At 55.0% G+C, this 60,765-nt stretch overlaps 1 protein-coding gene across 1 annotated transcript; it reads right to left on the reverse strand.

Moving 5' to 3' along the window:
- Positions 1-2,759: 2,759 nt before the first annotated feature.
- Positions 2,760-58,086, reverse strand: LOC100663566 (serine/threonine-protein phosphatase 2A regulatory subunit B'' subunit beta). The gene is made up of 13 exons (XM_064277857.1): positions 57,667-58,086; positions 36,466-36,651; positions 16,939-17,042; positions 15,248-15,350; positions 14,421-14,495; positions 13,762-13,848; positions 12,951-13,107; positions 10,885-10,933; positions 10,448-10,537; positions 9,052-9,227; positions 7,886-8,004; positions 7,311-7,417; positions 2,760-3,087 (listed from the first exon to the last, which is right to left on the reverse strand). Exons 1-13 carry the CDS (start codon positions 58,009-58,011, stop codon positions 2,949-2,951), a joined length of 1,737 nt encoding a protein of 578 aa, XP_064133927.1. The 5' UTR covers positions 58,012-58,086; the 3' UTR covers positions 2,760-2,948.
- Positions 58,087-60,765: the final 2,679 nt, after the last annotated feature.

The following is a 60,765-nucleotide window of genomic DNA, read 5'->3' on the forward strand; positions in this document are numbered from 1 at the left end:
CGCACACCTGATCCACAGGTGGGCAGATAGATGCGCAGGTGTGCCGGTGCCCAAGTGGACACACGCCCAGGTGGGCTGGACGTGTGGGAGCAGTCCTTACAGCTGTCCTCACACTGCCCTTCCTTCTGCCTGCAGGTGCGGACTGGCCTTTGCCTTTGCTGAGGCACCAGCATGTAAGCTGGACAGACGGACACGGCTTCCCCAACCTCAACTTCCTGCTGCTACTGCTGTTGGGAGTTCTTCTCCAAGGTCCTCCCATCTGAGTGCCAGGCCCTGTGAGTGTCCGTGGGGTGGGGGAGGGGACGCCGGGCCCTGTGGGTGTCCGTGGGGTGGGGAGGGGGTACCGGGCCTTGTGGGTGTCTGTGGGGGGGGGGAAGGGGAGCACCGGGTGCTGTGTCTGTGGGCTGGGGAGGAGGGAGCCGGGCCTTGTGTTTGCGGGAGTGGGGCTGAGGTGTCCCTGCTGATATCTGCTTAGGACAGACAGACATACTGGGTGCACAGACATGAACTGGGGGGCTTGCCAGGAGTCCTCAAGGTCCTTCTGTAGGCAGTAGAGGGCCTGGGGGTCATCTGCAGTAGACGTCTCAGGAGCCCCCAGTCCATGTCACCTCGGCACCCCCACCCCAGGGCTTCCCGTCACTTCTCTGAGGCAGCACACCTGTCTACCTGCCCACCTGTGCTGCCTGCTCTGGGGTTGGTGCATCGTGTCCCTCGTGTTGGGGGCAGGGGAGAAGCCCCTGGGGGCTCCTCGAGCCAGGCCTGTGAGGGGCTGAGCCCATCTCGCAGTCACCTGGCTCCTGTTCACCATCTGTGTCCTTGTTCATATCCACTTCCCTGATGCCCCACACCCACTGCCCCACCCCACCGCCAGGCTTGCCCACTTCCAGGACAAGGTCCCTGCAGGCATCCCCACATTCCGGGGGGGGTGGAGATGAACCCCGTTTGTCTACCGTAAGTCCCTGGTCTGGGTGCACAAGGCCCTCGCAGGGGTCGAGGAGCTGCCCCCCAAACCGATGTCATCACCCAGGAGAGCCAGTGACTCCAGAGTAAGGGGTTTCCATGTCACCCTTCTGAGGGGGGTCCCTACGTCCAGGTGGTGGCCCCAATAACTCGCTGTGGTGTGGGGAGAAGTCTGGGTGTCGTCTGGGGTGCTGCTGATCTGCCCCGCTGTGGGCAGTGGTGTGGGGCATGGTGTTGACCCACTCTGGTATACAGGGCTCCCTGAGGACCAGTGCTTCCCCTGGGTGCCGGATGCCATGGTGGACGCCTCCCCAGATGGATCCCAGGGCCCCACCAGCCGCAGAGGTGAGACTGGGCTCGGGCCTGAGCCACTGGTCTGGGGCAGGGTGGAGTCCGTGGTCCCTCTCACAGGGGCTGCTGTGTGAGGCCATGGCCAGGGCCCAGCTCTGGGATTACAGTGAGTGGGCTGTTGGGGGCTGAGGTCAGCCTTGGGGTGGCCAGGACCCCACACGGTACCGCTGCTCCTGCAGGGATGTGTTCACCGTGATCTCCTGTGGTCCGAGGAGTCTGAGGGCTCAGGCAGCAAGGATGTTGACGTGGACTGTGGCGTGGACGAGGAGGTGGCTCCCACCTTCGGGCCCTGCTCTCCTGCCGCCCCTGGGCCAGAGGTAGAGGATGCTGACTGAGGGTACCCTGACTTTTAGGGGGGTCTCCTTTGTGCAGATGGACACAGAGACGTGGGTTCTAGTGGCAGCTGACCCAGTCTGGCTGGGTGGACGGTTGTCTGGGGCGTGGGCTCGGCCGCAGTATAGCAGGGACACTTACAGTCCATGTCCCAGGGGACCCTGTGATGTGGCCCCTGTGGGTGCTCTGGGGAGCAGCCCCTATTCCCTGTGAAGGGCTTTTGGGCCCCCTGGGGACTGTCCTCCTGTGGGAACCAGGGTGCTCATGCTGAGCCCCCATCTCTGCAGGGGCTGCTGGATTGAGGCCACCAGGACACGACCTCACCCCGTCAATGCCACAAGTGGACCTGGTGCTATGTCCAGACTCCGGCCTTCACTCTATCACCATCCCAGTCCAGTGGCCGTGGAGCACAGCGTGGCCCCCAGGTCACCGAGCAGGTCACACATGTCCCTAAGCCAGTGGGCAGCAGTGTGGCCGCCTAGGCATGAGGCATCAGGCCAAGTAGCCTGTTGCCGTGCATCACCATGACCTGGGACGATGGCAGTGTTGGGGGCTGCTGTGATGTGTGGCCTGCTCTGTGGGTGGAGGCTCCTGCCACCCGGGGTCCCTTCCCGTGTGAGGCCACGTGGCGTGCTCCTTGCTGCTCCCGGGCAAACATCCACTGAGTCTTTGGAGGCACAGACGTGACATCGTAGAACGCTCCTGGACGTCTGAACACGTAGCAGCAGAGGTCTTTGCATGTTTCTACATGTCCACGAACGCGTCCGTGAGCCGTGTCAGAGCATCCGCACCATGTGGTGGGTGCTCACCACCTTGGATGGGACGGTCCACTGTCCTTGGGCTCGTGATTGGTGTGGCCGTAGCACTGTTCCTGCTCATGGGAGGTCGGCGACGAGCTGCTGGGGGGAGAAACTCGGCTGCCAAAAGCCCCAGACTGAGGTGGCCGCAGTAACGCACAGATGTGGGCGAGGGGCGTGGGTCCCCGCACTTTCCTGGGGAGGGTCTGCCTGTGTAAATGACAGGCCTGAGGCACCAAGTGTGTCCCTGCCACAATTCTGGGGGCCGGTGGACATGGGGGGGCTGCGTCCATGCAGACGGAGACCACGCCACCAATAACCACCCTGACAGCACAGTACTGAATAAATAAAAATTTATCATTCATACAAACGCACTTTGTTTCTATAAAGACGTTGCAGCAACTAACTGTCTGTCTGTCCTATACCAGCCTGCGCCATGTCTGGGGGCAGTGGCCAACCACTGCTGAGCTGACTGGCTGTTTGTCGTCCCCTCCCCGTCCCCTGCGGTCACAGCAGCTGCGGGCCATCGTCGCCCTCATACTCGTACAGGTCCACGGTGCCCAATGCGGATGACGCCTCCAGGAAAGGCCTCGTGTCCAGCTGTGGGCGCAGCTTGGGGTCCACGGGGCTGAGCTCGGGCTCGTACCTGCAAGAGAAAGGCCGTGAGGATGCAGCTGGGGACGCGTGGCTGGGCGGGCTGCTGTGATGTTGGGCTTGTGTGAGCACAGCCAGGTCCCCGAGCATGTCATCAGGAGGGACCAGTTGCTAGAAAAGGACATCACGCTTGAAATGGAGGGTCAGCGAAAACAAGGGAGAACCTCCATGAGGGTGGTGCGGGACGCGCAGTGTTTTGTTTGTTCTGTTGTACACGGGGTCACCGTGAGTCGGAGCTGACGTGTCGGCAACAATAACAATACAGAACATGCGCTGCCCGCCCCAGTTTTGGGGAATGATTCTACTACTTCTGGGAAGTTCACTTCAGAGCAAAGTTTAGAAATAATCACACCCAAGGGCAAGTCCAGAAGGATCCAGAGACCCCAGACTGAAACCATGGTCTGTCGCCCCACAAACCCAGACTTGTTCCTCTCCTGTGATACCACCTCACAGACAGCAGCTTTCTTTCTCAAATGAGCCCCTGGAACAACTGAGGCAGGGAACCGAGGTCTGGGAGTCCCAATTCCTGTGACTGCCAAACTCAAGAACTTTTAAGGCCCCTACACAAAACCAGGAATCCCTAAAAGCTGCAAAAGGTTAACGTGCTCGGCTGCTAACTGAAAGGTTGGAGGTTCGAGTCCACCCAGAGTCACCTGGGAAGAAAGGCCTGGCAATCAACTTCCAAAAAATCAGCCACTGAAAGCCCTATAGGGTGCAGTTCTACTCTGACACATGGGGTGGCTGTGAGACGGGTCAGCTCCACAACAGATTTTACAAAAACCGAACGCAGCACTCGCATCCAGAGCATGTGTGCCCTGCCGAGCCCAGCTGTGTGGGTCCTGCCAGGCTAGTCACCGTGCGTGTGCTGTGTGAGTGTGTGTGTGAGCGCATATACACGCGCCCATGAGAAGTACGTAAAATACACGTGCGCCCATGAGGAGTGGGTAAAATAAACCTCTGTGTGCCCGGTGGGTCAAAGGGACCAAAGGAAAACTAGAAAGTCTTTTGACAGAAATAAAAATGAACACACAACATCATCCTAGCTCTGCGTATGGGGGAAACGCTAGCACTGAAAACCCCGATTTGGGGGAGATGAAAGGCCTCCAGTCCATGACCAAAGAGTCTACCTGAAGAAACCTGAAAAAGTGACCGCAAAGTAAACAGAAAGAAAATGACAGCAGAAATGAGTGAAACAGAAAACACAAACACAACAGAGAAAATCAAGGACACTGGCCCTTTGAGATCGATAACACTGATAAACCTGTAGGCACACGGATTAAGAAAAAAAGGGGAAAAAACTGTATCGGGGAAGTGAGAGGTGGTATCATGGCAGATTCCACAGATATTGAAAGAATATCGGGGGATGTTATAAATAACCATAAACAAAACAACTCAGATAAATGGAGAAATTCCCTGAGGGACAAACCACCAAAGCTCACTCAAGAAGAAACAGATTGCCTGAGCAGTCCTATCTTTGTTTTAAAAAAAAAAACAAACAAAACCCATTGTGGCTGAGTTGATTCCAACTCGTGGTGACCCCATGTGACCGAGCAGAACTGCCCCATAGGCTTTTCTCGGCTGGAATCTACGGAAACAGATCACCAGGCCTTTTTTCTGCAGTGCCATTGGGTGGGTTTGAACTACCAACCTTTAGGGTAGAAGTCCGGCACAGATGAATTCAGAGTCAAAGATTCTCACCAAGAAAACTCCAGCACCACATGGCGTTGCTGGTAAATTGTACCAAACATATAAAATTCTGGAAAATACAAACTTATCTATAATTAGAGAAAGCAGATCAGTGCTTTCTTTGGGGGGTGCAAGGAGGGGACCCCAAAGGCACAAGACTCGCTCTCCTGATTGTGGCGATGGTTTCACGGGTGGATACAGAGGTCACAACTTATCAGAGTGTACACTCTGAGCAGGGTCATCTCAGTTATACTTCCACAAAACTGTTAAAAAAAATAAAAACCCACAAAGACAACTCCAGGTCCAGATGGCGCCACTGGCTCATTTCACAAAGATTTAGGAAGAAATCACACTGTCTGTACACACACTGCCCAGGAAAGAGGAGGGAAGACTTCCCAGCTCCGTCTGCGAGGCCAAAGACGCCCCAAGGAAGGAAAGTGCAGAACAGCACCCCTGTGAACACAGACACAGAAACTCTCGGGAAAAGCGCTAGCAGAGTGAACCCAGCCGTGTGTAAGAAGGGATACGTGTCTGACCAAGTAGGGTCTGTCCAGGGAACGCGAAACTGGTTCCACAACAAAGGTTCACTTGATGTGACTGTACCAGCGGACGAAGGAAGAAAAACTCCTGGGAAAAGCGTCAGTACAGTGAATCCAACACTACGGGTTCTTGCCATACTTGGGTGCCGTCAAGACTATTCCAACTCATAGCGACCCTACAGGACCAGGTAGGGTTTTCTAGGCTGTAAATCTTTATGGAAGCAGACTGCCACATCTTTTCTCTGATGGAGCAGCTGGTGGATTCAAACTGCCAACCTTTTGGTTAGCAGCCAAGTGCTTAACAGTTGTGCCACCATGGCTCCTTAACAGTCTATAAAAAGGGTAACATATCTGACCAAGTAGGACTTATCCTGGGAAAGCAAGGCCGGTTCAACAACCAAAAACCACTCAACATAATTCTGTGTAGCAACAGAATAAGGAAGAAAAACTGTTTGACCAAAACCATCGGACAAAATCCAACATCAACTCATGTTTTAAAAACAAAACAAAACAAATCTCAGCGCACCAGGAACAGAAAGTTCTCCAAGCTGATAAAGGGCGTCTACCAACCCCCACGGCTGGTATCGTGCTGAGTGGAAGTGACAATGCGTCTCAGCTAAGATGGGGAACAGGCAAAGGCCCCCGCTCCCGATAGTGAGCGTCACAATGGACACCCCAGGCAGTGCGGTAGGCAAGGAAAAGTAAATAATTCGATGACCAAGTCTCAGAAGTGTAGCCAGAGCGCTCCTTAGAAGCAAAGATGGTGAGACGTGGTCTCACGTAGTTTGGACATGTTATCAGGGGGACCTGTCCCCGGAGAAGGACGTCATGAGATGGACTGACACGGTGGCTGCGACCAGGGGCTCAGGCATAACAACGACTGTGAGGATGGCGCGGGATGCGGCAGTGTTTCCTTCTGTTGTGCACGGGGTCGCTCTGAGTAAAGCATCTAACAACCTAACAAGGCGCCTCTGGGCGGACTCGAACCTCTGACCTTTTGGTTAGCGGCTGAGCGCGTTCACTGTTTGCACCACCTGGGGACTCTGTTCATGGATTAGAACACTCGGTATTTAAGAGGTTATTTCTCCCCAAATCAATCTATTCATTCATCAAAATCTCACACTTTCAGCAGAGTTTTTTTTGCAGAAACAGATGAGTTGGTTTCTAAGTTTGCACATGAAGGCAAAAGCCTGCAACAGCCACGACGGTTCTGAAAGCGATGGAAAACATTGGCAGGATCTCACCCCCGAGTTTCTACTCACCAACTGAACTACAAAGTCACCACAATTCCAGGGTTTTTCACGGAAACCACCAGGCAGGTTTTTAGGAAATTTGCATGGAAAGGCAAAGGAAGGCCACACGACTTTGAAGGAGACAAAGTCGAGGCCTCCATGGTCCGATTCCCACGCTCACTGCAAAGCTACGGTCACCGACACGGTGCAGCACGGGTGAACGGGCCCACGTATAACAGAACGGAGTTCCAAAACCGACCACACGCACGCGGTCCCTGGTTTTCCAGACAGAAGCCACGGCGCGTCAGGGGAGGAGGGGCAGGCTTTTCAAAAAAGTGCCGGCACAAGTGGGCACTCGCTCGCCAAAACGCGAACTGCGACACCTACCTCACACCCTGCGTGCAAAACGCGCTCAAAATGACCGCAGACCTAAAAGAAACTTGTGGAAGAAAATCTCGGGGACTCTGGATAAGGCACCTTCCGAGAGAAGACGCAGAGGCGCGGTCCGTGAGAGAGACGCTGGTCAGCTGACTGCCTGTCCTCAGTCGGGCCCGGCTGTTCTCTGGGGGGCCGGCCACTGTGGGGTCTCTGTGCCCATGGCACCTGGGCAGGACCTCCCGGTCAGCCGAGTGCAGGGGCCCGGCCAAGACCCGTTTTGTCACGAGGCCCGCGAAACGGTTACCGTCCTCAGCGTAAATCGGGGGACGGGGTGAGCACAACCCCGACAGCGAACCTGAGGAGACGCTTTCTTGTCTTACCCGTCGTTCCACGGGTCCCCGGCAGCCTCCTCTGCCACCAGGATGTCGTACTCCTCAGCAGCGTACTTCTCCCAGGCAGAGAGCTCTGGGCCGTCGCTCTCAGTCTCCTGGATGAGACACGTGTTAGAGCGTGTAGACACCACATAGGGATGCTGTGTCCCCCAATGGACACCCTGAGCGGGGAGACCCGCACCCCCGACGCTCACCCTGAGAGGGGAGACCCGCACCCTCCCCCAACGCTCACCCTGAGAGGGGAGACCCGCACCCCGACACCCTGAGCAGGAAAACGCTGCTTCCCAACACCCTGAGCAGGGAGACCCGCACCCCCCCCCCGACACTCACGCTGAGAGGGGAGACCTGCACCCCCGACGCTCACCCTGAGAGGGGAAACCTGCACCCTGACACCCTGAGCAGGAAGACGCTGCTTCCTGACACCCTGAATGGGGAGACCCACATCCTCCCTCCAACACTCACCCTGAGAGGGGAGACGCTGCTTCCCAACACTCACCCTGAATGGGGAAATGCTGTCCCCAACACTCACCCTGAGCAGGGAGACCTGTACCCCCAGTACTCACCCTGAGCAGGGACACCTGCTCCCTCTGCTCCTGGTCGAGGTACTTCTCGATGTTGAAAAATGTGTCGAAGAACACGTTTGCCAGTTTGCACTTCTTCAGGTCGTGAAGGGTGATCTTCCCTGTAGGGGACACTTGCCTGAGAGGACAGGCTGGGCTCGTGGGTCACAGGTCTGCACCGTACCACGTGCTGTGTGTGAGCACACGCCTGAGAGGACAGGCTGGGCTCGCAGGTCACAGGTCTGCACGGTACTACGTGCTGTGTGTGAGCACACGCCTGAGAGGACAGGCTGGGCTCGTGGGTCACAGGTCTACACGGTACTACGTGCTGTGTGTGAGCACACGCCTGAGAGGACAGGCTGGGCTCACGGGTCACAGGTCTGCACGGTACTACGTACTGTGTGTGAGAACACGCCTGAGAGGACAGGCTGGGCTCACGGGTCACAGGTCTGCACGGTACTATGTACTGTGTGTGAGGACACACCTGAGAGGACAGGCTGGGCTCGTGGGTCACAGGTCTGCACGGTACTACGTGCTGTGTGTGAGCACACGCCTGAGAGGATAGGCTGGGCTCGCGGGTCACAGGTCTGCACACTACTACATGCCGTGTGTGAGCACACGCCTGAGAAGATGGGCTGGGCTCACGTGTCGCAGGTCTACATGGTACTACGTGCTGTGTCAGGACACGCATTTGACGCAGCCAGGGCTACACGTCCAGTAAGATCTGATGGTTTTGAGAAGTGATCGATGGATGTAGAAAGTGGATGTAAACTGGTGGTCGGCCAGGCCGCCAGGGCCTGAGGTCTGGTCCCCCCGTTACAAGTGAGACCTGGGGATGCCACGTGTCAGCCCCACACGGCCCAAACCCTCCCTGGGGGCTTGAGCACGGCCCAGCCCAACAGCCCCTCACACAGGTCCCCACACAGGTACCTCTGCCCACTCGGTCGGGGCCCCAGCACCCCCCAGCCCCACCCCAGGACCCTGTCCTGAAAGTCCCCCCGTCCCAGTCCTACAGCCCCAGGCCAGCCCAGCCCCCCCCCCACCCCAGGCTGGGGCTGCACCAGGTCGAGCGTGTGGCGGAGAGGCAGTTCTGGAAGGGCCCCACCATCCCCCAGCCCCACCCCACGGCCCTGTCCCGAAAGTCCCCCCGTCCCGCCCCAGGCCCCCACCTTCATGCTCGGGCTGCACCAGGTCGAGCATCTGGCAGAGACAGTCCTGGAAGGGCAGCGCCTCAATGGCCATGTTGTCCAGGCGGCGGCACTGCTCCTCGTAGAAGTACTCAAGCTCATACATGGACAGCACCCCGTCCCCGTCCAGGTCCATACAGCGGAACCAGTACTCGATGCTGACAGCCAGCAGGGCTGCACGTCAGCTACACACCACCTACATGCACACGTCAGCCACACACTACCTGCACGCACACTACTCATACACGTGCCACCCACACACACAGTACCCGCCACACGCTACCTGCATACATAGTGCCTGTACACATGCCACCTACACACACATCAGCCACATGCTACCTGCACGCACACTGCCCCACACATGCCGCCCACACACACACGTCAGCCACACCTACCTGCATGTACACTGCTCCCCACACATGCCGCCCACACACACGTCACACGCTACCTGCACGCACACTGCCCCACACATGCCACCCACACGCTACCTGCACGCACACTGCCCCACACATGCCACCCATGCACACATCAGCCACACGCTACCTGCACGCACACTGCACACATGCCGCCCACACACACACTTCAGCCACATGCTATCTGCACGCACACTGCCCCCACACATGCCACCTGCACGCACACTGCCCCAGATGCCACCCATGCACACATCAGCCACACGCTACCTGCATGCACTGTCCCCACACATGCCACCCACACACATCAGCCACATGCTACTTGCACGCACACTGCCCGCACACATGCCACCCACACACAGCCACATGCTACCTGCACACACACTGCCCCCACACATGCCACCCACACACGTCAGCCACACGCTACCTGCACGCACACTGCCCGTACATGTGCCACCCACGCATGTCAGCCACGCCACCTGCAAGCACACTGCCCCCACACATACCGCCCACACACGTCAGCCACAAGCTACCTGCACTCACACTGCCCATACACGTGCCACCCACACGTCAGCCACATGCTACCTGCACGCACACTTCCCGTACACGTGCCACCCACACGTCAGCCACATGCTACCTGCATGCACACTGCCCCGCACACATGCCACCCAAGCACCTCAGCCACATGCTACCTGCACGCACACTGCCCCCACACATGCCACCCACGCACGTCAGCCACACGCTACCTGCACGCACACTGCCCACACACACACCAGCCACATGCAGTCCATGCACACATCGCCTGCATGCACGTCACCCACATGCTGCTCACTCACAGGCATGTCTCTAGCACATTCATGCCAGCCACCCGCCACCCGCACTCACCCCCGTGGGCGCACACATCAGCGTGTCCAAGGAGGTGGCTCACACCCTCCCGCCATGGCAGCACGGCACATGCCGGCACCCACCTGGTGGGGGTCTTCTTGTCTTCCTCTGAGATGAGGAACCAGACGAAGTCGGCGTAGCTGATCTTCCCCTCTTTCTGCACCTTCTTGCCTCTGTGGTCGGGACCGGGGACAGGAGTTGGCTGTCACGTGGTATGGCTGTCAGTCCACACTCACCTGCCCTGCTGACAGCCCCCCCATCCGCATCCTGACTCCACCCTCCCTCCAGCCGGAGGCCAAATGGCCTGACCCGCAGAGGACGCGTCTCCTGACCACAGGCGGCGTCACTGTCACAGCCCCGCCCAGGGCTCCAGGTCAAGGGGCCTCCTGAGGCTGACCGGCCAGCAGAGGGGCCTGGCCGTGCGGGGTTGAGATGGCACCCACGGTCTGATCCAGACTCGAGGGGGGAACAGCCCAAGGCCGGGCTCACGTGGGGAAGACACTGCCGTGGCCGGACACACCTGGTCACTGCACCTGAGAAGATCCGCTCCACCATCTTCCTGGATATGGCTGCAAGACAAGAGCGGCTGTGAGCTCCGTCCACTGTGCTCGGCCAGGCATCAGCGGGCCCCGGAGGGCGTCTCGGGTGCAAGGAGGGCACTGAACACGACTGCGCGATTCCTGTGCCCACCTGCCCAGCACCCAAAGGAGGTTCTGTCCCTGGGACAGAGCTGGATTCTGCCCTGTTGACCCCAAACGGTAAAGTGGAGCCGGGGGCCTCAAATGGATGGCGTGTAAGAAGCAGGACACGCTCACGTCACGCCAGGTGTACACGACCACCTCCACCATGACTGACTGTGAGAATGAGAGCATCTGAGTGCAACTCGACCAGGAGGAAGACAGCCATGTCCTTCTGCTTATGAAGCTGTGGGGACAGTTCTCCTGCCCCGCCATGCCCGCTCGGGGAGCCCTCAGTCCTGATGGGTGAGTTCAGCTCTCGGGGCAGTGGCGGCAATGAATGCCGCTGTCGAGGGGACCACTCTGTGGGTGCACAAGACACAAGACACCCCCGCCCGGTCTCTACCAGCACGGCAGCCCTCCTGCCACGCCTGCAGGAAGCCTTCAGACTGCTCAGAGGAGGGGGGCACATCAGACCACACCTCTGGCACTGGGTGGCCACCCTGACCCTCATGGGCCTTCAGCATCTGTGAGAGACCACTGACCACCACTGTTGGGGTCCTTGGGGCACAAGGACAAGGGCCGGCTCAGGACCAACAGAAGGATGTGAGGGTCCCACACATGGAGACGCCGTGGAGGGCACGAGCCTCCAGAACTGCAGGAAACAGGCTCCACAGGGCAGGACAGAGAGCTCATGGTGGGGGGCTCCGCACGGTGGGGGCACAGGCTCTGTGGATTTAAGGAAACTGTACAGAGCTAAGTGGCCGCAGGCCCCACAGCTGATTTCACAAACCCTAAAAGTCTGGGTTCCCCGACTGGACAATAGGAGGGGGCTGCTTTCTTTTATGAGAGAGAGAGAGAAGGCCTTCCCCTAGAGCCAGCGCCTGGAATCCAGACTTTCAGCCTCCTCAACTGTGAGGAAATAAACTTGTTTGTTGAAGCCACACTTGTGCTATTTCTGTACAGCGGCACGAGGTGACTCAGACAAGGGGCAAACAGGGCAGCCGGAGACGAGGAAGGTCGGAGGCAGGCCCTGAAGACAGGGATTCCTTCTCCCGGGGGAAGTGACCACCTATGGGAACATGGGCTGTGGCAACGGACCTTCACCTGTGTGAGCAGTCATCTGTGTGAGCAGCCACCTGTGTGAATGCTCACATGTGAGCAGTCACCTGTGTGTGTGTTCACCTGTGTGAATGCTCACATGTGAGCAGTCACCTGTGTGTGTGTTCACCTGTGTGAACGTTCACATGTGTGAGTAGTCACTTGTGTGAGCCGTCACCTGTGGGAATGTTCACCTGTGTGAGAGATCACCTGTATGAGCAGTCATGTGTGAGCAGTCACCTATGGGAATGTTCACCTGTGTGAGCAGTCACCTGTGTGAATGTTCACCTGTGTGAGCAGCCACCTGTATAAATGTTCACCTGTGTGAGAAGGTGCCGTGGGAATGGACCTTCACCTGCGGGAACAGTCACACAGCGAGGAGAAGCTTGTCAGGGAGATTCCATGGGGGAACCCAGAGGCTCGCTCATGAGGGCCCACCCTGGCTGACGTGGTGTAAGCCTCAGGGCTGACCAGATCCCTGGAGGTCGACGCAGTGGGACAGGGTGGACAGGTAGCTGAAGGAGAGGAGGAGGATGCTGGGCAAGGGAGACCCCATGTGAGCAGGGGTTGCTGAGGGAGGACGGCCCACTGCTCCCAGCCACAGGGAAGCCACCGTAGACCCCTCGGGCATGGATCTGCGGACGCCGCAGTCATGGACCTGCGGACCCCATAGTTGTGAGCCTATGGACCCCGTAGTCGTGGGCCTGCGGTCATAGCCACACTGGGGGCGGAGGGGATGGGAGGTGATCAGCTGCAAGTGCGTGTCTGGGGAGGCGCAGGGCGTCTAGGTGCCCATGACTGTCCTCACCGTGGTCGTTGTGCCGGGCCAGGTCGTCGGGGTCGATGAGTAGGTCGTGGTCAGTGTCCAGCTCCCAGAACTTGCAATAGATGACGTAGAAGTGCTCGTAGGAGAAGAACTCCGTTAGCTGGTTGATGTCGGCTTCCTCCTCCAGGAGTGCCACGTTCTGTGGGGGACACGGGGGGCCGTGTGGGGATGGGGGGAAGTGTGGGGATGGAGGACGGGCAGGTGGGGACAGGGAAAGGGCAGGTGGGGATGCAGGGGGTGTGGGGGGACGTGGGGGGCGTGGGATAGGCAGGTGAGGATAGGAGGACAAGCAGGTGGGGACAAGGGTTGTGTGAAGATGAGGGATCATGTGGAGCAGCCATGTGGTGATGTGGGGGTCACGTGGAGCAGCCGTGTGGTGATGTGGCAGTCACGTGAAGCAGCTGTGTGGTGATGTGGGGGTCATGTGAAGCAGCCGTGTCGTGATGTGGGGGTCACGTGGAACAGCCGTATGGAGATGGGGGGGGTCACGTGGAGAAGCCGTGTGGGGATGGGGGTCACGTGGAGCAGCCGTGTGGGGATGGGAGGTCACGTGGAGCAGCCGTGTGGGGATGGGGGGTCACGTGGGGTTGGGGGCCGTCTGGCTGTTCCAGGTGGATCTCAGGGAGAGCAGCTGAGGGGCACCACACCCAGACACCACCCCCACCCCTGAAGGAGAGTTCTCCCGAAAATGGTCCCCAGCCATGTCCTCGTGAGGTTCAAACCCCCCAGAGGGTTCACGCACATACAGGCAGCGTCTCCACGTGAACGCTCCCCCGTGAAGCTGGGTGCGTACCTGCAAGAAGGTGCTCTTCCTGAGCTCCATGCATGTGATTCGTCCCGACCAGGACCGGTTCACGGTGTAGAATATCCGCTGGATAACCTGTGGTGGGTGAGGGGGCGCCGTGAGGGGGACATGGGGAGCCAGGCCCAGGTGAGCCTGTGGGCAGAACTCAGGTGCAGGAGCCCTGAGTGACCAGCAGGGGAGCCACATGCCCTCACAGGGCACAGAAACCAGGACTAGGGGACAGAGCTGAGGACAGAGCCTACACACAGGGGCTGCAGAGGAGAACAGCCCTGCGGCCATAGGGGTCACATGGGGGAGAGACAGGGCCTTCCGAGGGGTCTTCTCAGCCTGAGCCCCTGGCTCGTTCTTCCTGCCGGGGACTCGGCTCCGCCTTGCTGGCGTCTGACTCTGATGAAGTCTGACTGCTCTGCACACTGACTGCAGGAGGGCCGGCACCCAGGCTCACCATGTCCTGTGCCCACACCCAGGGCATCTATCCACTCGACCTCACAGACCACAAGGTGGAGCTGCCCCCAACTCAGACTACAGGTGAGGAACACGGGGGACCTGGGGGCAGGACTTTGGCTACTGACATCAGGATTCAGCAGGGCCGGCTCTGGAAGGGGCTTTTGGGAGCACGCTGTGCATGACCAGGAGCAGATACTCACGGTGGTGATGTAGCGGGAATGGAACTCGGACGCCTCCTTCAGAAAGGACAGGCCGGGGTGCGTGTTCACAACGTCCTGCACACAGAAGGGGAGAGTGCTGAGGCATGTCTGCCCGTGTGCACAGGGGCGTGTGCACACCCCAACACAAACCACCTGAGAGGCTGTGCCGGAGGCGTTACTTCCTATAAAAGGACCTCAACCACATTACTTAGGGACCCCGACAGATTGAAGCCCGCAGGTGAGCTAAAACGACACCTACAATTTTACAGCCTCTCGCAGTAAAGGATAACTCGGCAAATGTAAAATTTTAACAACCAACATGTAAGTCCGTGTGAAATATCCTCATTTTGCAAAGAATTACCACCACACGCCCTTCAGGTCACTTGAACTTGCACTGCTCTGCTACTATGTTTAGCCGCCATCGACGATTCAGACTCACAGCGGCCCCGTGAGTTACAGAGGAGAACTGCTCCATACGGTTTTCTAGGCTGTGATCTTTTTTTTTTCAAATGATATTTGAGTGACGCCTGATGACGAGCTCTCTCTATCACTTTGCAGAGCACATATGCGTTTAGTGGCGCCCGGAGCACGAACCTATAGGTCTGACCTGCTCTGTGCAGGGCGAGGCCCATGGTGACCCTCTGCCCCCTTGACCCCACCTCCTCGTGTTGTGGATGCTGAAGGTGTGCAGGTGATGTTTACAGAAATGTGAGAAAGGCTGGAGATTAAACCATGTCCTCATACAAGCCATGTGGGCGGCCCTCCCCAGGGAAGGCACGGAGCTCCCCAGGGAAGGCAAGGGGTCCCCAGGGGCCCTTGAGTGTTACCTGGAGGAAGGGCACGAAGTCCTCCTGCACCAGGTAGTTGCTCCCAGGGCTCATGAGGAGGTGCACAAACTTGGCGGCGTCATCGTGACAGTTCTGGAGGACCCTGGAGGGGACAGAGGATGCCCACTGCTCTGACACGCGAACACAGGAGCAGCCCTCTGCAGAGGCGTGAGGGCAGGGACTGTCGACCGTGGGGCGCAGGGAGACAGCCTGGCGGAGTGGGACAGCATGTGGGGGCCCAGGTGTACCCACAAGCTGCCCATGGCCAAATCTCTGCTGTGACAGGGCAGAAGAACGTGCCTGAAGCAAAGCGGTCTCCAAGTGAGAGCATAGGCCCTGAAGGCCGCACGTCCAAGCTCCATGCATTCACACGACCAAGCTCCACATGCTCACTCGTCCACATGACCAAGCTCCACGTGCTCACATGCCCGTACCTCCGCAAGACTAAGGTCCACGTGCTCACACGCCCACATACCCATGCACCCACACGACCAGGCTCCACGTGCTCACATGCCCGTACCTCCATGCGACTAAGGTCCACGTGCTCACATGCCCGTACCTCCACGCGACTAAGGTCCACGTGCTCACATGCCCGTACCTCCATGCGACTAAGGTCCACATGCTCACACGCCCACATACCCATGCATCCACACGACCAAGCTCCACGTGCTCACACATTCACAAGCCCAAGCTCCATGTGCTCACACACCCACACGACCAAGCTCCACGTGCTCACATGCCCGTACCTCCATGTGACTAAGGTCCACATGCTCACACGCCCACACATCCACATGACCAAGTGTTGTCTGAGCGTCCACATCCCTCATGTCCACATATCCACACATCCACTTCGCCCTGTGTCCATGCTTCCATATGCCCATGTCCGAGTGTCCACATGTCCACACCCCTAATGTCCATGTGTCCACACATCTACTTGGCCCCGTGTCCATGCTTCCACATGCCCACACCTCCAAGCATCCACATGTCCACACGTGCGAGTGTTCACGTCTGAGCGTCCACACGTCCACACATCCCTTTGGCCCTGTGTCCACACTTCCATACACCCACATGTCCACACCCGTCGTGCCCACATGTCCACACATTCACTTGGCCCTGTGTGCACACTTCCATATGCCCAAACATCCAAACGTCCACGTCCACACCCCTCATGTCCATGTGTCCACACATCCCCTTGGCCCTGTGTCCACACTTCCATATGCCCACACATCCAAATGTCCACACCCCTCATGTCCACGTGTCCACACATCCCCTTGGCCCTGTGTCCACACTTCCATATGCCCACACATCCAAATGTCCACATGTCCACGTGTCCACACATCCCCTTGGCTTGTGCCCACACATCCAAATGTCCACATGTCCACACCCCTCATGTCCACGTGTCCACACATCCCCTTGGCCCTGTGTCCATGCTTCCATATGCCCACATGTTCAAGCGTCCACATGTCCACACCCCTCATGTCCACGTGTCCACTCATTCACTTGGCCCTGTGTCCACGCTTCCATATGCCCACATGTTCAAGCGTCCACATGTCCACACCCCTCATGTCCACGTGTCCACACATTCACTTGGCCCTGTGTCCACACTTCCATATGCCCACACGTCTGAGCATCTACACACAAGCCTCTGCATGTCTCCCCACGCCCCCCACCCTCCCAGGGGCAGGACTCACTTCCTCCACATGGCGATGAACTTGTGAACGGACACGGAGCCTGTGCGCTCTCCCCCGGCACCGTAGAACAGCGGCCCCTTCCAGTACAGCGGGCAGCCACAGGCCTGCGTTGGGGCAGAAGAGAACATTTGCGAACCCTGACTCCCTCACCAGCCTCACATTACGAGGCCTGAGCTCTGATGCTGAGGCTACAAAGGGACCGCCCTGCTGCTGCTGCAGAAAATCAGAACATAACTTTCCAAACCCACCAGCTGCAGCAATGGGTGTCAACTTGTTTCCTCAAAACGCAAGGTATGTTTTCATTCTCGCAAGCCAGGTCGTTTATTTCCGTCGTCAGACACTGCTATGAACAGAGAGCCATGGCACTGTGCCCAGAACAAATCCCCTAAGCACGGTTAAAATACCTTGGAAATCTGTACAGGAAGGCAACATGCAAACCCTCGAATGTGTGGAAATTAAGCAACATACTTCCACAAGACAACTCAGAAAATGCTTTAAATGCAAACACTGTCAAACCGTATTGAGTGCAGGTAAGCGATGACCACAGGTAAGTTTGTAGCTTTAAACACACGCACTAGAAACAAAGAAAGGTTGAAGATGAACAATGTCCCAAGCTTCTGTCTCAGAAAGAAAAGGAAAATAAAGAGCCCAAATGAACGAAAAAGAAAGCAAATCAGTAAAGAGTATCAATACAACCAAAGTCATTTCTTTGATAAGATTTTTAAAATAAATTGATGCCCCTTTAGCAAGACTCTTCAAGAACAAAAGAAAGAAAACACAGATGACCGACGTCAGGAATGAGAGGACATCACTACAGCTCCCGTCGACATTAAGCGCTGGACCTACCGAGGCTGCACTCTTCAAACCTTGAACTGAAATTATCCCCTGAAGTCACCTTTAAAATAAGTAACGGTTTAGCCCAAAGAGTAGATTGTCACCCTTCAGTACTGTGTCCCCAAAAAAATATAAAAATCTATATAAGACCAAAGGGTCAACAGATTATAAAACATGGAAGAGATGGCAGCAGGGAGATTAAATACAGGAAAGTGAAACAACTAGAACAGAAACAAGGAGAATCTTGACACGACGTGAAGAACATAACCAACGTCACTGAACATTTTCTTTAGAAACTGTGGAACGGGAGCCGGCTTTGCTGTGTGTATTTGCACCGGAAAAAAAAAAAAAGGGTAGTACGTGGATATTATGAATAACTTTATGCCAATAAATTTGACAATTTAGGTGAAATGGACAAATTACTTCATTAACACACCTAACCAAAACCAACACAGGAAGAGAAAATCTCGACAGTCCTATGTTTCTTCAGGAGATTGAACACATAATTAAAAACTTTTCTGCCAACAAAATGCCGGACCCAGGAGGGTTCACCAGTGAATTCTTCCAAGTGTTTACAGAAGAGATAATGTCGATGGTATGCGAGCCCGTCCAGAGAATAAAAAAGGAAGGAGCATTTCCCAACTCTGATGAGGTCAGCGTGACCCAGATTCTGAAACCTGCCAAGGACACAAGGAAGGAAAATTACAGGCCAATGTCCCTCATGAACACAGACTCAAAACCCTAAATAAAATACGTTATTAGCAAATTGAATTCGGCAATGTATATGTGTATGTACATTTTTGTTTGTAGGTATGTACATATGTACACACACACACACACACACACACACACAGACGCTTGAATTAAGGTGTTGGAGAAGAATACTGAATATATCATAGACTACCAAAAGAATGAACAAATCTGCCTGGGGAGAAGTACAGCCAGAAGGCTCCTTAGAAGTGAGGAAGGTGAGACTTTGTTTCACGTACTTGGGACATGTTATCAGGCGGGACCAGTGCCTAGAGAAGGACACCATGCTTGGTAAAGTAGGGGGTAAGCAAAAAAGAGGAAGACCCTCAACAAGATGGAGTGACACAGTGGCTGCAACAATGGGCTCAAACATACCTACTATTGTGACGATGGTGCAGGACGGGGCAACGTTTCATTCTGTTAAATGTGGGTTTACCGTGAGTCGGAAGTGGCTTGGTGGCAGCTATGATGGTTAAGGTTGTGTGTCACATTGGCTGGGCCATGATTCTCAATGGTTCGGCAGTTATGTAATGATGTAGTTATCCTCCATTTTGTGATATAAGGTACTCACCTCCATGATGTATCTGATGTGATCAGCCAATCAGCTGTAAGGGCAATTTCCTCAGGAGTGTGGCCTGCATTCAATACATACAGACGTTCCGGAAAAGTTTGCTGGGTTTTGCTTGTTCTGGATCCTACATCCAGTTCCTCATTGTCTGACCTCTGGCTCCTGGAACTTAAGCCAGGTGCCTGCCATGTTGCCTGCTGATCTTGGGATTCACCAGCCTCTGCAGCCTGTGAGCCAGGCGAAGCCTCTGACCTGACGCCTGACCCATGGACTTGGGGCTTGCCAGCCTCTACAACCACATGAGCCATTTCCATGAGATAAATCTCTCTCTCTCTCTATTTACATCCTTCACTGGTTTTGCTTCTCTATAGAAGACTAGAAGACAGCGTAAGACAGCAACTAACAACTGTCTGTCTGTCTAGATATATAAATCACGATTAAAGAAAAAAAAAAAAAAGCCAGGAAACTAGGTACACCCGTACTGTAATAAAGGGTATCTACAGAAGACTCTCTGGGTAACGTCACACTTAATGGTGAAACACGAGAACGATTCCTCCCTGAGCTTGGAAATAAGAACAGGATGTCCTAACCAGGGCAACAAAGCAAGAGAGAGAAATAAAAGATAATGATTGAAAAAGAAGAGGCAAAACTGTCAATTTAAAATCATATGATTTGATATGCAAAAATCCAAAAGGTTTACAAAATTTAGAATTGCTAAGTGTAAAAACTTGGCAAGGTTGCTGGATCCAGGTTCAATAGCAAATACAAAAATCAGTTATATTTCAATATACTAGCAACAATCGATTGAAAAAAGAAATTTTAAAACGGACCATCTAAAATCAACCTATCAATAAATTTAATAAAAAGTGTACAAGATCTTTACAAAGAAAACATTGCTGGGAGAAATTACGAAAGACCCAAATAAATGGAGGAACACAGCATACTAACAGGTCTGAAGACTTGATGTTGTTAAAATGTCCATTGTTCCAAAAATGTTCTAAAGATTCATTGCAATCCCAATCAACACCCAGTTGGTTTTTTTTTTTTTTGTAGAAATTGACAAGCTGATTCTAAAACATGGAAATGCTTGGGGAAAAAAAAGAAGAAGAAGAAAATTGGAGGAATTGCATTTCAAGGCTTTCTTTATAAAGCTACAGTAATTAAGACAATGTAGTATCAGCACAAGGAAAAAGAAACAGAGCAATGGAGGAGAACAGAGTTTCAGGCCCTCACATAGCCAGTTAACTGATTCGGGCCAAAGGCACAATTGCAATCCAGTAGGAAAAGGAGAATCTTTTTAATAGAAGTACTGCGTCCGCGGACTTGCCACATTAAATAATAAATAAAAAAATCTTGATCCCTACCTCACATCGTACATAAAAATTAATGTGCAATAGATCACAGTCCTGAATGTGAAAGAGTAAACTTCCTGAAAAACAGAAAAGATCCGCATAACTTTGGAGTAGATAAAAATTCTTAAACAGGACTCAAGAATACTACCCTGAAAGAACAGACTGGTAAACTGAACTACTTTAACACTGAGACCTTCTGTTCAACCAAAGACATCGTTGGAGGAACAAAAAGACAAGCCATTGATTGGGAAAGGATATCTGCAATACATTATTTCTGACAAAAGACTCATATGCAGAATTTTAAATAACTCCTATAAATCGATTTTTAAAAAATGACCCAAACACCACAACTTAAAAGACAGGGCAACAGACTTGAATGGGCACTCCAAGAGAAAGAACATGCATGTGGCCAGAAAGCACATGAAAACGTGCTTGGCGCCAATTAAAAGCACGAGACACCAGCACAAACACCCTGTGAATGGCTAGAACTGAAAGGACTGGAAATACAAGCTCTGGTAACAGGGTCTGGAGGAACCGCAACTCTGGAGTGGTGTTGCTGGGATAGTAAAGTGGTCCAGCTACCCGGGAAAACAGGCAGTTCTACTAACGTAGTTAACATGTGCAAACCATCAGTTCTCTTCCTAGGAACTCACCAACAGAATCGAGTGCTTGTGCTCACAAAAGACACCAACAAGGATGTTCATAGTAGTTTTATCCATAATGCCCCCAAGACAAAAACAACCCAACTGTCCCTGAGGAGCAGGCTGGATGGATAAATCATGGTATAGTCAAAGAGTAGAATACAATGCAGCAATGAAAAGGAAGAGCCAATGGCTCCACGCACGTGTGGATGAATCTGATGGACACAATACTGAGCTGCGGAAGAAAGATAACAAAGAATGTGCGTGCTTGGTTCTGTTAACGCTAATCCCAGTAGCATTCACAACTCTGGCTACCCGGGGGGACTAATTGGGGTGCCAGAAATACTCGCTCTCTGGGTCTAGGGTGTATAAAGGTTCATCACTTAGGATTTGGGGGCAATGGTGCTGCTCTGAACCAGTGCTGGTGCTGTGTACATGACTCTATGCATTTGTCAACAACCAGAGATGTGTGTGAATTAAGGTTTGTATGCTCGTTTGTATATAAGCTACGTTGTTGTAGTCAGTAGGTGCCGTTGAGTCAGTTTCACCTCACAGGAACACCATGTGACACAGAACTGCCCCACAGAGTTTTCTAGGTGGTTAAGTGCCTGGCGGCTAACCCAAAGGTCGGTAGTTTGAACCCACCAGTGGCTTCCCAGGAGAAAGGTGTGGCAGTCTGCGTCCATAAAGATCAAGGCCTTGGAAACGCTATGGGGGAGTTCTGCTTTGTCCTATAGGGTCACTATGAGTTGGAATCGACTCCGTGGCAATGGGTTTGGTTATTCTGGTTCAATATTTATGGGAGCAGATGGCCAGGTCCCATGAAGCTGCTGGATAGGTTCAAACCGCCAACCTTTTGGTTAGCAGCCGATCACTTAACTGATACGCTACCAGAGCTCCTTCACGTAAACTACACCTCAATTAAAAAGTTAGGGGAACTGGATGCACACCTTGAATTCCAATTCTATTCAATCCTAAAAGGTGGCTGAAAGATTCAACAGGGTTTTTCTTTTTAAAGTTTTACTGTGGTATATCATCATAATATTTTCATTTAAAAATTAAACGAAGAAAATCAGCTTTGACCTAAATCATCTCTCACAATTTTTTAAAAAATCTTCTGAAGTGAATGGGAAATGAGTTAGCTCTAAAACATGAAAGATATAAAGCAGTTTTTACACAGAGTGCCATCATCTCCAACAACTCCCTCCCCTGCCCCTTTAGAGTCAACCCCCACAACTGACCGGCTCTCCATGCCTAGCTATGGTTGTGTCTTGTCCAGAATGTCGTATCAATGGAATCAGACCCTATGAAGCTCGTAGGTCTGGCTTCTCTTCACTCAGCACAATGCAAATGAGACTCGCCTACGTTATTCTGTGTGTCAATAGTTCGTTTCTTTTCACTCCTGAGTAGTATTTCATTGTGGATGCGTTGATGTCAGACAAAGCAGCTTTCAGAGCAAGAAATACTGCCGGGGACACAACGGATCATGTTATAGTGATAAAGGGGCAATTCATGGAGGGTACAGAGAAACCCTAAATGGGGCATGCTTTCTAACAGAGCCTCAACGTCCATGAAGCAGATACTGATAGAACTGCAAAGAGAAACAGAAATCCACAATTACGGCTGGTGTCTCAACACTGACAGAAGGAGCAGACAGAAAATCTGTAAAACTGCAAAGATTTGAAAACACTATCAAGCAAACTGATATTCAACACACTGCAAAGAATGTATCTCCTTTTCAAGCCCACACGGAGCACTTAAAACACAGACGTCCGCTCCTAAGACAAGTCTCAGCAACTTTTAAATAACTGAAATCAGGCAAAGTCTGTTCCCTGATCACAATGGAATTAAATTAGAAATCAGTAACAAAAAAAATGTCTGAAAAATCTGCGAGTTTTTAAAATTAAGCAACAAAATTCTAAATAACTCATTGGGCAAAGGAGAAGTAACATAGCAAATTAGAATCTGGATAGAACCAAAAGAAAATGAGGAAAGAAAGAACATACATCCATTTGTAGGATACAGGTTATGTAATGCTTAGAAGGAAATTTACAGCATTAAATGCGTACATTAGAAAAGAAGAAAGTTTTAAAGAGCAAAGCTGCCACATTAAGAAACTGGAAAAAGAGCAAATTAAATCTAAAGTAAGCAGAAGGAAGGAAATGATAAAGAAAAGATAAAAAATCAACATAACAGAAAATTGTAAGAGAAAATCACTAATACCAAATGCTGATTTTTGGGAGAGGAAAAAAGTAAAGAAAATTCAGCTTCTGGCAGACTAATGAAGAATAAAAGAGAGAAGACAGAAATGCTCATGTCAGAAATGAAATGAACTACTGGAGCTCACCGGAGAAAATGTACATAACTTGTATTTATTAAAGAAATTGTAGTTAGAAACCTCCCCACAAAGAAAACTTTAGTCCCAGTGGGTTCACTGGTGAATTCTACCAAAAACTTAAAAACAATGGCCCAAGAAAAGCGAATAGAAGGAACACTTCCCAGCCAGCTCCGAGAGGCCAGAACTACCCCGAGAGCAACCTGGAAACACTGCAGACCATTATCCTTCGTGAGCATAGACATAAACCTGTAACAAGAAGCCAGACGCAGAAGCCAACGCACCCTGACACCATTCGTGTGAAATTCTACAAGGGGCAAGACTTGGGAGACACAAAGCAGATCTGTGGGTGGCCAGGGCCAAGCAGTGGGGTTGATTACAAAGGGCACAGGGACGTTCACGGGTGATGAAATGTCCCACATCTTGATTACGGTGGTCGATATGCAGGTGAACCCTGTTGTATGTAAATCACATCCCAGTAAAACTGACCCAAAGCAGGGGAAGAAAAAAAGAATAAGTAGTTAACCCAAGAGGCTAGAAAAAGAAGGGCAGAATAAATAGAAAAAAAAAAAGAAAAACTACATGGAAGAAAATAATAAAAATGAGAGCAGAAATTTAGGAAAAGGATAAACAAAAAATTATAAAAATAATCAACAAGCTCAAAGATACTTATTAGAAAAAAGTAGTATGAGTTGATCTTGAGAATGGAAGAAAGAATAGCAGAAGTAAACAATAAAGCAAAAGGGTCCTATGTGGGGATAAACCATCGTGACTGTGTGCCGTCAAGTCAGTTCCGACTCACGGCAACCCACTGTGACAGGGCAGAGCTGCCTCATAGGGTTTTCTAGGCTGTAATCGTTACGGGAACAGATTATCAGGTCTTTCTCTCGTGGAGCTGCCAGCTTTTTGGGTAGCAGCTGAGCGCTTAACCATCATGTCACCAAGGCTCCCTGCAGATAAACCACAGACTTAAAAAAAAAAAAAAAATACAGAAGACAATGAAAAGCTTTAGAGTAGTAAACTGATAAATTATGCAAAAATTATTTCAGAAGAAATATAAATTACTGACATCGATGCAAGAAATAAAAAACCTGAGTTACACTTGGAAAATTAATGGTAAAAAAGAAAAACTCGTTCTCCTGTAGAAGAAAGCAGACCCAGTGGAGGAGGGGAGAGCTTACTGGCATTTAAGGAATAGAGAATCCCATGTCCTTCAAACTGTATCAGACAAAAAGCAAGGAGGGAAAACAATGAAAGAAATAAAAAAAAAAACTCATTTAGTTAACCGGCTCAAAGTGGACAAGAACAATTAGGTATACAGCAAGTGTATACCAACATCCTTACAACTACGATTCAAATTCCCCAGATAGTTTCTGCTTATGGCATTGCTGTCAAGTAGCTTCCGCCTCATAGCGACCCTACAGGACGGAGTAGAACTGCCCCATAGGGTTCCCAAGGCTTTAATTTTTACGGAAGCAGACTGCCACATCTTTCTCCTGCACAGCCACTGGGGAGCTCGAACCTTTAGGTTAGCAGCCGAGGAACCTTTAACTACTGTGCCATCAGGTCTCCTAAAATACTATTGGAACTAATAAATGAATTCAGCAACATTGCAGGATACGAGATCAACATACAAAAATCGTGTATTTCTATGCACTATTTTCCCGGTTGCCACGGCATCGACTCTGGCTCACGACGCACCCATGAGTGTCAGAACAGAACTGTGCACCACAGGGTTTTCAACGGCTGATTGACAACGAGCAACCCAAGAATAAAATTAAGAAAACGATTCCATTTACAACGGCATCGAAAGAAAAAAATACTCTGGAGTAAATTAAAACAAAAGAAATACACAACTTACAATTTGAAAACTAAGAAAAAACTCTCCCCCTAATGAGACAGCCTGCTCTCTCCCTCCACTCTCTCTTTTCATGTCCTTCTCGCCAGCTTCTAACCCCCTCCACCCTCTCATCTCCCCTCCAGGCAGGAGATGCCAAAATAGTCTCAAGTGTCCACCTGATCCAAGAAGCTCATTCCTCACCAGCATCCCTCTTCAACCCATTGTCCAGTCCAAGCCATGTCTGAAGAGTTGGCTTCAGGAATGGTTCCTGTCCTGGGCCAACAGAAGGTCTGGGGGCCATGACCACCGGGGTCCTTCTAGTCTCACTCAGACCATTAAGTCTGGTCTTATGAGAATTTGGGGTCTGCATCCCACTGCTCTCCTGCTCCCTCAGGGGTTCTCTGTTGTGTTCCCTGTCAGGGCAGTCATTGGTTCTACCTGGGCACCATCTAGTTCTTCTGGTCTCAGGCTGGTGTAGTCTCTGGTTTATGTGGCCCTTTCTGTCTCTTGGGCTCGTAATTACCTTGTGTTTTTGGTGTTCTTCAGTCTCCTTTGATCCAGGTGGGATGAGACCAGTTGATGCATCTTAGATGGCCGCTTGCTAGCGTTTAAGACCCCAGACGCCACTCTTCAAAGTGGGATGCAGAATGTTTTCTTAATAGATTTTATCATGCCAATTGAACTAAGAAAATTTTTTGAAAAAAATTAAAGATCTATGAGTCGGGATAGACTTCAATGGGTTTGGTTTTTTTGGCTTAAGTACGAGCAGTCCCCAAGTTACGGGTTACGAGTGTCTGACTTAGGGACAACGGGTCCTTGCCCTTTAATGCATGTAAATTCACCCTCACTCTGAAATGACTGAACCAAGTCCTACTCTTGCAAAAAATACTTCATCACAATGATCTTCACCTGCTGCTTTTAAATCACTGCATTAAAGTAACACTAAATTGGAATCACAGGCACCTGTTCTGATTACCCGTAAATTCGACTTAAAGACACAGTTAGGAATGGACACCGCCCGCAACCCGGGGACTGCTTGTAAATGCAAAGGTTTCCCACGTTCACGGATCAGAAGGCTGGGAATTGTTCAGATGACAGTAGTCCCGAAACTGATCTACAGATTCAATGCGATGCCTATCAGAATCCCAGCTGGCTTCTTTGTAGAAACCGATAAACTGATCTGAAAATCCATGTGGAATTGCAGGGGACCCCAAACAGCCAAAGCCATCTGCGTAAAGAAGAACAAAGTTGGAGGGCTCCCGCTTCTTGATTCTGAAACTCACTACAAAGTGAACTTAATGAAGACAGTGAGGTACTGGCATACGGCTAGACATGTACATCAGTGGAAGAGAATTCGGAATCCAAACTAAACCTTAGGTTTACGGCCAACTGATCTTCAACGATTGGTCTTCCAAGAATTCAACGTGGGGAGAAGAGTCTCTTCAACCAAGGGTGCTGGCACAACCGGATCTCTACCTGCAAAAGAGTGAACTTGGACCCCCTACCCTCACCTCATACGCAAAAATTAACTCAAAAGGGACCAAAGACCTAATGTAAGAGCTAAAACCACAAAACTTTTAGATGAAAACATGGTAAAATATTCATGACTTTGGATTAGGCAATGGCTTTTTAGGTATTATACCAAAAGCACAAGATTCCAAAGAGAAAACAAATTGGGTGTCATTAAAAGTGAAAGCTTTTGTGCATCAAACGACGCTATCACGAAGTAACAACACGGCCCAGGGAATAGGAAAGAGTATTTTCAAATCACATATCAGATATAAACTCATATCTAGCACATGTAAAGAACCCTCACAACTCAATAATAAAAAGACACATAACTCAATTAAAATGGGGGCAGAGGATCTGAACAGGCATTTCTCCAAGACATACAAATGGCCGACAATCACATGAAAAGACACAGCATCGTTAGTCAGGGAGATGCAAATCTAAACACCCCGATACCCTACTTCGTACCCACTGGGATGGCTACAGTAAAAAAAGACAGAAAATAACAAGTGTTCACTAGGATGTGGACAAATCGGAACCCTCACGCACTGCTGGCGGGAATGTAAAATGATGCAGCCGCTGCAGAAAACAGCCGAGTAGCTCCTCAAGCTACCTTATAACACAGCAACTGTGCTCCTAGGTATATACTCGAGAAAAACGAAAACTTATGTCCACACGGAGACTTGTCCACGAACATTCACAGCACCACTCTTCACAACAGTCAAAGGTGGAATCATTTCAAGTGTCCACCAGCAGACGATGAACAAACAAGATGTGTATTACTCAGTCATAAAAGGGAACGAAGTTCTGATACAACCATCAACGTCAGAACAGGCGAACCATCCACACCAGCCCAGGTGAACCATCCACACCAGCCCAGGTGAACCATCCACACCAGCACAGGTGAACCATCCACACCAGCACAGGTGAACCATCCACACCAGCACAGGTGAACCATCCACACCACCACGATGAACCATCCACAGCACCACGATGAACCATCCACAGCACCAGGATGAACCATCCACACCACCAGGATGAACCATCCACACCACCACGATGAACCATCCACACCACCACGATGAACCATCCACACCACCACGATGAACCATCCACACCACCACGGTGAACCATCCACACGACAACGATGAACCATCCACACCACCACGATGAACCATCCACACCACCACGATGAACCATCCACACCACCACGGTGAACCATCCACACCACCACGGTGAACCATCCACACGACAACGATGAACCACCCACACCAGCACAGGTGAACCATCCACACCACCATGATGAACCATCCACACCAGCACAGGTGAACCATCCACACCACCACCATGAACCATCCACACCACCACGATGAACCATCCACACCACCACGGTGAACCATCCACACGACAACGATGAACCACCCACACCAGCACAGGTGAACCATCCACACCACCATGATGAACCATCCACACCAGCACAGGTGAACCATCCACACCACCACGATGAACCATCCACACCACCACGATGAACCATCCACACCACCACGATGAACCATCCACACCACCACGATGACCCATCCACACCACCACGGTGAACCATCCACACGACAACGATGAACCACCCACACCAGCACAGGTGAACCATCCACACCACCATGATGAACCATCCACACCAGCACAGGTGAACCATCCACACCACCACGATGAACCATTCACACCACCAGGATAAACCATCCACACCACCACGATGAACCATCCACACCACCACGATGAACCATCCACACCACCATGATGAACCATCCACACCACCACGATGAACCATTCAGACCACCATGATGAACCATCCACACCAGCATAGATGAACCATCCACACCACCACGATGAACCATCCACACGACAACGATGAACCACCCACACCAGCACAGGTGAACCATCCACACCACCATGATGAACCATCCACACCAGCACAGGTGAACCATCCACACCACCACGATGAACCATCCACACCACCACGGTGAACCATCCACACCACCACGGTGAACCATCCACACCAGCACAGATGAACCATCCACACCACCATGATGAACCATCCACACCACCGCGATGAACCATCCACACCACCACGATGAACCATCCACACCAGCACAGATGAACCATCCACACCACCACGATGAACCATCCACACCACCACGATGAACCATCCACACCACCATGATGAACCATCCACACCAGCACAGATGAACCATCCACACCACCACAATGAACCATCCACACCACCGCGATGAACCATCCACACCACCACGGTGAACCATCCACACCACCACGATGAACCATTCACACCACCATGATGAACCATCCACACCAGCACAGATGAACCATCCACACCACCGCGATGAACCATCCACACCACTGCGATGAACCATCACGATGAACCATCCACACCACCGCGATGAACCATCCAGACCACCACGGTGAACCATCCACACCACCACGATGAACCATCCACACCACCACGGTGAACCATCCACACGACAACGATGAACCACCCACACCAGCACAGGTGAACCATCGACACCACCACGATGAACCATCCACACCACCACGATGAACCCTCCACACCAGCACAGGTGAACCATCCACACCACCATGATGAACCATTCACACCACCACGATGAACCATCCACACCACCATGATGAACCATTCACACCACCGCGATGAACCATCTACACCAGCACAGGTGAACCATCCACACCACCATGATGAACCATCCACACCAGCACAGGTGAACCATCCACACCACCATGATGAACCATTCACACCACCACGATGAACCATCCACACCAGCACAGGTGAACCATCCACACCACCATGATGAACCATCCACACCAGCACAGGTGAACCATCCACACCACCATGATGAACCATTCACACCACCACGATGAACCATCCACACCAGCACAGGTGAACCATCCACACCACCATGATGAACCATCCATACCACCACGATGAACCATCCACACCAGCACAGGTGAACCATCCACACCACCATGATGAACCATCCACACCAGCACAGGTGAACCATCCACACCACCATGATGAACCATCCACACCAGCACAGGTGAACCATCCACACCACCATGATGAACCATCCACACCAGCACAGGTAAACCATCCACACCACCATGATGAACCATCCACACCACCATGATGAACCATTCACACCACCACGATGAACCATTCACACCAGCAGAGGTGAACCATCCACACCACCACGATGAACCATCCACACCAGCACAGGTGAACCATCCACACCAGCACAGGTGAACCATCCACACCACCATGATGAACCATCCACACCAGCACAGGTGAACCATCCACACCACCACGATGAACCATTCACACCAGCACAGATGAACCATCCACACCACCACGATGAACCATCCACACCACCACGGTGAACCATCCACACCACCACGGTGAACCATCCACACCAGCACAGATGAACCATCCACACCACCGCGATGAACCATCCACACCACCGCGATGAACCATCCACACCACCACGATGAACCATCCACACCAGCACAGATGAACCATCCACACCACCACGATGAACCATCCACACCACCATGATGAACCATCCACACCACCATGATGAACCATCCACACCAGCACAGATGAACCATCCACACCACCACAATGAACCATCCACACCACCGCGATGAACCATCCACACCACCACGATGAACCATCACGATGAACCATCCACACCACCACGGTGAACCATCCACACCACCACGATGAACCATTCACACCACCATGATGAACCATCCACACCAGCACAGATGAACCATCCACACCACCACGATGAACCATCCACACCACTGCGATGAACCATCCACACCACCGCGATGAACCATCACGATGAACCATCCACACCACCGCGATGAACCATCCAGACCACCACGGTGAACCATCCACACCACCACGATGAACCATCCACACCACCACGGTGAACCATCCACACGACAACGATGAACCACCCACACCAGCACAGGTGAACCATCGACACCACCACGATGAACCATCCACACCACCACGATGAACCCTCCACACCAGCACAGGTGAACCATCCACACCACCATGATGAACCATTCACACCACCACGATGAACCATCCACACCACCATGATGAACCATTCACACCACCGCGATGAACCATCTACACCAGCACAGGTGAACCATCCACACCACCATGATGAACCATCCACACCAGCACAGGTGAACCATCCACACCACCATGATGAACCATTCACACCACCACGATGAACCATCCACACCAGCACAGGTGAACCATCCACACCACCATGATGAACCATCCACACCAGCACAGGTGAACCATCCACACCACCATGATGAACCATTCACACCACCACGATGAACCATCCACACCAGCACAGGTGAACCATCCACACCACCATGATGAACCATCCATACCACCACGATGAACCATCCACACCAGCACAGGTGAACCATCCACACCACCATGATGAACCATCCACACCAGCACAGGTGAACCATCCACACCACCATGATGAACCATCCACACCAGCACAGGTGAACCATCCACACCACCATGATGAACCATCCACACCAGCACAGGTAAACCATCCACACCACCTTGATGAACCATCCACACCACCATGATGAACCATTCACACCACCACGATGAACCATTCACACCAGCAGAGGTGAACCATCCACACCACCACGATGAACCATCCACACCAGCACAGGTGAACCATCCACACCAGCACAGGTGAACCATCCACACCACCATGATGAACCATCCACACCAGCACAGGTGAACCATCCACACCACCATGATGAACCATCCACACCAGCACAGGTGAACCATCCACACCACCATGATGAACCATTCACACCACCACGATGAACCATCCACACCAGCACAGGTGAACCATCCACACCACCACGATGAACCATTCACACCAGCACAGGTGAACCATCCACACCACCATGATGAACCATCCACACCAGCACAGGTGAACCATCCACACCACCATGATGAACCATCCACACCAGCACAGGTGAACCATCCACACCACCATGATGAACCATCCACACCACCATGATGAACCATTCACACCACCACGATGAACCATTCACACCAGCAGAGGTGAACCATCCACACCACCATGATGCACCATCCACACCAGCACGATGAACCATCCACATCACCACGATGAACCATCCACACCAGCACAGGTGAACCATCCACGTCAGCACAGGTTAACCATCCACATCAAATGACAGAATTGGATGATGAGATGTGATGTATGTAATATAAATGTAATCATCTTCCATGATGTGATCATCCTATCAGCTGGAAGGAGTTTCCTTGGGTGTTTGGCCCGCCTTCAGATTAAGGGTGTCCTGGCAGGGCTCAGCCACTCTCACTCCCTTCCTTTACCTCTCTCTGTCTCTCTCCACCCTACGGTCTACTCGTCTGAGCATCTGACCTTCAGATTTTAGGTTCATCAGGCCCTGGAACCCCGTGAGCCAGCAGGGGTCCCTAGCCGGCCACCTGACCCATGGATTTGAAATCTGCCAGCCCCACAGCTGTGTGAGCCGTTTCCTTGATGTAAATGTCTCTCTACGTGTTTATATATACACGTCTCACTGGTTTTGCATCTCTAGAGCTCAGCTAACATGAGAAGAGGACCCCTCCAGTAGCGGAAGGGTCAAAGTACAGTGTTATGGATTGAACTGTGTCCCCCAAAATGTGCGTTGTAAATCCTAACCTGTATACAGGCGGTCCCCAGGTTATTACCATTATGTACAACCCATAGTTACAAACCAACCTCCATAAAGCCTATTACGTTAAAAATTCGAGAAGCATACAATGGTTCGTGATAACAAACTACTTTGTAACGTGCATCAAAACATTATTACTGTATTATTATGTTAAAAATGTCTTACTGCATCTGAAAGTTTCTTTAATCTTTTTTATGCATAGAAAGGTACACTATATATTACATACTAAAACAAACATTTGACTAACTGATGTTAGATTCGAACCCTACCTAACCATTCCAACTTACAAATTTGAATTAAAGACATATTTGGAAATGGAACTTATTTGTAATCCGGGGACTGCCTGTACCTATGGTTAGAAGCCCCGGTGGTACGGTGGCCAAAGTGCTCCGCTGCCAACTGAACCCACCAGCCACTCCGTGGGAGGAAGATGCGGCAGTTGGCTTCCTTGAAGATTATAACCTTGAAGGTGGTATGGATTGAATCGTGTCCCCCATAAATATGTGCTGTAAATTCTAACCCCTATGCCTGTGGTTATAATCCCATTTGGGAATGGGTTGTTTCTGTCTTGTTAACAAGGCAGGATTAGTGTAGGGAGTGCCTTGAGTCCATCTCTTTTGAGATATAAAAGAGATTAAACAAGCAAGCAGGAAGCACAGGTGGGGGAAGAGAGATGCCAAGCCACGTGAAGATCACCCAGGAACAGAAGATCAAAAAGACGAGAACCTTTCCCCAGAACCGACAGAGAGAGAAAGCCTTCCCCTAGAGCCGGCACTCTGAATTCGGGCTTGTACCCTCTTTAACTGTGAGAAAATAAATGTTTGTTAAAACCATCCACTTGGGGTATTTGTCATAGCAGCACTAGATAAGGAAGAGAGAAACCCTACGGCGCAGTTCTACTTTGTCCTGTAGGGTTGCTACGGAGGGCATAAGACATCATACTTCAGTTACAATCCCCATTTCTCTGTTACGCTAATGAGGCAGTATTAGCATAGGTGTGTCTCAAGTCAATCGCTTTTGAGATATAGAAGCAGAGAAGGGGAAGGTAGATGCCAGGTGGAGATCACTAAGGCACCAAGGAACAGAAGCTAAAAACAGACAAGGACCTTCCCCCAGTGTCAGCAGAGAGAAAACCTTCCCTAAAGCCAGCGCCCTGAATTCGGACTTCTAGCCCCTTGAACTGAGAAAACAAGTTTTGGTTTGTTAAAGCCACCACTCACGGCGCTCCTGTTACAGAGGCGCTAGCTAGCTCAGACAGGAACAAGCCTTCTCCTCTCATGGGAGCGCACTCTCAAGACACTGGCCGTCACCAGCAACTGGGACGGGCAAACTCAAACCTCGACAGGTGCCGGCGCCCAGTTCCCAGCCAACAGGCACTCAAGCACCGGATGGGGGGGCTAGGACACAGGCACTCTCACACACTGTGGGGCACGCACACTAGTGGACACTGTGGAGGACCCCTGGCCAGCTACTCGAGGTGAGGGCGAGGTGCTCTCTGACCCAGTGACTTTTCTTGCTGGGTTACACACCAGGGAAGCCTGGCACTGAGCATAGATGACAGGTCCCTCACCAGGACACCCAGGGGTAAGTAAATCGTGGTCCATCCCCACAACAGACGCCATACAGAAACCAGAGTGCGTGTGCAGAACCTGTGCACCGACATGGATAAATCCTGAGATGGAGCACTGAACGGGAAAACGAAAACTGCGAAATGGCACGTGAACAGGACGACAGCTAGCTGGTGTTTAGGGCATACATGACGTGTTACTATCTACCGAAGGCGGGCCTGAGCTCGTTGCTCTCGAGTGCGACGGTGTGTCCACAGGACAGAGATCGGGGGATTACAGAACAGGGCATGCATACGCCCATCAAGGGCCATTCTTGTTGGCCTCAGAGAGGGGACCCTGCACATGAGGGGACAGGGCCAGGAAGGTGCTACCTGCTGTCACGCCTGGGTGACCAGCCACAGACCGTGGTGCTCAGGCTTGATGGTAAGACTGAATACAAAGTCTCTGCGTGTGTCTTGGGTTCTCAGAAACTCCGTGTCTCTCAGGTTCTTAGGAACTCCCTGTGTGTTTCGGGGTCTCAGGAACTCCCTGCGCGTGTCTCGGGTTCTCAAGGACTCCCTGTGTGTGTCTCGGGGTCTCAGGCACAACCTGCGTGTCTCGGGGTCTCATGAACTCCCTGTATGTCTCAGATTCTCAGCAACTCCCTGTGTGTCTCGGGGTCTCAGGAACTCCCTGCGTGTGTCTCGGGTTCTCAGGAACTCCCTGAGTGTGTCTCGGGTTCTCAGGCACAACCTGCGTGTCTCGGGGTCTCATGAACTCCCTGTATGTCTCAGATTCTCAGCAACTCCCTGTGTGTCTCGGGGTCTCAGGAACTCCCTGCGTGTGTCTCGGGGTCTCAGGAACTCCCTGCATGTGTCTCGGGGTCTCAGGAACTCCCAGTGCATCTCAGATTCTCAGGAACTCCCTGCGTGTGTCTCGGGGTCTCAGGAACTCCCTGTGTGTTTTGGCTTCTCAGGAACTCCCCGTGTCTCAGGGTCTCAGGAATTCCCTGTGTGTTATGGGGTCTCAGGAACTCCCTGCGTGTCTCAGGGTCTCGGGAACTCCCTGCGTGTGTCTCAGGGTCTCAGGAACTCCATGCGCGTGTCTCAAGGTCTCAGGAACTCCCTGTGTGTCTCGGGGTCTCAGGAACTCCCTGTGTATCTCGGGTTCTCAAGGACTCCCTGTGTGTGTCTCGGGGTCTCATGAACTCCCTGTGTGTTTCAGATTCTCAGGAACTCCCTGTGTGTCCTGGGGTCTCAGGAACTCCCTGTGTGTCTCGGGTTCTCAAGGACCCCCTGTGTGTGTCTCGGGGTCTCAGGAACTCCCTGCGTGTGTCTCGGGTTCTCATGAACTCCCTGTGTGTCTCAGATTCTCAGGAACTCCCTGTGTGTTTTGGGGTCTCAGGAACTCCATGCATGTGCCTCAAGGCCTCAAACTCCCTGTGTGTCTCAGATTCTCAGGAACTCCCAGCGTGTGTCTTGGGGTCTCAGGAACTCCCTGCATGTGTCTTGGGTTCTCAAGGACTCCCTGTGTGTGTCTCGGGGTCTCAGGAACTCCCTGCGTGTGTCTCGGGTTTTCATGAACTCCCTGTGTGTCTCAGATTCTCAGGAACTCCCTGTGTGTTTCGGGGTCTCAGGAACTCCATGCGTGTGCCTCAAGGCCTCAAACTCCCTGTGTGTCTCAGATTCTCAGGAACTCCCAGCGTGTGTCTTGGGGTCTCAGGAACTCCCTGTGTGTTTTGGCTTCTCAGGAACTCCCTGTGTCTCAGCGTCTCAGGAACTCCCTGTGTGTCATGGGGTCTCAGGAACTCCCTGTGTGTCTCAGGGTCTCGGGAACTCCCTGCGTGCGTCTCAGGGTCACATGAACTCCCTGTGTGTCATGGGGTCTCGGGAACTCCCTGCGTGTGTCTCGGGGTCTCAGGGACTCTCTATGTGTGTCTCGGGGTCTCAGGAACTCCCTGTGTGTCATGGGGTCTCTGGAACTCCCTGCGTGTCTCAGGGTCTCGGGAACTCCCTGCGTGTGTCCTGGGGTCTCGGGAACTCCCTGCGTGTGTCCTGGGGTCTCGGGAACTCCCTGTGTGTCTCGGCGTCTCAGGAACTCCCTGTGTTTCTCGGGGTCTCATGAACCGTGTCAGGAAAATTGAGTCCACGCCTCTCGCGTGCTTGTCATGTGCCCGAGCAGCCTAGCAGACGTGCCCATGCGCACCATGGCCTACCTTGGTCCCCCAGCCCACGTCCTCCAGGGTGACCCGCTTGTACTCCAGGAGTGCGCTTCAGGTGTGTAGCACACGTACCCACACGCACCGTGGCCTACCTTAGCCACCCGGCCCATGTCCTCCAGGGTGGCCCGCTCATGTGGAAACTGGGTGAAAGCTGTCTCTATCCGGGCGATGACAGCGTCAACATGGACGGTTCCCTGTGGACGTCCTTTCGGGAAGTAAAAGGCTGGAATGCTTCGGCTGGAGGCTGGGGGCAGAGGCTCCTCCTTCTTGGTCTGGACCTGAGAAACAGAACAGCAGCCCTCGTCACGGTCTGGGGACGTGCTTCAGTACCTTCTCAACACAAACACGCAACAAACACAAACAGACCTCGTCAAGGAGTAAACGCGCCAAGTTCTCTGACCTAAATTTGGACAGAACACTCAGACAATCCCTCTATATCACACACAGTACAGACACCTAAACACGGCAATGAAGGCGCCGGAACGTGTTCAGTAGCGTGGTGCTCCGTGTGGCCACTATGTCAGGTGGCTGATTTTGGACATGTCATTAGGGAGGACCAATCGCTGGAAAAAGACGTTGTGGTTAGTAAAGTGGAGGGTCAGTGAAAACGAGAGAGACCCTCCACACGAGGGATTGACACGGCGGCCACCACCATGGACTGTAACATACCAATGATCATGAAAGTGGCTTAGGACCAGGCAACACTCCTGTTGTACATGAGGCCCCCGTGAGTCAGAGCCAACTCAACGGCAGCTAATGACAACGCGATCACTAAAAGAAGAATCCCGCATGCACCGTGAACTGCCAGAAGAACCAACGGAGCAGACTTAGAAGAAATAGAACCAGAAGACCCCTAGAAGCAAGAATGGGGAGACTTCGGCTCACTGACTTTGGACACCGCATCAGGAAAGACCAGTGGCTAGAAAAGGACGTCATAGTTAGTAAACTGGAGGGTCAGTGAAAACAAGAGACCCTCCACGGCGAACCCACACAGTGTCCACAACAGGGGACTCGAACGTACCAGGGATCGTGAACATGGTACAGGACCAGACAGCGTTTCCTCCTGTCAGACACAAGGTCGCCGTGAGTCTGCGCTGACTCGATGGCACCTAACGACAGTAGAAACGCTGTACTCTAAACTAGGAGACGAAAAATTAAGAGGAATGAGAAAAAAAAAAATGTGGCAACACAGGATAGGAAAAAAAAATAAGATGGTAAAAATAAGTCAAGATGGATTAACAGTCATAGTAAATATTACCAGACTACATGTGCCAGTTAAAAGACAAAAATCAGACTGGAAAAAAGATAACTGTATTTATTTAGAAGATATATACACAGAACACAAGGACACAGAGAGGCCGGGGATTTTAAAAAGGAAAGAAGAGGATACGTCAAGCAGACGGTAACCAAGAGGACGCTGGTGTGGCTCTCTCATCAACAGACAAGGCAGACGCAGGGGGATGTACTTTACTGGCGATAACGGGGTCACTTCATGAGGACGAAAGGGACAACCACAAGGAAGACATAGCCAGTCAACCCACTGCCATGGAGTAACCCTGACTCAGTGACCCCGTGTGTGTCCGAGTAGAACTGTGCTCCGCAGGGCTTTCAGTGGCTGGTTTTTCAGGAGATCTGCCAGGCCTTTCTTCCGAGGCACCTGTGGGTGGCCTCGACCCTCCAGCCTTTCAGTACCAGCCGAGCACGTTCACCGTGTGCACCACCCGGAGACTCCAAGGAAGACAGAAGGGTCCTGACTTCATCTGAAGCTTGTGCACAGAGCAAACGCTGTGTCTCTCTCTCTCACACACACACACCCAGCAGGGAAGGGGGCAGCCCGCTCCCCAGCAACCAGCCCCCCGGTGGCCCAAACAACCAAAAACAAAGCCAGCCCTGCGGACACAGGAGCTTTACACGTGTGATCCCGGGACAGAAATAGACACGCCTGCAGCACAGCTGCACACCACACATTCTTTTCAACACGCGCAGCGGAGCGCGGACACATCCCAGCAGAAACCAGCCCCACAGATCCTGCGGGCAGCTCCCCTGACCCCGTGGTGATCAGGTTAGAGATCAGTGATAAACAAATAACAGCATTCTCCAGGAGGCCCCCGCCAGTCAGTGTGAGCACACAGGGCTGTGCTGGGTCCCAGGTCCCACGGGGAGGGGGTGTCCCATCTGCGGAGGGGGCTGCCTGGGCCACAGGGACGGGACTGCGGGTGTGCAGACACGACGATGGGGCTGCGGGGACACCAGCAAGCATTGCACGGTGTGGAGGCTGGGCTGCAGGGTGCACCAGGCACCCGGACGGGAGGGTGAGAGGGTTCCCTGGGGTGCTGACTGCACCCCTCAGCTCCTTTAGGAGAGGCAGCAAAGCGCAGGTGCTCACGGGGAGCGGGAGGAGCAGGCGGGGCTCAGGCCACCGGCACCAGTCCTGGGCCTCTCCAGAGGCCAGCAGGGGAAGACCCCTGCCCCCACGGACCCCTGCCGCCAGCAGGACAAAGGTCTGAGAGACAACTCCTGCCCCCGCAGACCCCTGCCCCCTGCAGACCCCTGCCCCACAGACCCCTGCTGCCAGCAGGATAAAGGTCTGAGAGATGACCCCTGCCCCGCAGGCCCCTGCCGCCCGCAGGACAAAGGTCTGAGAGATGACCCCTGCCCCGCAGGCCCCTGCCGCCCGCAGGACAAAGGTGTGAGAGAGACCCCTGCCCCCGCAAACCCCTGCCCCGCAGACCCCTGCCGCCAGCAGGATAAAGGTCTGAGAGATGACCCCTGCCCCGCAGGCCCCTGCCGCCCGCAGGACAAAGGTCTGAGAGATGACCCCTGTCCCGCAGGCCCCTGCCGCCCGCAGGACAAAGGTGTGAGAGAGACCCCTGCCCCCGTAGACCCCTGCCCCGCATGGCTCCACGCTCATGGGAATGTGGGAGTCCTGGGCATCCCAGGCAGGGTGGGACGGGCAGACACACGGATGGGGCTGGGGCCACACGGAGAGGAGATGGAGACACAAGGACCGAGGCGGAGCCACAGGGACGGAGATGGGACCACAGGGACGTGGGCGGGGCCACATGACACGGAGTCACAGGGATGGAGGCGGGGCCACACGGACAGGGGCGGGGCCAGACGCACAGAAGTGAGGACACAAGGACCAAGGCGGAGCCACAGGGATGGAGATGGGGCCACGCAGACGGAGGCGGAGCCACAGGGAAGGGGTGGGGCCACACAGACGGGGGTGGGGACAGAGGCGGGGCCACACGGAGGGGCGGGGACAGAGGCGGGGCCACACGGACGGGGGCAGGGACAGGGGCGGGGCCACGCGGAGGGAGGTCAGGCTTAGGACCTGCACTCTGCCCCACATCCACCAGAGGCGGGGCCACACGGAGGGGGGCGGGGACAGAGGCGGGGCCACACGAACGGGGCAGGGACAGGGGCGGGGCCACGCGGAGGGAGGTCAGGCTTAGGACCTGCACTCTGCCCCACATCCACCAAAGGCGGGGCCACACGGACGGGGGCGGGGCCACACGGACGGGGGCAGGGACAGGGGCGGGGCCACACGGAGGGAGGTCAGGCTTAGGACCTGCACTCTGCCCCACATCCACCAGAGGCGGGGCCACACGGAGGGGGGCGGGGACAGAGGCGGGGCCACACGAACGGGGGCAGGGACAGGGGCGGGGCCACGCGGAGGGGCGGGGACAGAGGCGGGGCCACACGGACGGGGGCAGGGACAGGGGCGGGGCCACGCGGAGGGAGGTCAGGCTTAGGACCTGCACTCTGCCCCACATCCACCAGAGGCGGGGCCACACGGAGGGGGGCGGGGACAGAGGCGGGGCCACACGAACGGGGCAGGGACAGGGGCGGGGCCACGCGGAGGGAGGTCAGGCTTAGGACCTGCACTCTGCCCCACATCCACCAAAGGCGGGGCCACACGGACGGGGGCGGGGCCACACGGACGGGGGCAGGGACAGGGGCGGGGCCACACGGAGGGAGGTCAGGCTTAGGACCTGCACTCTGCCCCACATCCACCAAAGGCGGGGCCACACGGACGGGGGTGGGGCCACACGGACGGGGGCAGGGACAGGGGCGGGGCCACACGGACGGGGAAGGGACAGGGGCGGGGCCACACGGAGGGAGGTCAGGCTTAGGACCTGCACTCTGCCCCACATCCACCAGAGGTGGGGCCACACGGACGGGGCGGGGCCACACGGACGGGGGCAGGGACAGGGGCGGGGCCACACGGAGGGAGGTCAGGCTTAGGACCTGCACTCTGCCCCACATCCACCAGAGGCGGGGCCACACGGACGGGGCGGGGCCACACGGACGGGGGCAGGGACAGGGGCGGGGCCACACGGAGGGAGGTCAGGCTTAGGACCTGCACTCTGCCCCACGTCCACCAGAGGCGGGGCCACACGGACGGGGGCGGGGCCACACGGACGGGGGTGGGGCCACACGGAGGGAGGTCAGGCTTAGGACCTGCACTCTGCCCCACGTCCACCAGAGGCGGGGCCACACGGACGGGGCGGGGCCACACGGACGGGGGCAGGGATAGGGGCGGGGCCACACGGAGGGAGGTCAGGCTCAGGACCTGCACTCTGCCCCACGTCCACCAGAGGCGGGGCCACACGGACGGGGCGGGGACAGAGGCGGGGCAACACGGACAGGGCAGGGACAGGGGCGGGGCCACGCGGAGGGAGGTCAGGCTTAGGACCTGCACTCTGCCCCACATCCACCAAAGGCGGGGCCACACGGACGGGGCGGGGCCACACGGACGGGGGCAGGGACAGGGGCGGGGCCACAAGGAGGGAGGTCAGGCTTAGGACCTGCACTCTGCCCCACGTCCACCAGAGGCGGGGCCACACGGACGGGGGCGGGGCCACACGGAGGGAGGTCAGGCTCAGGACCTGCACTCTGCCCCACGTCCACCAGAGGCGGGGCCACACGGACGGGGGCGGGGACAGAGGCGGGGCCACACAGACAGGGGCGGGGACAGGGGCGGGGCCACACGGAGGGAGGTCAGGCTTAGGACCTGCACTCTGCCCCACGTCCACCAGAGGTGGGGCCACACGGACGGGGGCGGGGACAGAGGCGGGGCCACACAGACAGGGGCGGGGGCACACGGAGGGAGGTCAGGCTCAGGACCTGGACTCTGCCCCACGTCCACCAGCAGGAGGTGGGGGGTCGCCAAGGAAGGAGCCCCCGGATCCTGCTCCAGGACCCCGGCCCGCAGCCCCCATGGCCGTGGAGGCAGGCAGGGCCACAGTGCTCCCCGAGGCTGGGGCCCTGACAATCCTACCAGGGTCGGGCCCAGAGGGGACAACAGGGCGGTCACCCCAACAGGAAAGGGCAGCAGACGGGGAGCGCCACTGCACTCGGTGCCCCAGCGGCCGGGAGCCTCGGGGTTCTCCAGAACACAAGCCGAGGCTGTTGGGGCCGAGACAGGAGCGTCGGTCGGGGGGGTCCCGCAGCCCTAAAGGCAGGGACAGCACACCTCCATGGAGGGAGCCTGATACTCCCAATGGCACCTCCAAGATGACACTACAGTCCCATTGCCCCGTGGGTCCCAGCGCCCCACACACCCACTCAGAGACCCCACTGACAGCAGCAGGGAGAATTACCCCAACACTCCCCCCCCCAAAAAAAACACCCAGACCCATTGCCGTGGAGTGGATTCCAGCTCATAGCAACCCTGTACGTCAGAGTAGAACTGCCCCGTAGGGTTTCCCAGGAGCGGCAGGTGGATTCGAACCGTCGAACTTCTGGTTAGCAGCCGAGCTCTTAACCACCGCGCCACCAGGGCTCCAATGCCCATCCCCCCAGAAGAACCTACAATCCTCCCTACTAGAGAACACTGACTTCACACAGCACACGCTCTCATTCCTGAAAAGCGCAGGGACGGACTTTCCTCAAAATGAAACAATTTACTGAGAGAGGAATTCATAAAATTTGTGTATCAAAAAAAGCTGGCTTTTGCAAAATAGTCTTTCTAAAACAACGCAGGCTTCCAGGATGGGTTCTGCCTCCCCGCTGAGAACCTCTAATGAGAAGGCTCCACAGACCCCCATGAGGAAGGCCCCGGCAGCCCTCAGGGCCCCAGGGCTAAGGGGTTCCTAAGTCCACAGACACTCCCCAAGGCCCCCCAGCCCTCAGAGCCCCAGGGCTAAGGGGTTCCTAAGTCCACAAACACTCCCCAAGGCCCCACAGCCCTCAGAGCCCCAGGGCTAAGGGGTTCCTAAGTCCACAGACACTCCCCAAGGCCCCCCAGCCCTCAGAGCCCCAGGGCTAAGGGGTTCCTAAGTCCACAGACACTCCCCAAGGCCCCCCAGCCCTCAGAGCCCCAGGGCTAAGGGGTTCCTAAGTTCACAGACACTCCCCAAGGCCCCCCAGCCCTCAGGGCCCCAGGGCTAAGGGGTTCCTAAGTTCACAGACACTCCCCAAGGCCCCCCAGCCCTCAGAGCCCCAGGGCTAAGGGGTTCCTAAGTCCACAGACACTCCCCAAGGCCCCCCAGCCCTCAGAGCCCCAGGGCTAAGGGGTTCCTAAGTTCAAAGACACTCCCCAAGGCCCCCCAGCCCTCAGGGCCCCAGGGCTAAGGGATTCCTAAGTTAACAAACACTCCCCAAGGCCCCCAAGCCCTCAGGGCCCCAGGGCTAAGGGGTTCCTAAGTCCACAAACACTCCCCAAGGCCCCCCAGCCCTCAGGGCCCCAGGGCTAAGGGGTTCCTAAGTTCACAGACACTCCCCAAGGCCCCCCAGCCCTCAGAGCCCCAGGGCTAAGGGATTCCTAAGTGCACAAACACTCCCCAAGGCCCCCAAGCCCTCAGGGCCCCAGGGCTAAGGGGTTCCTAAGTCCACAAACACTTCCCAAGGACCCCCAGCCCTCAGGGCCCCAGGGCTAAGGGATTCCTAAGTTCACAGATACTCCCCAAGGCCCCACAGCCCTCAGGGCCCCAGGACTAAGGGGTTCCTAAGTCCACGAACACTCCCCAAGGCCCTCCAGCCCTCAGAGCCCCAGGGCTAAGGGGTTCCTAAGTTCACAGACACTCCCCAAGGCCCCACAGCCCTCAGGGCCCCAGGGCTAAGGGATTCCTAAGTTCACAGACACTCCCCAAGGCCCCACAGCCCTCAGAGCCCCAGGGCTAAAGGGTTCCTAAGTTCACAAACACTCCCCAAGGACCCCCCAGCCCTCAGGGCCCCAGGGCTAAGGGATTCCTAAGTCCACAGACACTCCCCAAGGCCCCACAGCCCTCAGGGCCCCAGGGCTAAAGGGTTCCTAAGTTCACAAACACTTCCCAAGGACCCCCCAGCCCTCAGGGCCCCAGGGCTAAGGGATTCCTAAGTTCACAGACACTCCCCAAGGCCCCACAGCCCTCAGAGCCCCAGGGCTAAGGGGTTCCTAAGTTCACAAACACTCCCCAAGGCCCCCTAGCCTTCAGGGCCCCAGGACTAAGGGATTCCTAAGTTCACAGACACTCCCCAAGGACCCCCCAGCCCTCAGGGCCCCAGGGCTAAGGGATTCCTAAGTTCACAGACACTCCCCAAGGCCCCACAGCCCTCAGAGCCCCAGGGTTAAGGGGTTCCTAAGTCCACAAACACTCCCCAAGGCCCCCTAGCCTTCAGGGCCCCAGGGCTAAGGGATTCCTAAGTTCACAAACACTCCCCAAGGACCCCCAGCCCTCGGGGGCCCCAGGGCTAAGGGGTTCCTAAGTCCACAAACACTCCCCAAGGCCCCACAGCCCTCAGAGCCCCAGGGCTAAGGGGTTCCTAAGTCCACAAACACTCCCCAAGGCTCCCTAGCCTTCAGGGCCCCAAGGCTAAGGGGTTCCTAAGTTCACAAACACTCCCCAAGGCCCCCTAGGCTTCAGGGCCCCAGGGCTAAGGGGTTCTTAAGTTCACAAACACTCCCCAAGGCCCCCTAGCCTTCAGGGCCCCAGGGCTAAGGGGTTCCTAAGTTCACAGACACTCCCCAAGGACCCCCAGCCCTCGGCAGCCGCAGGGCTAAGGGATTCCTAAGTTCAGAAACACTCCCCAAGGGCCCCCAGCCCTCAGAGCCCCAGGGCTAAGGGATTCCTAAGTTCACAGACACTCCCCAAGGACCCCCAGCCCTCAGGGGGCCCCAGGGCTAAGGGATTCCTAAGTTCAGAAACACTCCCCAAGGGCCCCCAGCCCTCAGAGCCCCAGGTCTAAGGGGTTCCTAAGTCCACAGACACTCCCCAAGGCCCCACAGCCCTCAAGTGCCCCAGGGCTAAGGGGTTCCTAAGTCCACAGACACTCCCCAAGGCCCCACAGCCCTCAAGTGCCCCAGGGCTAAGGGGTTCCTAAGTTCACAGACACTCCCCAAGGCCCCCCAGCCCTCAGGGCCCCAGGGCTAAGGGATTCCTAAGTTCACAGACACTCCCCAAGGACCCCCAGCCCTCAGGGGGCCCCAGGGCTAAGGGATTCCTAAGTTCAGAAACACTCCCCAAGGGCCCCCAGCCCTCAGAGCCCCAGGGCTAAGGGATTCCTAAGTTCACAGACACTCCCCAAGGACCCCCAGCCCTCAGGGGGCCCCAGGGCTAAGGGATTCCTAAGTTCAGAAACACTCCCCAAGGGCCCCCAGCCCTCAGGGGGCCCCAGGGCTAAGGGATTCCTAAGTTCACAGACACTCCCCAAGGCCCCACAGCCCTCAGGGCCCCAGGGCTAAGGGATTCCTAAGTTCACAGACACTCCCCAAGGCCCCCAGCCCTCAGGGCCCCAGGGCTAAGGGATTCCTAAGTTCAGAAACACTCTGGCCGGGAACAATTATGGAATGCTCATTCCCTGTTACTCGGAAAAGTCAGTCCTGTGGTCGTTTCAATTTTCAGGTCTCAAAGATGATTCTAAGGAGACAAACCTCAAAAAGAAGGAACACATTGTATACCTTTACCAGTTTGCAGGCAAAATTTCAAAATCTGGAAGGCAAAGGCCAGACAGAAAAATTCCGGAACGATGTAAAACTTGAGACGTGACTGAGAAAAAAATTCTAAGGAAAACATCGGCAGAAAGTTGCTTCTTTGCTTTTTTTCAGGGTAGCATACTTTGACCCAATTTGATTTTTAAGCCAGAACATGACACCAGTTCCCCGTAGCAGATGTGCCTAAACAAGATGCCAAGATCTCTGCGGAGCACTCCCAGGGGAGCCTCCTGGCCCCCACCTCTGCATCCCCACCCAAATCAGGAGCCGGTTAAGGGCCCCTCTGGCCTCTACAGACACTAAAGTCTAGGAAACAGCGAAACGGCACCAAGAGCCACGGGGCACGCCTGGCCTTTGCAGAGGACGCCCTACTCTGAAACAGATTTGAGAAACACCGTACGAACACAAAGACAGTCTCACGACTCAGCGTTATGAGGAAGGTGATTAACTTGAAAAGCCTGTTAGCACTAAACCCGGAGAACTGCCCACTCCAAACGGGTGACCATGCGGTACGATATCTATCCCGACCTCACAAAGCCTTAAAAGAGCGGATCACTGAGCAGCAAAGAAAGCGAAGTGCTCAGACAGCGGTAACAGTCGGGGTTCCCTCCGGGCTTTATGAAGCCTGAAGTCCCCCGATGGGCGTTACTAACAATCCAAAGTCCTGTCCACACTGAAAATCTCCGCTGGGCTGGGCTGCCGGGCGACAAGCACGTACAATGCCCCCACGGTGACACGGCCCTGAGGCAGGTGAGCTGGCAGCCACGGGACGCACGTGAGGGCCCCTCTTTGAAAGCAAGTTTTCCGGCTTATAAAGTTATGTAAACACTTTCCCCAGAATGCGAGCCCTGTTAGGGCCCCTGTCTTAAATCTCAGCCAGCTCTGTCTGGAAGGCTTGCGGGAGCCCCGCAACCCCAGGCACTTTGATCTTGCCCTCCCGGGAAACAACAGGGAGGGCGGACGGACAGACACAGCCAAGGACAGACAGACGGAGAGACGGCGCACCTGGACCTGCTGGAAGGCCTTCAGCCGCTTCTTGAAGCGGGAGGGCAGCACGAAGTCGCAGCCTCGGGCCAGCAGGGCCAGCTCCTGGCGCAGGTCGGGGTCCTGCCGCAGCGAGCGCTCCTTGAGCCGCATGCTGTCGGCTTTCATGGGACCAGGCGGCCGGGCGGCAGCTGTGCGGTGGGCTATTCTGAGCCGCCCGCCGGCCTCAGCGGGCTCCGGGGGTGGCCCCCGCCACCAGGGAGCCACCAAGGGGACCTGCGCTGGGCCGCACGCATTCCACAGGCTGAGGCGGGCACATGGCAGGGAGCAGGGAGAGGCCTGCGGCCCTGTGTGCTTGTGTGTGTCCGTGTGTGTGCACGTGTGTGTGAGAGAGAGAGGGGGGAGGCGCGTGCAGCCGGAGCCCCTGGAGCCCCTCTCCTGTGGAGTGAAGCCCAGTCCCTCTCCTCTCTTCTCTTCCCGAGGGGCTGAAACTGCTCTGAAACTGCTCGAGGCCCCCAGAGGGAGCTGTCCACATAGCAATCCCCTTACGTGGCCTGGCCTTAAAGTGCCCCTGTCACCACACACATACACACAAACATCAAAGGGTGTGTCCCCAAGAGACTTGGGCCAACATCGCATACACACAGTTGGCAGGCCCCGTCACCACACACACACACACACACAGGAGCGTCCCGCAGGGACCTGGGCCCCGTCACCACACACACACACACACATACAGGAGTGTCCTGCAGGGACCTGGGCCCCGTCACCACACACACACATACAGGAGCGTCCTGCAGGGACCTGGCCCCGTCACCACACACGCACATACAGGAGAGTCCTGCAGGGACCTGGGCCCCGTCACCACACACACACATACAGGAGCGTCCTGCAGGGACATGGTCCCGTCACCACACACACACATACAGAAGTGCCCTGCAGGCACCTGGGCCCCGTCACCACACACACACATACAGAAGTGCCCTGCAGGCACCTGGGCCCCGTCACCACACACACACATACAGAAGTGCCCTGCAGGCACCTGGGCCCCGTCACCACACACACACACACATACAGAAGTGTCCTGCAGGGACATGGCCCCGTCACCACACACACACACATACAGAAGTGCCCTGCAGGCACCTGGGCCCCGTCACCACACACACACACAGAAGTGTCCTGCAGGGACATGGCCCCGTCACCACACACACACATACAGGAGCGTCCTGCAGGGACCTGGGCCCCGTCACCACACACACACATACAGGAGCGTCCTGCAGGGACATGGCCCCGTCACCACACACACACATACAGAAGTGCCCTGCAGGCACCTGGGCCCCGTCACCACACACACACACATACAGAAGTGTCCTGCAGGGACATGGCCCCGTCACCACACACACACACATACAGAAGTGCCCTGCAGGCACCTGGGCCCCGTCACCACACACACACACATACAGAAGTGTCCTGCAGGGACATGGCCCCATCACCACACACACACACATACAGAAGTGCCCTGCAGGCACCTGGGCCCCGTCACCACACACACACACACAGAAGTGTCCTGCAGGGACATGGCCCCGTCACCACACACACACATACAGGAGAGTCCTGCAGGGACATGGGCCCCGTCACCACACACACACATACAGGAGCGTCCTGCAGGGACATGGCCCCGTCACCACACACACACATACAGAAGTGCCCTGCAGGCACCTGGGCCCTGTCACCACACACCACACATACAGAAGTGTCCTGCAGGGACATGGCCCCGTCACCACACACACACACATACAGAAGTGCCCTGCAGGGACATGGCCCCGTCACCACACACACACATACAGAAGTGCCCTGCAGGCACCTGGGCCCCGTCACCACACACACACACATACAGAAGTGTCCTGCAGGGACATGGCCCCGTCACCACACACACACACATACAGAAGTGCCCTGCAGGCACCTGGGCCCCGTCACCACACACACACACAGAAGTGTCCTGCAGGGACATGGCCCCGTCACCACACACACACATACAGGAGCGTCCTGCAGGGACCTGGGCCCCGTCACCACACACACACATACAGGAGCGTCCTGCAGGGACATGGCCCCGTCACCACACACACACATACAGAAGTGCCCTGCAGGCACCTGGGCCCCGTCACCACACACACACACATACAGAAGTGTCCTGCAGGGACATGGCCCCGTCACCACACACACACACATACAGAAGTGCCCTGCAGGCACCTGGGCCCCGTCACCACACACACACACATACAGAAGTGTCCTGCAGGGACATGGCCCCATCACCACACACACACACATACAGAAGTGCCCTGCAGGCACCTGGGCCCCGTCACCACACACACACACACAGAAGTGTCCTGCAGGGACATGGCCCCGTCACCACACACACACATACAGGAGAGTCCTGCAGGGACATGGGCCCCGTCACCACACACACACATACAGGAGCGTCCTGCAGGGACATGGCCCCGTCACCACACACACACATACAGAAGTGCCCTGCAGGCACCTGGGCCCTGTCACCACACACCACACATACAGAAGTGTCCTGCAGGGACATGGCCCCGTCACCACACACACACACATACAGAAGTGCCCTGCAGGGACATGGCCCCGTCACCACACACACACATACAGAAGTGCCCTGCAGGCACCTGGGCCCCGTCACCACACACACACACATACAGAAGTGTCCTGCAGGGACATGGCCCCGTCACCCCACACACACACATACAGAAGTGTCCTGCAGGGACATGGCCCCGTCACCACACACACACATACAGAAGTGCCCTGCAGGCACCTGGGCCCCGTCACCACACACACACACATACAGAAGTGTCCTGCAGGGACATGGCCCCGTCACCACACACACACACATACAGAAGTGCCCTGCAGGCACCTGGGCCCCGTCACCACACACACACACAGAAGTGTCCTGCAGGGACATGGCCCCGTCACCACACACACACATACAGGAGCGTCCTGCAGGGACATGGCCCTGTCACCACACACACACATACAGAAGTGCCCTGCAGGCACCTGGGCCCCGTCACCACACACACACACACATACAGAAGTGTCCTGCAGGGACATGGCCTCGTCACCACACACACACACATACAGAAGTGCCCTGCAGGCACCTGGGCCCCGTCACCACACACACACACACATACAGAAGTGTCCTGCAGGGACATGGCCCCGTCACCACACACACACACACAGGAGCGTCCTGCAGGGACCTGGGCCCCGTCACCACACACATACATACAAGAGCATCCTGCAGGGACATGGCCCGTCACCACACACACACACACATACAGGAGCATCCCGCAGGGACCTGGGCCCCGTCACCACACACACACACACAGGAGCGTCCTGCAGGGACCTGGCCCCGTCACCACACACACACACACAGGAGCGTCCTGCAGGGACCTGGCCCCGTCACCACACACACACATACAGGAGAGTCCTGCAGGGACCTGGGCCCTGTCACCACACACACACATACAGGAGCGTCCTGCAGGGACATGGCCCCGTCACCACACACACACACACAGGAGAGTCCTGCAGGGACCTGGCCCCGTCACCACACACGCACATACAGGAGAGTCCTGCAGGGACCTGGGCCCCGTCACCACACACACACATACAGGAGCGTCCTGCAGGGACATGGCCCCGTCACCACACACACACATACAGAAGCGCCCTGCAGGCACCTGGGCCCCGTCACCACACACACACACACATACAGAAGCGTCCTGCAGGCACCTGGGCCCCGTCACCACACACACACATACAGAAGTGCCCTGCAGGCACCTGGGCCCCGTCACCACACACACACACACATACAGAAGTGTCCTGCAGGGACATGGCCCTGTCACCACACACACACATACAGAAGTGCCCTGCAGGCACCTGGGCCCCGTCACCACACACACACATACAGAAGTGCCCTGCAGGCACCTGGGCCCCGTCACCACACACACACACACAGAAGTGTCCTGCAGGGACATGGCCCCGTCACCACACACACACACATACAGAAGTATCCTGCAGGGACATGGCCCCGTCACCACACACACACATACAGAAGCGCCCTGCAGGCACCTGGGCCCCGTCACCACACACACACACATACAGAAGTGCCCTGCAGGCACCTGGGCCCCGTCACCACACACACACATACAGAAGTGCCCTGCAGGCACCTGGGCCCCGTCACCACACACACACACACACACACACAGAAGCGTCCTGCAGGCACCTGGGCCCCGTCACCACACACACACATACAGAAGTGCCCTGCAGGCACCTGGGCCCCGTCACCACACACACACACATACAGAAGTGCCCTGCAGGCACCTGGGCCCCGTCACCACACACACACACACACACACATACAGAAGCGTCCTGCAGGCACCTGGGCCCCGTCACCACACACACACATACAGAAGCGTCCTGCAGGGACATGGCCCCGTCACCACACACACACACATACAGAAGCGCCCTGCAGGCACCTGGGCCACGTCACCACACACACACACACAGAAGTGTCCTGCAGGGACATGGCCCCGTCACCACACACACACATACAGGAGTGTCCTGCAGGGACCTGGGCCCCGTCACCACACACACACACATACAGAAGTGTCCTGCAGGGACATGGCCCCGTCACCACACACACACACATACAGAAGTGCCCTGCAGGCACCTGGGCCCCGTCACCACACACACACACATACAGAAGTGTCCTGCAGGGACATGGCCCCGTCACCACACACACACATACAGAAGTGCCCTGCAGGCACCTGGGCCCCGTCACCACACACACACACACAGGAGCGTCCTGCAGGGACCTGGCCCCGTCACCACACACGCACATACAGGAGAGTCCTGCAGGGACCTGGGCCCCGTCACCACACACACACATACAGGAGCGTCCTGCAGGGACATGGCCCCGTCACCACACACACACACACAGAAGTGCCCTGCAGGCACCTGGGCCCCGTCACCACACACACACATACAGAAGTGCCCTGCAGGCACCTGGGCCCCGTCACCACACACACACACACACATACAGAAGCGTCCTGCAGGCACCTGGGCCCCGTCACCACACACACACACATACAGAAGTGCCCTGCAGGCACCTGGGCCCCGTCACCACACACACACACACACACATACAGAAGCGTCCTGCAGGCACCTGGGCCCCGTCACCACACACACACATACAGAAGTGCCCTGCAGGCACCTGGGCCCCGTCACCACACACACACATACAGAAGTGCCCTGCAGGCACCTGGGCCCCGTCACCACACACACACATACAGAAGTGCCCTGCAGGCACCTGGGCCCCGTCACCACACACACACACATACAGAAGTGCCCTGCAGGCACCTGGGCCCCATCACCACACACACACACACACACAGAAGCGTCCTGCAGGCACCTGGGCCCCGTCACCACACACACACATACAGAAGTGCCCTGCAGGCACCTGGGCCCCGTCACCACACACACACATACAGAAGCGTCCTGCAGGCACCTGGGCCCGTCACCACACACACACATACAGGAGTGTCCTGCAGGGACATGGCCCCGTCACCACACACACACATACAGAAGTGTCCTGCAGGGACATGGCCCCGTCACCACACACACACATACAGAAGTGCCCTGCAGGCACCTGGGCCCCATCACCACACACACACACACACACAGAAGCGTCCTGCAGGCACCTGGGCCCCGTCACCACACACACACATACAGAAGTGCCCTGCAGGCACCTGGGCCCCGTCACCACACACACACATACAGAAGCGTCCTGCAGGCACCTGGGCCCCGTCACCACACACACACACATACAGACGTGTCCTGCAGGGACATGGCCCCGTCACCACACACACACATACAGAAGTGTCCTGCAGGGACATGGCCCCGTCACCACACACACACATACAGAAGTGCCCTGCAGGCACCTGGGCCCCGTCACCACACACACACACATACAGAAGTGTCCTGCAGGGACATGGCCCCGTCACCACACATACACACATACAGAAGTGTCCTGCAGGGACATGGCCCCGTCACCACACACACACATACAGAAGTGCCCTGCAGGCACCTGGGCCCCGTCACCACACACACACACACACATACAGAAGCGTCCTGCAGGCACCTGGGCCCCGTCACCACACACACACACACACATACAGAAGCGTCCTGCAGGCACCTGGGCCCCGTCACCACACACACACATACAGAAGTGCCCCGCAGGCACCTGGGCCCCGTCACCACACACACACACACATACAGAAGTGTCCTGCAGGCACCTGGGCCCCGTCACCACACACACACATACAGAAGTGTCCTGCAGGGACCTGGGCCCCGTCACCACACACATACACACACATACAGGAGCGTCCTGCAGGGTCCTGGCCGCGTCACCACACACACACACACACACACACACATACAGGAGCGTCCTGCAGGGTCCTGGCCCCGTCACCACACACATACACACACACATACAGGAGTGTCCTGCAGGGACCTGGGCCCCGTCACCACACACACACATACAGGAGTGTCCTGCAGGGACCTGGGCCCCGTCACCACACACACATACAGGAGTGTCCTGCAGGGACCTGGGCCCCGTCACCACACACACACACATACAGGAGTGTCCTGCAGGCAGCTGGGCCCCGTCACCAAACACACACATACAGGAGTGTCCTGCAGGCACCTGGGCCCCGTCACCACACACACACATACAGGAGTGTCCTGCAGGGACCTGGGCCCCGTCACCACACACACACATCACAAGAGTGTCTTGCAGGGACCTGGGCTCCGTCACACACACCCAGGGTGATCTGAGACAGGCAAAATTTTCATAGGACCCAAAAAGTAAGAATCACAAAAGAAATGAACCAAAAAAAAAGGGAAAAGTTAACATTTCCTCCTCGAAATACACTGTTAGGGAAACAAAACAGCCACAGGGTGGGAGAAAACTTGTCCACAACACACTTCTCAGGAAGGACTTGTGTTCACATAAAAAGTAGTAACAGCGTGAACAACCCAACTTATACAACAGCCGAAGGCGTGAGCAGAGGCTTCACGGGGGGGCCCCGGAGGGCCAACAGCCACCTGCAGACACCAGGGAGCTGCAAACCCAAACTGGGAGCTGCAACTCACCAGAAAGGCCCGAAGTCAGGAGACTAAGAAGCTGCCAGTCATCGGGGACGTGGAGGAGAGAGGCTGTGACACACCGCTGGGGGGCAGGGGGGAAGGATGCGTGCGCAGGCCCTTTACAAACATCCTACCACACAGCGGCGAAGTCCACCAACACCCACACACAAACGTCCACAGCAGCTCTGTTCATAGCAAACAAAGGCTGCAAACAATCCAAACGCTCGCTAATATTTGAGCCGATAAACTGTGTACATCCACACATGGAATCGGACTCTGCAGTCAAAAGGTGCTGACTACGGACACATGCAAGGAGCCCTCATGGTGCAACGGTTAAGTGCTCGGCTGCTAAGCAAAAAGTCAGCACTTGGAACCCACCAGCCGCTCCTCCAGAGAAAGAAAGATGAGGCAGTCTGCTTCCCAGAAAACCCTCTGGGGCAGTTCTACTCTGTCGTACAGGGTCCCTATGAGTCAGAATCAACTCGACGGCACAACCACCACGGACACATGTGTCCACGCAGCCAAATCCCCGGCACACTTGGTCGAATTAAAGAAGGTGTATAACTCCGTTTATGTGAAGTTCTAGAAATGAAAGCTAAGTCCCTGTGGTGCCCAGTAGGTAATGCACTCAGCTGCTAACAGGAGGCTGGAGGCTCAAATCCACCCAGAGGCATTAAAATCACGCTCCATTTTTCTCCTTTACGCATGTACCGCGCAAACCTGCTGCAAAGGACCTCTTTAAAATGTTAAAAAAAAAAAAAGCAAAGATGTCACTTTGAGAACTAAGGTGCACCTGACCCAAGCCATGACTTTCAATCGCCTCACATGCATGCGAAATTCGGACAATGAATAAGAAGACTGAAGAACTCTGATGTAGTTGAATTATGGCGTTGGTGAAGAATATCGCGTAAACCGTGGACTGCCAGAAGAATGAACAAATCTGTCTTGTAAGAAGCATAGACAGAATGTTCCTTACAGGCGAGGATGGTTAGACTTTGTCTCATGTATTTTGGACATGTTATCAGGAGGGACCAGTCCGTGGAGAAGGACATCACATTTGGTAAGGTCAGCGTAAAAGACGAAGACCCGCAACGAGATGGACTGATACAGTGGCTGCAACAATGGACTCAAACATAGTAGCAACGATTGTGAGGATGGCACGGGACTGGGCAGGGTTTCTTTGTGTTGTACGTGGGGTTGCTCTGAGTTGGAACCTACTTGACGGCACCCAGCTAAGACACAGAAGAAGATCCGACTCCACCCAAAGAACAAGACGCTACGTGAACCCACAGCTGAGTCCCTTAGACAGGAGTCACAAGGAAAGAGGAGGCATTAACGTGTTCACGGTCTGAACCTCCCTCTTTTTCCTCCAGTTGTCATCTGGGTTGATAGGTAAGTACACAAGGGAACAGCCAATCAGGTCCTAGTCTCCCTCGTAAATCACCAAGTGCTTGAAGAATCTGATAACTGCTGGACATTGTCTAATTCACATGGACGAGAACAGGAAATTACAGGTGCCCTTTCAGGTGACGTTTCTTGAAACGCACAGCAGCCCATCTCTTATGTCTTGTTGGAGGTACATATCAGATGACAGCTCCGACGTGACCTGTGTTTTGTTTTGGACGTTGCCACGTGACATGTTCACTACGGACGTGCCTTCCTTTTACTGTCCCTGGGGAATTCGGTGGACCTGGGATGAGGGCTCATCTATACACAATGCTGGATATGTCTGGGCACAGCAGGAAAGGTTCTTTTATGGATGAAAACCTCCTTCTCTGGCCCTGAGTTCTTTCCTAGATTCTCAAAGTGCAAACACCACCTAGCATTGCCTCTCCCCTGTGGAGGGAGTCGGGAGCACAGAACACATCTTTCTCTTTTTAACAGTGCCTCACACGTTCCATTTAACGCGAGTACAGGGATGAACTCCTGTTATTTTCATCCCAACAAAAAAGCTGTTTATTTGCTTCTTGAAACTTCACTGACCCAATCCAAACCCACTGCCATCGAGCTGATTCTGAGTCACAGTGACCCTACAGGACACAGAAGAACTGCGCCACAGGGTTTCCGAACCTTTACATAGATAAAGAGGCAGTTGTTCAGACAGAACAACGGGATACTGATTGGTTTAAAGTCAGGAAAGGTGTGCATCAGGGTTGTTTCCTTTCACCATACCTATTCAATCCGTATGCTGAGCAAATAATCTGAAAAGCTGGACTACATGAAGCAGAACAGGGCATCAGGATTGGAGGAAGACTCATTAACAACCTGCGTTATGCAGATGACACAACCTTGCTTGCTGAAAGTGAAGAGGCCTTGAAGCACTTACTAATGAAGATCAAAGACCACAGCCTTCAGTATGGACTTCACCTCAACATAAAGAAAACAGAAATCCTCACAACTGGACCAATGAGCAACATCATGATAAATGGAGAAAAGAGTGAAGTTGTCAAGGATTTCATTTTACTTGGATCCACAGTCAACAGCCATGGAAGCAGCAGTCAAGAAATCAAAAGACACGTTGTACTGGGCAAATCTGCTGCAAAGGACCTCTTTAAAGTGTTGAAGAGCAAAGATGTCACCCTGAAAACTAAGGTGCCTCTGACCCAAGCCATGGTATTTTCAGTCGCATCATATGCATGTGAAAGCTGGACAATGAATAAGGAAGACCAAAGAAGAACTGACGCCTTTGAATTGTGCTGTTGGCGAAGAATATTGAATATACCATGGACTGCCAAAAGAACAAACAGATCTGTCTTGGAAGAAGTGCGGCCAGAATGCTCCTTAGAAGCAAGGATGGTGAAATTATGTTTCACGTACTTTGAATGTGTTATTAGGAGGGATCAGTCCCTGGAGAAGGACATCATTCTTGGTAAAGTACAGGGTCAGGGAAAAAGAGGAAGAGCCTCAACCAGATGGTCTGACACCGCGGCGGCAACAATGAGCTCAAGCATAACGACGATTGTGAGGATGGCGCAGGACTGGGCAGTGTTTCGTTCTGTTGTGCACAGGGTCGCTATGAGTCGGAACCGACTCGACGGCACCTAACAACAACAACGACAGCAATCTTTATGGAAGCAGACTACTACTTCTAGTAGGTTCGAACCAGTTGGCAGCTAAGTGCACTTAACCACTGTGCCACCAGGGCTTCCAAACACTCTAAGACATTTTTAAAGAGACCTGTAAGCCTCAGACAAGATCATCATGACTGCTCCCCTTAACACAGGCTGCTCCTCTGACCCTGGGTAGCTGTTCATGACACCTGCAAAGGAGAGCCACGAACCAGTTCTCATCAATTTGATTCCTACTCATGGCCACCCCACTTGTCAGAGCAGAACTGTGCCCCACAGGGTTTTCAGTGAACCATTTTTTGGAAGTGGATTGCCAGGACTTTCTTCCAGGATGCACCTGGGTGGACTTGAACCCCCAACCTTTCAATAGCAGTTGAGCTCGTTAATCATCAGCACCACCCAGGGACCCTTACCTCCACCCTGGCCGGATCAGCACCACCCAGGGACCCTTACCTCCACCCTGGCTGGATCAGCGATTCCCTTTCTTTCTTGCAGACTCCTTTTTTTCCCACATCTTCCCAGCTCTTCACCAACAACCCAGTTCAAGCCTTGCCACTTCAGGCTTGGGAACCTCCTAACCGGTCCGTATCAATGAGGCCACACACCCCAGCCGAGCTGACCTTCCTGACACACCAGTGCCATCCTGTCACCAGCCCGTCACACATCACATGGCGCCTCTGGGAGGATTCGAACCAACATTTCCGCTTAACTGTTTGCGCCATCCGGGGAATCCATCATATATCGCTACCCAGTTCTAACTGTTGTAAACAATTTAGGGATAAAGCTCTAATTTCACCAGTAAAGCCAAGCAGAAGAAACTGCTGAGAAGTGGATGATAAAAATCAACCTCGAAACATATAAACAGACCCTAATAGTGCGACCAGTTTGGGGCTAGAACGACTAAGGATAAAGTTTCCACTGCATCATAATATCTCATTTAATCATCTCACGGTCCCACTTCCAGCACTTTGCGCTTTTCAGGGGGGAACCGATGGGCTGGTGCCCAGGCATGTTGAGGCCCGACACTCCCCGTCAGCCTTGCGCCCCCAGAGCCGCGTCCACGGGGGACCCGGAGTTACCTGCGTGAGTCAGAAGGAAGAGAAACTTACTGCTCTCGTCCCTGCGGACCTACGCGTCCCTCGGAGGGGCGGCCCGTTCCTGGAGCTGGAGGCGGCTCCCAGGGGCAGCGCGGGGGGCGCGGGCGCCGGGCTGGGGGTCCCCGCGGGCGCCGGGCTGGGGGTCCCCGCGGGCGCCGGCGGCCTGGGCACGCGGGTCTGGAGGTCCGACCCCGGCCCGGGCGCGTCCCCGTCGGCCCTTCCCGCCCAGCCGGGCGCCTGGATGCGCTGCAGACAGTCCCGCAGCATGGCCTGGGTGCTGCACTCGCTCAGCCAGCACAGGAACAGCTCGTCCACCTTCATCTTCAGCACCGGCTGCAGCACCTTGCCGGGCGGCATCTCGGCGCCGGGCCGCTCCGCCCTCCCGGGAGCCCCGGCTGCTGCTGCACCCGCCCCGGCTCCGGGGCGCACGGCCGGGCTTGAGCGGGATCAGCCGCGCACAGCGCTCTCGGGGCGCGGGACACCCGGAGCGGCCGACCCGGGAAGAGGTAGCGGCCCGGGCGGGGGGCTGCGCGGACCCGGGAGGAGGAGGTGGCCCGGGCGGGGGGCTGCGCGGACCCGGGAGGAGGGAGCGGCGGGGCCCGGGCGGGGGGCTGCGCGGACCCGGGAGGAGGAGGCGGCCCGGGCGGGGGGCTGCGCGGACCCGGGAGGAGGAGGCGGCCGGGGCCCGGGGCTGCGCGGACCCGGGAGGAGGGAGCGGCGGGGCCCGGGCGGGGGGCTCCGCGGACCCGGGAGGAGGAGGCGGCCCGGGCGGGGGGCTGCGCGGACCCGGGAGGAGGAGGCGGCCCGGGCGGGGGGCTGCGCGGACCCGGGAGGAGGGAGCGGCCGGGGCCCGGGGCTGCGCGGACCCGCGGGACCGGGACCCGACGGCAGGACGCTCCCACGAGCCCCGCGCCCGCCCCGGGCAGCTTCAAACCGGGCGCGCCCGCCTCGCCGCCAAACAGGTCGCTTACGTGGCGCGTCAGCACGCCGGCTGACGTCATCAGGCGGCGCCGGTCGCCGCACGCCGGCACGCACATCCCTTGCCCTCAATGGCGGCGAGGTCGCTCCCTCCGGGCGAGGCCGAGCCATTGCCGGGGGCTTTGGTGGGGCCGGGCGGGGATGGGCAGGGACAGGAGTGCTGGCTGGTCCCCGAGCTCTTTCTGCCCTTGGCTTCCTAGCGGTACGGGGTGCGCCGGCAAGGCGGCATTAGGGCAGTGGAGGCATGCGCATGCGCGGTGCGTCCCCGGCGAACACAGGAGCGAGCATGCGCGGTGCAAGGGACCGAGAGGTGGGGGCCGGGGACGAGAGCGAGCATGCGCGGTGCGAGGGACCGGGAGGTGGGGGCCGGGGTCGAGAGCGAGCATGCGCGATGCGAGGGACCGGGAGGTGGGGGCCGGGGACGGGAGCGAGCATGCGCAGTGCGGCGGCCCTGGAGGTGTCGGTAAAACCTGGCAACGTGAGCACCCACGTGCAAAGTCAGCGCGGTCGGGGTGCTGGGCCGCGAGAGGGTGTCAGGGCCAAGTTAGGGCTTTGCAGACCGTCTTAATGGAAAGGCCTTTGCAGCTTTTTCCATGCAATCAAAGTAGCTGCCTGAGGGTTTTTTTCAGGAGCACCCTGTTTGCCTTAATGTTTACCCCACCACAGTGATAGGTTGGGGGGTGTGACTGCTTTAGACACACTTTACACGGGAATGAACGGCTCTTGTAACTGATAACTGCAGTAAATAAATATTTTAAGACAGATGGCATCAGTTACCTAAATCGCCATTCACCCAGTTACTAGCCTATTCCACTTTACGGAGTGTTCCTGACTTGATGCCTAAGGACGAGCGTTATAGCCCTCGCTACACAAATGCACCCCCTCACCTTTGTCTTGCTCTTAAAAAATTATTCTCTGCTGTTGTCAGCTGCCCTAGAGCCGGCCTGACTCAGGGCGACCCCATGAACAACTGAATGAACCCCTTGCCCAGTCCTGCAGGTTGTGTGCAGACCGGATGCTTGTGACCCATAGGGTTCTCATGGCTGATTTTTGAAAGTAGATCGCCAGGCCTTTCTTCCTAGTGCATCTCAGTCTGGACTCTGCTGAAATCAGTTCAGCTTCACAGCAACACCGTAAACCTCTGCTGACAGACAGGTGGTTGGCTGTACGTGAGGTGCATTGGCTAGGAATCAAACCTGGGGCCTCCTGCGTACAAGGCAAGAATTCTACCCTGCAATGGTGGGATATAATTTTATAAAAAAGTTTTCACCTGGCTTTGCCCCCCTTTTAAGGGGCGATTTCAAGGTTTTATTAACCAATTTCCCTACTTTCGAGCAATATAAATATAGTTAGACTCACTCAATAACTCTCTTAAACTATGGCTTTATTTTGTGTGTATAATGATTTAAAACTCAGTTTGTGTTTTACGATTGGTGATAAAAATCACATTCGGCTTGGTCATAGGAGGGCCGTCAGAGAGGAATTCTGTGAAGTTATTTTTATTAAGTGGGAGGCCAGTGTTTGTGCGCCCTGCCGTGCTTTCTGGAGGGGGGTAAACCTTAATACAGATCTCTGTCTGAGTTTATCATATACAGAAATCTTTTTCAAAGAACAAATCTGCTTTTCACTGTGGCTCCCTGAATAAGCTGTTAAATTCATCACTGTGGTTTTTTTGGGGGGGGAAGGCTTTTTTGAGCGCCCGCACAAGACTGCTTTATCCGCTGGGCCTGTTAGGGAGCTGAAGGCAGCGACTGTGGTGTGGCCCCGGGACAGAAATAAACATGGTGAGGGAGACAGATGCCCCTTCAGTGGGCCGGCCGCCTGGAGGGCCGTTCTGTGTAGAGTCGGCCCTCGGAGGACAAAGACGGTGCTGTTGACCTCAGACCTGGGTGTCCAGAGCTGGGCCCCCAGGCAGGAGCAGAACCCTGCTCACGGCATCGATCTCTGCAGAAGATGAATCGATGCATTTGAACTCTGCTGTTGGTGACAAGTATTGAATATACCATGGACTGCCAGAGGAACGAACAAATCAGTCTTAGAAAACACACAACCGAATGCTCCTTAGAATTGAGGATGGCAAGACTTTGGCTCACTTACTTTGGACCTGTCATCAGGAGAGACTGAGTGCTAGGA

This window comes from Loxodonta africana, chromosome X (assembly GCF_030014295.1).
Source record: "Loxodonta africana isolate mLoxAfr1 chromosome X, mLoxAfr1.hap2, whole genome shotgun sequence".
NCBI classification, from domain to species: Eukaryota; Metazoa; Chordata; class Mammalia; order Proboscidea; family Elephantidae; genus Loxodonta; species Loxodonta africana.

Excerpts from the sequence above, each read along its gene's own strand:
- LOC100663566 (XM_064277857.1), bottom strand. The coding sequence starts at position 58,011 with ATGCCGCCCGGCAAGGTGCTGCAGCCGGTGCTGAAGATGAAGGTGGAC. Across the intron at positions 15,351-16,938 it reads TTCATCGCCATGTGGAGGAA|GGTCCTCCAGAACTGTCACG; the intron begins GTGAGTCCTGCC and ends TGTCCCCTCCAG. Across the intron at positions 8,005-9,051 it reads GGTGCAGCCCGAGCATGAAG|GGAAGATCACCCTTCACGAC; the intron begins GTGGGGGCCTGG and ends TGTCCCCTACAG.